The sequence below is a fragment of the Papaver somniferum genome, chromosome 1, assembly GCF_003573695.1.
Source record: "Papaver somniferum cultivar HN1 chromosome 1, ASM357369v1, whole genome shotgun sequence".
Lineage (NCBI taxonomy): Eukaryota > Viridiplantae > Streptophyta > Magnoliopsida > Ranunculales > Papaveraceae > Papaver > Papaver somniferum.
Window position 1 is genome coordinate 161,167,068 of NC_039358.1, and position 72,089 is coordinate 161,239,156.

The 72,089-nt window shown below is 37.6% G+C and overlaps 4 protein-coding genes across 10 annotated transcripts; 2 read left to right on the forward strand and 2 right to left on the reverse strand.

The window, feature by feature from the left end:
* The first annotated feature begins 7,895 nt into the window (after nucleotides 1-7,895).
* On the forward strand, nucleotides 7,896-11,585 carry LOC113305935 (PAP-specific phosphatase HAL2-like). Of its 5 annotated transcripts, none has more exons than XR_003338567.1 (5): nucleotides 7,896-8,379; nucleotides 9,227-9,914; nucleotides 10,365-10,731; nucleotides 11,018-11,076; nucleotides 11,425-11,585. XR_003338567.1 is itself a non-coding variant. In XM_026554936.1 (3 exons), exons 1-3 carry the CDS (start codon nucleotides 8,019-8,021, stop codon nucleotides 10,666-10,668), a joined length of 1,353 nt encoding a protein of 450 aa, XP_026410721.1. In that variant the 5' UTR covers nucleotides 7,896-8,018; the 3' UTR covers nucleotides 10,669-10,732. The 5 variants fall into 5 exon arrangements, 1 of the variants encoding a protein (XP_026410721.1); XR_003338568.1 differs by having other exon boundaries at nucleotides 11,034-11,076; nucleotides 11,425-11,442; XR_003338565.1 differs by lacking the exon at nucleotides 11,425-11,585 and having other exon boundaries at nucleotides 11,018-11,316.
* Nucleotides 11,586-13,240: 1,655 nt separating this feature from the next.
* LOC113305949 (glycine-rich protein 5-like) lies at nucleotides 13,241-14,333 on the forward strand. The gene has a single exon (XM_026554942.1). It carries the CDS (start codon nucleotides 13,327-13,329, stop codon nucleotides 13,933-13,935), a length of 609 nt encoding a protein of 202 aa, XP_026410727.1. The 5' UTR covers nucleotides 13,241-13,326; the 3' UTR covers nucleotides 13,936-14,333.
* A 958-nt stretch (nucleotides 14,334-15,291) lies between these two features.
* On the reverse strand, nucleotides 15,292-19,478 carry LOC113305957 (secretory carrier-associated membrane protein 3-like). Its single transcript, XM_026554948.1, has 12 exons — nucleotides 19,182-19,478; nucleotides 18,421-18,537; nucleotides 18,276-18,338; nucleotides 18,111-18,144; nucleotides 17,881-18,003; nucleotides 17,653-17,715; nucleotides 17,415-17,508; nucleotides 17,064-17,109; nucleotides 16,837-16,904; nucleotides 16,041-16,089; nucleotides 15,876-15,941; nucleotides 15,292-15,780 (listed from the first exon to the last, which is right to left on the reverse strand). Exons 1-12 carry the CDS (start codon nucleotides 19,236-19,238, stop codon nucleotides 15,694-15,696), a joined length of 867 nt encoding a protein of 288 aa, XP_026410733.1. The 5' UTR covers nucleotides 19,239-19,478; the 3' UTR covers nucleotides 15,292-15,693.
* Nucleotides 19,479-63,975: 44,497 nt separating this feature from the next.
* LOC113305961 lies at nucleotides 63,976-69,492 on the reverse strand. 3 transcript variants are annotated; one of them, XM_026554960.1, is made up of 17 exons: nucleotides 68,598-69,492; nucleotides 68,231-68,280; nucleotides 67,856-67,964; nucleotides 67,618-67,725; nucleotides 67,125-67,160; nucleotides 66,822-66,929; nucleotides 66,542-66,625; nucleotides 66,349-66,467; nucleotides 66,082-66,183; nucleotides 65,869-65,985; nucleotides 65,714-65,779; nucleotides 65,447-65,513; nucleotides 65,111-65,164; nucleotides 64,905-64,994; nucleotides 64,786-64,818; nucleotides 64,604-64,639; nucleotides 63,976-64,325 (listed from the first exon to the last, which is right to left on the reverse strand). In XM_026554960.1, exons 3-17 carry the CDS (start codon nucleotides 67,913-67,915, stop codon nucleotides 64,200-64,202), a joined length of 1,206 nt encoding a protein of 401 aa, XP_026410745.1. In that variant the 5' UTR covers nucleotides 67,916-67,964; nucleotides 68,231-68,280; nucleotides 68,598-69,492; the 3' UTR covers nucleotides 63,976-64,199. The 3 variants fall into 3 exon arrangements, with proteins under 3 accessions (XP_026410745.1, XP_026410749.1, XP_026410739.1); XM_026554964.1 differs by having other exon boundaries at nucleotides 68,231-68,325; XM_026554954.1 differs by lacking the exon at nucleotides 68,231-68,280 and having other exon boundaries at nucleotides 68,598-69,491.
* Nucleotides 69,493-72,089: the final 2,597 nt, after the last annotated feature.

Below are 72,089 nucleotides of genomic sequence, written 5' to 3' on the forward strand. Positions count from 1 at the left end.
GGGACATTTTCTCAAGGGAAAAATATCGTTTGGTCCTTTTTTCGGTGGGCCCATGTCAGTTTAGTCCTTTGGGAAAACACCTTTACGTTTGGTCCATAATTATTTAAAAATATTAAATGGACAAAAGTATCCTTCCGTGTTAATTTCTACTTATTTTTTTTGTAGCAGTTCATTCGTCAAAATGAACTCATGTTAATTTCTACTTATTTTTTCAGAAATCACCTGTATAAACCAGAGTTCATTCCAAAAATGAACTCCATATAAAAACCTAAAAAAACAGAGTTCATTCCAGAAATGAACTCCATATAAAAACCTAAAAAACCACAGTTCATTCCAGAAATGAACTCCATATAAAAACAAAAAATAAACAGAGCTCATTCCATAAATGAACTCCATATAAAAACCTAAAAAAACAGAGTTCATTCCAGAAATGAACTCCATATAAAAACCTAAAAAGACCAGAGTTCATTCCAAATGAACTCCATATAAAAACCTAAAAATCCAGAGTTCATTCCAGAAATGAAATCCATATAAAAACCTAAAAAAACAGAGTTCATTTATGGAATGAACTGCAGCATCATCATCTTCATCATCTTCAACAGCAGCAGAAAGAAATTCTTCGTCATCTTCAACAGCAACAGAACTCTGTTTATAGTGTAGCACTGAACATGATATAGAAAACTAGTTTTGCTTAGGTTTTGAAGATAGATGAAGTTCCGTCAAGAACTTAGTTAAAATCTGATTCTAGGATCTAGATTCTACGGTAAAAAGATTGATAATCAAACTTGATAATAATATTGATAATAAGATGTGTTTCTAAACAAGAAGGCTTAGCCTTTATATAGACTAGCATGACCGACTAAAAAGAAAAGAAAAAGGAATGTAACCTAAACTAAGAAAGTAAAGGACTTGCAAAGAAAGTAAACTAAAACAGACGCTTGGGATCAACTGTCATAGTTGACACAGACAAAAGGGATCAACTGGAACAGTTGATACGATAATGGAAGATGTCCTACATTAGTTCCCCCTTCTTGAAATAAACTCTCCCTCGAGTTAGCTAATAAGAAAAACTTCATTCCTTCCATATATTGCTCCAGACTTCGAGTAGTAATCACATAATACAAGTTCTTTTCCTCCATGAAAAATGTAGAGATCACGTTTACCGTCTTACCACGATCAAACACAAAACTCGTAGCTCTAGAGATTATAAACTGAAGTATCCAAGAAATGTGTCTCAAAGCATCATAAGAGTTGTGCTTAAATTTTCCACGATCAAAGACAAAAACCACGTCATTAGTGTTGGTAAAGAAAACCATGCAAATAGCGACTACCATGAGTATAGCAAGTATACCTTGAGCTATACCTTTGAAAGCCCTTTTGAAAAGCTCATTGACTGCAGTATCAAGACTTCTGTTTTGAAATAGTATTCTCCAACCAAGTCTTCTGTTTTCAACATAACGCCTAACATCAATTGTGTGATCTAGTAAAATCGCAACTAACGATGCAGTAGTAAGCGGTAAAAAGAATGCGGAATTCAAGCCAACCACGTTAGGAGTTAATTACTACTAAGGTCCTTTTTCCTCCTACTGTTCGGTTGATCCAAAACAAATATTTGACGAGAAAACTATCCATCTCATTATTGCTTACTTGGTAATCTTCCAGAGTTTCTCCATATTTCAATTTTCTTAACGTTACTGTACCTCGTACCAATGTAATTTACACCTCAAAGCTAAATTCCACTTCGTCACTACTGCCTCTTCTGCCACTTACAAATGGTTCACGTATAGAAGGTCTTCACCTCTGGTAACAAACAAGAACCAACACAAAACTCTTCTACTAGAATAATTATGCAAAATCCACGTACCGTGTATATTGCAATTTCTGTTGTATTTGAGACTTCTTCGCCTCTCTCATAGTAATTCCCAATGTTGTCGGGAACATTAAATCCCGGTAGAACTATTTTATTGTCTGCACCACAAGCTACCTCTTTTGCGTATGCAACAAACTCTTGTGCTGACAATTTGAATATAGTCATCCCAATGGTATTCGATCCTATGAATGCAACTTTGTAGATGTTCATGTGACTGGCAAGACCGACACTACCAAACGTCCCAAATTCTGAGAGAAAAACTACAAAATTCCAATCATATGTAAGGAACAAAAAATTTCGTGGAATAATGTGTCCCCAAACACCCAGTAGCTCGTGAAAATTTTGAATATGGTATGCTCCATTGCAAGGAATAATCAGGAAATGAAACTTAGCATCCCAATCATTATGATATCGAAATAACCACACCACTATTGGTACTTCGATCCATGCAGCTTGTTCGAAAGGTTTTCCGTTGTCCCATACCTCGAGCGTTGGAATTTCATCGTTATGCTTTTCTATCAAAAAGGCGTGAAATAATTTGTGCTTCACAACTACTTCAGCAACCATGAAAAACTTGTCTACCCAGTCAAACAGCTCTATAATTGGACTGAAAACCCTAAAAATATTATGATCTCCACAAATCCTTACGACAAAATTAATTTTCTCACATGCTGCCAACAGCTCTAGTTCAGTACTTGCAGGTGGTCGGATTTCAAATGCAATGCCAGGGTTTAAATGTGCATCTGTCCATCTTATGATTCTTGTCGCTGGAAACTTCACAAGAGAGTTATTTACAACCAATAACTTAATAATTTTTTGTCTCCTTGGATTGTAAAAAGTGGTAACAGTTCCTGTTGTTTATCGTCGTCCGGAATGTTATGTGGAACATCACTTCTAGTCCCAGCGTGACTAGTATGTTTGCCAAACTTAGCAATATATCTAGAAAAGCATAAACTACTTGATACAGATTCTCTTCTCGCCACTCCTTCGTGCTGCAAGTGATGCTTACTATAAATAGCTCTACAACTCCATTTATGATCATCGTTATCGACACTAGGTGTGGCAAAGATTAAGACCTTCTCGAACTCTCTAAGATCAAAAATAGTTAGGTCTTCATCATCAACACCATTAACGAACATAATAAATGAATAATTTCCCCCAGGCTCCCAAATAACGTGTTGAAAACAAGATTTTTTGTTGTTCCATGTCTCTAGCTCATAAAATTTCGCAATCCAAGAAAGAAAAACTCCAAATATATTTGTAATTGCCTGTCCAAAGTGTAGAAAAGAGTATTAAATGCATGTTTACCACCAAGTTTCCAAGACCAACCTCATCGTCTTTCACCCGCTCATTCGTGTAACTGCAAAATTTCATCGTGACAAAGTATGATATCCTTCTCAACATTTCCAGGAAAATGTACCATATTCCAATCACGAAGAAGAGTAGAATTTTCGCTGTATACACAAGGATTGACGAATTTTTTTTGAAGAACTTGAAAAATATTGGGAAGTATTTCTTCATGCTACCACCACTTCGAACACAATGACTCCCCACAGTACATGGGTCTGTTTGAACAAGAAGTAAATTTATAAAACCATCATAGTATACCGTAGTGAGAAAAATATTTGACAGTTCACGGAAGTACTTGGTATCATCAGCCCACCATGGAAGAGCAGTCTGATTTCCTCTATACTTCGGAAACATAAGACCACTAGTATATGACCTCTCTTTGGAAAAATTATCTAACCATGTGGAATATAAGATAGCCTGTACAAAACCGTTGACAGATAGATTGAATTCCAAATAAATTTGAAATTGTAGTGCAGTAAGGTCCTTCACGTAAGGAACATGGCATTTCTTGTCCACATAAAACGTAACTTGTGTTGAAGTATAACCAAATTTCTCAATAACAACAACCGGCACATTAGTCTCAACTGATGCATGCTCAAACTTAATTTCCAGATGTTTACCCATCCATTCAGCGATATTCACAAGTTCAGTTCCATAAATCTCATGATAGGACATATATATGACTAAGATGAGAAAATATGGTGGGTCTCCTAAACATAGGTGTAAAGGACCATCATAGGCACATGCAGTAGCATCACTAACATGATACTCAATATAAAGAATGTCAGGCAAACTAGGAAACAACAAACCTTTGAATCCTAGGTCTTCAACTGCAGGTGAAAGAGAAATTCTCCACCCAATACCTTTTGGTGTAGACCATTGCACAAACATCTCTTTAATGCAGATTTTATCATCGAAATATATTATGCACATCAAGCTTTTCAAATTCGACCAAAACCTTTCATCTAAAACTTGTTTACCGATGTAATCTTCCATATAAATGCATCTCGGAAATAGTTGTTCATGCACATGGACAGACATATCAGATGAAACAAAAGAATTATGCTGGGTTAATTCCATCAGTTGAACCTTGTTAGGGTTTGTATGCAATACCATTTGTGTATCCACTTGATCAGAATCTTTAATATTATCAACAAAAGAGAAAACAGGCATATCAACATCAGAAGTTATTAAACTAAGATCCGAAAGCTTACCGTTAGGTTCTAACGTATCATCAGGAACCTCTTCAACTTGATCACCTTCGTTCTTCTAAGAAGTAATTTCAACACATCCCACGCCAATAGAAGTAATTAGAACAATTTCATTGTCTTCAGACGACGGTGAATCTTCGTGAGCTAAAAACGAAACTTCATTAACTTGATTTTCTTCCTCTTGTTCTTTAAAAACAACACTTTCATCTTCACGAACAGATGCAGTCGAAACAACAACAGTATCAGTAGAAGACGATGATTCCTCTTGAGTTGACGATGAATCCATTGAATCATGTAAAATTTCCTTCAGCTGGTTTTCTTCTTCTTCTCTAGGAACAACGTTTTTTTCAGCCAATTGAGAAATAATTGTTATCTCTTCTGAAACAGCTACGTTCATCTCTTCTTTGTTAACCAACTTAGCTGAAACATCTACAGTACTATTAGAAGACGAAGACTTCGCTTGAACTTTTTGACCGGAAAGTTTGGCCATAGAAATGTCATATTCACGTTTAGCTTTAGTTAAAGCAATCCTAGACTTTTCACGTTTAGCTTCAGCCAACGCAAACTTTTCACGTTTTTTTACGTTCAGCTTCAGCAAGCAGAAATTCGTCAAGCTCCTTCAGTATTTGTTTATTCTCTTCTATGGCATGCAAAAGTTTTGTGATGTTTCTTTTATCTCTTTCATCAGGATCAAACTTTTTCCAAATCTTTAGCATTATATTGGTTTTGTTCTCGAATAAGAATTGATAATTCTTGTTTATACGTCAAAAGATCTTCCATAGTTATTTTCTTCATGACCAAAAACGTAAAAGAAAAAGAAAACTAGGGTTTTTGTTTTTTATTTTGTTTTTTTGTTTTGTTTTTGGTTTAGGGTTGCGGAAGCGGTAAGGATCTATTTCTAAATAAGAATCTAAAAACTCTGTATCTGATACCAACTAGTGTAGCACAGAACATGATATAGAAAACTAGTTGCTTAGGTTTTGAAGATAGATGAAGTTCCATCAAGAACTTAGTTAAAATCTGATTCTAGGATCTAGATTCTAAGGTAAAAAGATTGATAATCAAACTTGATAATAATATTGGTAATAAGATGTGTTTCTAAACAAGAAGGCTTAGCCTTTATACAGACTAGCATGACCGACTAAAAAGAAAAGAAAAAGGAATGTAACCTAAACTAGGAAAGTAAAGGACTTGCAAAGCAAGTAAACTAAAACAGACGCTTGGGATCAACTGTCATAGTTGACACAGACAAAAGGGATCAACTGGAACAGTTGATACGATAATGGAAGATGTCCTACATCAGTTTAACACGAGCAACAAACACCTATAGCACATCGTCTTCAACAGTAGCAACAAACAATAACAAGAGATATTTATCATCAAAATCAGTCATCGTCTTCAACAACAACAGATCGAGACGTCTTCATCGTCTTTAAACAACAGATCTCGAAATCTTCAAACAACAACTGCAGATCTTTATCGTCTTCATCGTATTTAAAAAAAAACAGATGATGAAAAATAAAAATTACCGATCTCATCGTAATCCATTATCAACCTTCATTATCTTCATAAAACCCTAAAAAAATTCTTCATCTTCTGCAAATAACAGCAGCAGAAAAGAAAAACTAAAAAGAGGAGAGAAAAACTAGATCTGAAACTAAATAAGAGAGAGAGAGTGAAATAAAGGATTTTCCTCTGATTTTTTATATATCTATGGTCTCATATGAAAGGGTATTTCTGCCACTATAAAAGGAAAATTACATCATCCATGACGTCATTCCGCGTGGGTATTGTCCACCCTAGGACCAAACCATTATTTTTAGGACCAAACTATAATTTATATTTTTAAAAAGGACCAAACAGACAGTTGACTGAGTCAACCGGACCAAACTCATCATAATATATTATTTTTATGACCTATTGGTATTTCCTACTTTGCTCAATAACAGAAGTATAATTGCAGAATCTGGTTTAGGACCATATCAGGGCTAATTCTACATCTTTCTCTTATGCGGTGGTGCATATTATCTGCCTTGTCTAAACTGCATATCCAATTCACTAAAATGTGGATGTTGATCATCATGACTTAAAACTCACTGCTTTAGATTTTTGAGAAAATTTTTGAGGAGGGCGAAATCCGAAGGGGGCATGGGGACAAATGATATGTTGACACATGTCTTTGATTCCCATGAATTATGTTTCCAAAAATACCAATAGCAATTAAGAAAACAAGTTTTCTATCCAAAAATACATTTCTTTTATATTTTTGGAAACATAATTCATGAAAATCAAAGACATGTGTCAACATATCATTTGTCCTCATGCCCCTTCATATTTCGCCCCCATCAAAAATTTTCTCTAGATTTTTTTTAATCAATAATCAATATTAGGTAATGTCTGCAATTATTGGTGATGTTATTAGTAAATCCGTAAGCGCTCACTGTGGTATCTAAATATGCAACTTGTAATTTATTTATACATATAATTAGGAGCACTTAACAGTTTTCTACACAAAAATAAGTTTAGGAGAAGGCTTCATGACGTGTTGATCATTTGATTTGATTAAGCACTATATAAAATGGCATTTACAGTCAATTTTAAAACTGTTGCAGTGCTGCGTTCAGGCGTGAGTGGGTTTATCATATACATGTGGTCCTGGTTTATCATTTCTGATTCGAAGAAAGAAACAAGAAAGCTCTCTTAATCTCAATTTCTTACGTGAAAAAACTCGGCCCAATTCCTCATCTGAATACCTATTTGGCTGTTTCTTCCTTTTATCATTTGTTACTGTATTTGGGACTCTGTTTTTCACTCTCCAAACTATTTTGGAAATTTTCCACCGGAAAATTTGTTTACCATTTAATATATAGAACAAGAACATCAATTATCAAGTTGAAGTGGACCAAGGTGTAAAGAAAGTCATTGGAAATGATGACAAGTCCGAATCAACTTGGGTACTAATGTAGCATGTCGAGACTTGAAACTGTCAGTCTTCAAGGAAATTAAATCCATATGTCTAGATCATTAAATCAGACCTTCTACCTACTTCGGCCTCACTGGTTTGGTTGTTGGCCTTCTCCTCGCGGAGAGTAAGGAATTCAAATAGGGGAATTCGTGAGCACTACTTACTGCTCAGGCATTAACTTCGGATGCGGAGCTTACCTTAAACTTTATCCGCCGTATATTCCCGATGTCGACAATTCGAGATCATCAATACCGACCATGACCCAGTGCCGAACTACATTACAGATTTACTGACCCCTCGGTAGTGTCGAGATCATAGTTACAAAGCTAGGAAGTTCAGGGAACAAAATCTTGCGGAGCCGATTTGCCAAATCCTATGGGCGTGCATGTATAGATGGTATGGGTGGGAGAAAAAGAGATGACGTATCCTTTCACTAAAAAGATTGGTGTTGGATTGCAGCTCACTTTTATGTCTTCATCCAAGACAAACCCACCCACCATGGTGAAGTCTGAGAATTTGGACCAAAACAAATAAGAAAACAATAACCAGGCATTTATTAAGAGAAACGAAGGAATACCCAAAGCCATAAATTAACTAGCACAAGGTACTAACTATAACATCCATGAGTTTAGGAATTCCTCCATTATTCTCTACTGCAACCAAACTCTTCAAAAGTACTTCCTTTTTAAGAAATAATTACAATTTATTGGGTTTCACCATAAAACCTTCATTTTCTTCCTCTTCTTTTTCTATTTCTGGGTGTTGTTGTGATAATCGTAATACCCTTTCTTCTCCATCCACCATGGAGAATGACAAGATTCAGGGGATTAAATCTGATGATAAATATTCCAAAGAACTAGATGTTGCTGTTAGAGTTGTTCAGATGGCTTGTTCGCTTTGCCAAAGGGTTCAAGAAAGTTTGGTTTCTAAAAGAAATGAACAGGTTAAATCTAAGGATGATAATTCTCCTGTTACCGTTGCTGGTAAGCTTGATTTATTTGTTTTGGATTTAGGTTTTCGTTTCATGAATTTGGGATAAATGTTTGCTATCCCATTTTGCTTTTTTTCTTTCTTTTTCCAAATATGGATTCTGTTGCTTTACTATGCTCGTAATTCCAAATGCTCTAATTCTAGGTTAAGAAATGATCATTTTGGTTGTGGAGGTGTGCAAGTGGTGGCATTTGAACGTTATTCATCTGTAAATTTGCTATTATGTTATTATTTGTTAACAACTTCAATAGTGCCTCTATGGTTTTGCAATTGATGTAGCTTCAGTGCCTATGTTTTTTTATTCTTAGCGTTTATTGGCATTTGGGATTTAGAGTATCTCAGTAGTTTACTGTTTTTTGACGAGAGGGTTAGATTGAGAAATTAGTGAACTTATCTCCTTCAAGCTTTATAAATCACTGCATGTTGTTGTCTATTGACCTATTCCAAGGTCTAAGGATGAAGTGAATATATGTATTAATAACTTGTAAGGAGATATGTTGACATTAAGTACCAATGAAATGGGAGGGAATGCCCATGTACACCTAATAGCTGTCTTATAAAAATGGGAGTTAGCACCTACTAAGAGACAATGCCACTGGTTATTAAGATATTTGGGTTGATGCATACACGGACAGTTTTTGTGATGCTTGTATTCTGTAAAATAGGCAAATTGTATGATGCTGATTTTCTACAGTTGAAAGCAGTCAAACATGTTACCAAAAATTGATAGGGTTCATTGTATTATATAACCTTTTCGGTGTAAAGAGAATTCCATGCTTTCACTATTGTATCATATTCGTTACAGTCATATTCGTTCTATTGACATTGTTGCATAAACAGATTGGAGTGTTCAAGCAACTGTTAGTTGTGTATTATCTGAGTGCTTTGGGAGAGAGAATTTGTCAATTATTGCTGAAGAAGATGTCGAGGCTCTTTCACGGGCTGATGCTGTTGGTTTATTGGAATCAGTGGTCAAAGCCGTAAATGAATGCTTAGCTGAAGCACCTAAATATGGACTTAAAGGCCCCAATGGAACTCTTGTCACTTCAGAAGTTCTTGAGGCTATAAGCAGATGCAACTCGTCAGGGGCTTCTCGGGGAAGACATTGGGTACTCGATCCTGTGGATGGCACGCTGGGATTTGTACGTGGTGATCAGTATGCGGTCGCTTTAGCTATGATAGAGGATGGTGAAGTTGTGATTGGAGTTCTCGGGTGCCCTAATTATCCGATGAAGAAGGAGTGGTTAAAGTATCACCACCGTGATTATCAGGAAATGTCGAAGTTGTCCCCATCCTCATCTGAATCATGGAACAAAGGTTGTGTGATGTATGCAAAGAGAGGTAGTGGCAAGGCATGGATGCAGCCTTTGGTTCACCAAACTGAGAATCTTGTGTGGCCAAACTCAGCGAGGGAAATTCGGGTTTCAGCAATTGATGATCCTGCACTAGCTACCTTTTGTGAACCAGTTGAGAAGGCCAATTCAAGCCACTCATTTACAGCGGGACTGGCACAGTCTGTTGGACTTAGGTACATTTACTTTTCACCTCTTTTTATTTCCCCTTTAGCATTTTAGTGGTACAAATCATATCAGTACATGTGTTGATGAAGGGTCTAGTTGGAGCTTAGATAGTACTCTATGGTGTCAAACAAAATAAAAACTTATGCATTTGCATTTTATTTTATTTTTTTGCTCATTTTACGTTTCTTTTTTAAGAAATGGTAGCCAAAACTGGACTAAACTGCACATGTTTCAATCCGTTTTACATTGTTATTATAGTTATTGTTCTCTTGACAAGTTTTGGATGTTTGAGAAACTACTAGAAATATTTATCTGAATATGAAGCATTAGAGATTTTGTATTAACAACTGATCCTACTAATGGAGCATATAATTATAGCCAAAACAATAGTCTCTGCATTTGCATTTTCTTTTTCAAGACATAACATTTTTTATCTGAACATTCATTTCAAACTGCAGGACACAGCCACTTCGCGTCTACAGCATGGTCAAATATGCAGCCATAGCTCGAGGAGATGCTGAGATATTTATGAAGTTTGCCAGAGCTGGTTACAAAGAAAAAATTTGGGATCATGCAGCTGGTGTTGTCATCATACAAGAGGCTGGCGGTATGGTAACTGATGCTGGTGGGCGCCCGTTGGATTTCTCGAAGGGTGTTTTTTTAGAAGGACTTGATCGGGGTATAATTGCTTGCTCTGGAGCTGCACTTCTTGATAAAATAGTCAGGGCTGTTGACCTTAGCTGGGACTCTTCTAATCTGTGAGGAATTAATATCTAACTCCCTATTTATCCCCGGAGGATACGGCGTCTCTTTTTAATGTGGCAGGTAAGGACATTATAATCATATACTTCGGTTTATATGTTTTCTTCTTTTGTTCATAAATCCTGAAAATTGTAGTTATAGGTTTGGGAGGAAGTACACTTGATAGGCCTTTCGATATTGATATTTAACATGAATTTTCTACGAGGCTAAAGATTGAGAGTGACTCTACTTGGGTTGTTTACCTGGCTTTCTCATATTCATGTTATTGAAAACTCATTTTGTTTGATTTAAAGTTAATAGTAATCTGACTCTTTTGTGTTTTCTGCATTCCATATTACAATTCATGGAGTTCTTAACGAATGCAGGAGAAAAGAAGTTGACAGAGAAAAGTGGTTGCTGATGATTAAGGTCAGTAGGCTCTCTCCCATCTACTATCCACAGAACAGACTCTTTGTTTGTTTTAGGAAAAAAGAAGTGTCTTACTAGGATATAAGATGGCTTACCCATGGATTTCGGGTTCATATTTCTCTTTTTTAAAACATAGTAGAAAGTTGCTTCTTTGGGTATTCTCTGGTTAATTTTAGGGAGTACCATATTTTTGTAAAGTTGCTCTACACTTGATAATAAATGACACAATCTCATGTTCTATAATGTTTGCCAATTGGTGAGGATACATGCATAACATACATTGTAGCTTACTTTAGATTAGGTAGATCCCACAATTGCTGAATTATCAAACATCTGTTCCCCATACAGAACTACAAATTATCAATGAACAAGGGAAATATTTCCGAGATTTGCTGATTTGGAACCGATCTTGATTCTACCTTCTAGTTTGATAGGCAAGTCTTCAGTATCATGTTACTCTTTCAATTGCTGTATTAAAGTTGAAATGAGATTGTCTAAACTTCCGAACCAACTATTGCCGTTAAAATTGAAATGAGATTGTCTAAACTTCTGAACCAACTATTGCCGTATATCTGTATTGCATTCAGTGTACCCTTCATGTACGGATACAGTGTGTGTAGTTGAGGAGATGGAAAATATAAATGATGGATGGTCAAAATTTCAATAAATTTGGCGTGGAAATGCATATCTGTGGGGTGCTTGTGTATGGGGGAGAGAGAGAGAGAGACGTTTAACTGTAGTTCTGAGTTTTATGAACAAATTAGGCTGGGTTGAGCATAGCCCCATAGGTTGTTCGTTCTTTTTCATTTTTTTTTATTTTCCTAATCTTTGCCTCCCCACGTTTTCTTGTCGACCTTGGCTGAATAACTGAGTAAATGAAAGCTTTTGGACAACGGAAAGGTATACTAAAAAATTGGTAAAATTCCACTGCATGTCGTCATTTTCCAAGTGCAGCTACTGAAATATGGGATCACTCGTATCCTACTAGTAAATTACGTTTGGAAGTATGCAGGTAGACACGTAGATGATAGGATGTCTTGCCCTTTCTTTTCTTTTTGCAAGATAAATTAGAAAGGAGTGTTTTTGCACAAAATAGATGATCCAAATCAAGTGCATGCCACTTTTCTTATCTAGCTTCTAGGTGGAGACGTCCACCACCTTCCGTCTGTCTGTCTAGGGAGAATATGCAATGTTTATGACTTTTGTGAGTGAAATACTGTAGTGGGTATGATTAAAACACGTTGTTTGCACTTGTTCTACTTCTCTAGCTCTGTTTTGCCAAGTGGATGGTTAACAGAATACCAGTGGTAGTGTCTAGTCTCTATGTACATATCTTCTCGGACATAGTGGCACTGAGTTCTGGTAGGTCCAGATAACATTTGGCTCCAAAAATATCCTGAATCGTTTGACTTAACGTAGATAAACCAGTATCTATATGTTACTCATTCGACACACCATGGTCCATCACAACCCCAGATAGAGAAGGTATCTTTCATTTATCCATAGATAAAGTTCGGACTTTGGACCCCTAGTAGTATCTATAATAAATAATCTTACACTTTCCATATCACGCATGGTAAGTTGGTAACCTCTTTTTCTTCCCATAGTTTATATAGGATTAGAACTAATCTAGCATCTGAAAGCTACTTACAAATTTCAAAATTGCCGTGCAACCGGATTTTGCATCATTTTCCCCGGGGTCATGTGAACATGGTAAAAAAACCGCCACCAGACTTGCAAATATCATACCTTAATAATTCATGATCAAGTGTGATGGCCATTTTTTCTACGGTGCTCACATGACTTGTTTCTAATTTTGTTAATCATCTACGGGAACCAAATTTACTCATGGATAAGCACTACCCAGTAGGCGTTATACCTTAATAATTGCGCACTCAACCAGCTACAGCAAATTGCTCCCACTTCTCTCAACTGTCATCCAACTTTCTTACTCTCATCCTTAAATGCTCTCTCTCTTTCTTCCACCATAATTACTGTCCACCTTAGGGTTACACTACTCCAAACATCATACTTTTCTCCTCAACCGTGAGATGATCAGATCACCAGCTTACAGTCATCCAACACATAAGGAAGATAAACACATTAAGGTACACCCCAGATATCAAACTTCCCACTTTCAAACCCCTACTTAAAACCCTCACCCAAACTAACTCTATATTTTCTCACTCATTCATAACTCTAGAGACCAAAAGATCTCAAAAACCTTGAAACGAAATACAAAAACCAGATATGAAGATCACAAGTGGTTTTCTGTTCATGATTGTGGTGTTGCTTGCCACTACTGCAACACTTTCCACCACCACCTTAGCTAGACCTCGGCAACAAGAGACAATATTCAAATCAGAACTCACCAAGTCCCCATCATCATCAAAAGTAAACAAAGGGTCAAACAAGGGTGGTTCTAGTGGTGGAACTGGTGGAGGAATGCCAGGTTCCGGTGGAGTTATACCAGGTGCCGGTGGAGGCATACCTGGTGCTGGAGGAGGCATACCAGGTGCTGGTGGGATGCCAGGTGCCGGAGGGATGCCAGGTGCTGGAGGTATACCTGGTGGTTATGGAATACCGGGCGGTTACGGAGTACCTGGATTCGGTGGTAATAATGGTTGGAGTGGAGGATATGGAGGTGGAGTTGGTGGTCCAAGTGGTGGATATTCAAAAGGAGGAGTGATAAGGCCAACAGTTGTGTGTAAAGAGAAAGGTCCATGTTATAAGAAGAAATTGAGATGCCCGGCAAAGTGTTTTACCTCATACAGTAGGTCTGGTAAAGGTTATGGTAGCGGTGGTGGTGGCGGTGGTTGTACTATGGACTGTAAGAAGAAGTGTATTGCTTACTGTTAGAGAGTAGCAGGAGGAGAATCAAGAGCTATTATAGAAACATTATATATGTAAGTGTTGGTTTTCAGCTCTGTAACTAGAAATGCGGTAGTATATAGATATTATTAGGAGTAGCGTGCTATACTGATCACAGTTTATGCGATTGAGAGTACTGATTCCCAGTGAAAACATATAAGCCACGGCTTTGATTCCTTCGATAGGAGTCTGGAGCTAATCTGTTACTTGCTGGTTATGTTTCCTTTGTTTGCAGTGCATGTGATTTTGTAGTTGCGATGTTTCCTTCTTCCATGTATAAGATATTATAGTTATTATCTACCTTGTTTCGGTGTTATGTATAAGATTATTAAGGCTATGATGGTTGCCATTGTTACTAGTGAAAATGGAATATTATTTACAAGTTATTGAGATGTCAAGCCACCATTAACAGCGGTGATCCCTCCGGTCCATACCCTCAAAGTTGAAGGAGGGAGAGGTCTTTCTGTAGCTGCCACCTAATGTCGATCTCACCAAAAAATTGGGTGGTGACTTTACAAGAATTTAATGCAAGTAATAGTGTTTTGCTCGTCCTGTCCATTCTAGGAACCTGAGCACTCATTTCTTTTACGTACCGTAGAATAAACACCATTAGAAATCTGAGATAGGAGTTGAACTCCATTGTTGTAGGTCTCTTTTTAAGATGTTTACAGGTTACTCGAATTGCAAATTGGAAATTGAGTGCCTTCCTAAAGAACCGAGCTAAATCCCTCCTCCTTTAAGAGTCCACATTCCGCATTGATAATAATTTCCTTCCCGACAAACAATTGATGTGAAATCCCTCCATTAGGGGACGTAATCACATGTGAGTTGTTGACAAAGGAGTGGTTATGTCACCGACTAATTAGGAATATATAATTGTATCATCTCGCTTAATCAAACCCATCTGGTTTATTCGATCATGTGATATCGTACACGTGAGATTAACTCAGTCGATACAACAATCGTTTTCATTGTGATGTTGGTTAGGTTGTTTTCCACGTGATGCCAAGCAACTATCGTCTTATCCTGAAACTAGTATTGCAACTGCAGAAGTGACCACTCACTAGTGGACTAAATTGGTACCATGCTTTTACTAGTCTACCACCAGCACTTCAACCATGCACTTGAGTATTATTAATGATCACTAGCTAATGATCACCAGCTAAGCACCTGATAAAAGTGCTAGATCAGCAGCTATTAACGTAAGGCAAATTAACAGTAAACACCAACTACTCGGAGTTGGCGAGTAATACATGGACAATGCCAGGCTGCAGACAGGATTCAAAACAGAAGGGCAAGGTGAGTTTTGTAAGTGTTTGCACTTTGCACCATCCATGAGCAAAGAGAGCCAAAAAAACATCTCAATACCAAAATGAATTAATTAGTAACATGACCTTCACAAAAGAGGACACAAGTTTGCCCAGAAAATGAATTACAGAAACGATTATCATAAAGAATGGCTACAAAAGACCAACCTTTCTACAAAACAAACTCGAAATGAAGTCTTCTAACAGGAGTTCATAAAATTCTTTCTTTTTTTCTATGTTGTAATCCAGTTTGTTCTCGATATATGATATTATAAAACAGCAGCATCTAACACAATGAGAAACCTGAACAATCATCTAACCATCACGTGTGGCGAGTGCATGACGAAGAAGCCGTTGCCTGACCAAAGACATATATTTCTCCAAATAACAATAGACAAGGGGATACAACCTATCCATAATGTCAGTGGTGTGGTAAATCTCATATCGCTGCCCTCATGGCTCCTCTAGCTGCCTCACGCTTCATCTCTGCAGCTTTTCCACTGCCTCGGAAATACATGTATACTTGCTGCATAAGACAAGCAACAAACTAGATTAATGACAACGAGAAGAAACAGAGAAGATTAAGGAAGAAATATCACCACAAAAGCCAAAGAATAAGACCTGAATAACCCAGATGCTAATTACTATTTCAAGACAGAAGAGCGCAAATCCAATAAAGTAGAAGATCTGAAAGAGGAAGGTTGTTAGCAAGACAAGGCTTTAGAAAATCAGACGTCACATTTACATAGAGTAAATTAGATTATTGGAGGAAGCCATCAAACATACCCCAACCAAAGCACTGGTGCCCACAACATCAACCGCAACTAAGATACCTCTGTTCCAAAAGAGGAAACAAGAAAAGCGGGAAATTGATTTTCGTTAGTTACACAGTACGATGAAAAGGTACATACGACATTATGACTACTGCACCCAACTAAAATCTTTCACCTTGAAAAAGAATCACTTTCCAATTTCAATAAGATTCAAGAAAAAGGACAAACCTTTCCTACTTGGCTACGTGATATATCATTTTTAATGTGTATCGCATCAAAAAAAAAAAATAAAGACAAATTTCTGAAAAATATATAACAAATGTGTTCTATCTTCACAAAAAAAATAGGCCAAAGGACCATAACAACCTAGCCCATAGTTCCAAGGACACAATACTTTCCCTATAAGAAAGGAGCAAACTATCAAATTTTCTAACAGCACACATACCACCAAATTTGTGAAGAATAAGGTGCTCGCTTTGGTCCGTATGCCAAAAAACAGAGGTAAACAAACTGAAATGTGCATTCAGCAATTCATGGTGGTGTCCATTTTACTAAAGAGAATATGCATGTCTAGGAAACTAAATGCATTCAATTTTTGGTCCTTGAACAAAATTATCTTCTTTTTAAGAAAAAAAAAAAAATCTGTGAACAACATAAAAGTAAAGGATCCAGAAAGGGATGCTGACAATTTATTTAGTTGAATAAAGCTCAGATCAAAGGCTGCCTCGTCTCATAAGCCACTAATTCAATGACAATTGATTTATTGCTCCCGAAACTGAATGCCATCTAACATTATTTAAGAAACTTACGTCAGGGATTTTCCTTTGAAGATAATTGGAGGAGCTACCGCTGCCAAGATGCAGAAGCCTATGTGAATCTGAGTAAAAAAGTAGAAAAGGACAAGTGAATCATCCCATGATTCTTAATGGTAAACAGGTGCTTACCTTTAGCCAAAAAATAAGAACATATTGATATAATGAAACCTAAAGAACATTCTTGAGAAAATGTACTAAATAGAACTTGAATGTCAGGTTACCAAGTAAAAGAAGAAAAACCACCCAAACTTCAGAGCGCTTTCAGTCCTGAAACATTAGCCACAAGTGTGAAGTAAAGTGCAAATGAAAGAGCAAGAGAAAAAGAAACAAACAAAAAAATAAAGCGGACAAAGCCAAATCTACAGACTGTTGCTAAACCACTGGCAAATGACGATATATAAGTCAATTTTTACAAATGCTGATTCTTGGTTAGGGATATTTCACATGGAACGCTACTAGGGTTTACACCTTCAAGACGGATAGAAAAGATTAAGAGACTTGATTCATAAAAATCTCAAGCATAAACTCGGTTGGAATAGGGCAACAGAGTTTTGGAAAGTATAGATGGGTACCTCATGGCACGATAAAGTGGACGGTACCATAACACATAGCCTCCAGGAACTCCAGAAATAAAGTAGATGATAGCAAGGAACCAAATTTTAACACCTACAGTATAACACATGCAGGACTATAATACACATTACACGGAAAAGGAGAGGAGTTAAACTCTGCAGCCTATGATACAGCTAGGTGGTTGCAAACAGCAGGAGAGAGAGATGATGTAGTTTCAGTTTTACTTTCCAGACTAACCTTCTCCCTTAATCCAAGCAGTTGTAACTGCAATAAGATTCCAAAGAAGACACACTACCAATCCTGCGTATAATTTGAAGTTGTAAGCATATCAGCAAAAACTTTCTAGTTTCTATCTGAGCCACAGATGCAGCGAAGCTGTTCAAGTTAACGTAATAACGCATTTCAGATTTAGCTATGAGCTCATTTTCCAGATGAGAAAGTAGTTAAAAAAACAAGGCAACATACCTAAAAATGTAGTAAATGCAATATACTGTAGCCTTTGTAGATGGATTGGTATTTCATTTGCAATATCATGATGAATTATGGGGAAAAATGGCGGCCAGTTCTTCTCCTCTATGACAATTCCAGCTGCAAAACACAAGGAAAGATCTCAGTATGATGGATGAAACAGCAACACCAACCCACTTTTGTTGTATGAAGCAATAACTAAATCATATAGGTATATAACAAAATACCTCGTGATGCAGCATCTTCCCGCCTTTTAAGTTCCTGAATGCCATCAAACACTAAACAAAGATTACTAAAATGACCAATAAAGAGAAACGCCATGTATAGCATCAACCGAACAATCAAAGAGACATATGAGCTATTCACCAAAGTTTGCTCTATACGCCACGTACCTGTTCTCTTTTCTTCAATTCAGCCTCTTTGGCTTGGAGCTCCTTCTCTTTCTTCTTTAAATCCTAAGGCAAGTTGAAAAATCAATAGAGAGTTGAGAACCTCACTGTAAATAAGTATCGCTCCAAACATTCAACATTAACTTACCTTAGTTGATTCAAGAGGGATATTAATATTTGCATCACGGTCATAGTTGAATCCTGCAGGTTCAGGAGGAAGAGGTGAAAGCCTTGAGTTCGTGGCAGCAGCAACACTACCAGGATGCTAAAAAGTCACATGGAATGTGTCAGAGCATGAGCAATATTAGAAGAAAAAAAAACCCACACCTGTCATGCACAACAATATCACCCTATATATATCAAAAGATTCTAACTGAATTAGAAAAGATAACGTTGCCTTTGAAATAGCTTATTTATCAGAAACCAGTGCAAGATTCTAACTAAATTACAAAGTCCATGAACCCGATACCTTAACACTAAATTCCCAAAAAAGACAGATTCACTGTGAAACTTAAAAGATCTACATTCAACTTCCAAAAACAAAACTGGAACCAATTGACCAGACCAATCTATTCACTCAGGATCTACCACATCACTTGACAGAAAGTTCTCCTGCAAAACCAAAAAAATCCTACTAGTCCGACATGTTTTTGACTGACCACCGACAAACCAAACAATCAACATAGATCTAACAATCAAGATAACGAAACCCCAAATTTCACCATAAATCAGTTCGCTGGAGTTCACAATATTCCACAAAATCAAGCAACAGTCCAACCTAATTTCACCAATTTGACCTAATTTGACTATATCAAGACGATTCGTATTCTCCAAAAACCAAACAAACAAACCCAAATCCAGCATAAAAACAAACAAATAAGGACTTGTAAGTGTTAATTAAGAACTCACCGAGAATGGATTTACTTCTTCCTCGTCGAAAGGATTACTATCATAACGCCCAGCCATAACTACTGTTTGAATTCAATTTGCTGGTGATACTAAGAATGAAATAAGAGAGATCTGAGGATTTTGTAAGGAAAAGTTTTACTTGTAAACGAAGATAAATCAACACTAGGTTTTTTTCCTATTTGACTCTGCTACCTCTCACCACCACCGCATGAGAGATGGGAATGAAATGAGTTTTTTTCTTTCTAGGTCGTCAGTTTGCCGCTTTGGAATTTACGGCTTTTGTTTGTTTTTTGTTTTTGTAAAAAACTAGTAAAATTAAAAAAAAAGAATTTGAGGGAAATTTCCTTTTTTACTTTATAGAGGCGGGATTAAATTCTGTGAGCAAGTTTGTTGACCCACAGGTTAAAATTAAACAACGGTCCGCGAGTTATAACTCCATAGGTGTCATTATCCATCCACAAAAAACCCATCAAAACAAAAATAACACAAAAACCCCCCAAAAAAAAAGTAACGCAAGAACCCCAAAAAATTTGATGAAACCAATTTCGAAATTTGGGATTTTTATACCAATTTTGAAAAATTTGGGGTTTTTGTATGAATTTTGTTTAAGATGGAGTTTTAATGGATCCCAACATTTGAACGGGTTTTAATACCACAAGTTTGGTCACCTTAGGTTTTTATGACTAGTTTTGATTAAACAAGTCCAACTTACTGCAGTTTGATTTGACCGCAATTTGAGCCAACGGCTGTTGATGACTGCAGCTTTGATTTGACCGCAATTTGAGCCAACGGCTGTTGATGACTGCAGCTTGCTCCCAGGCATTAGTGGCCTTTGTAGATCAAGTACTGTCTCTTCACCAAATTGAACTGATGACAATTGAACAGACTTGAAAGTGTTGAACTTGAACACAATTTCATGTAGCGTAATCTGGATTTAGGAATTTACCATTGAACTTTATATTAAAAAGGCCTTACATGTCTCCGAAGGCCGGCATGATGTCTGTCACATTTCGTCTTACTCTTCCTAATTAATTACATTATACAAAAAATACTCCAATTAGTAGAAGAAACTTCAGTTTTGTTAACCCTACATCGCAATTCGCATCCAATTAGTTGACCTTTAGTTGTTTACGCTTGATTAACAATACTAAGATAAATAAATGTTTCAGAACCCTCGGAAAGTTCTTTGTCTAGTGTAGGAATACAAGTATTTGAAATGTCCAGTTAAGAAAAATCTTTGATGGCAGAGGACCATACCCGGCCAGGATTTTTCAAAGAATTGACTAAGCTATATAACACAGCCCATTCATACGTCCGCCCATTCCTTACTTCACGTTCACTTGAGGGGTACACCGTTAAATTGTCTAGGCGAACACATCCTGAAATTAGGTGCACTAAGGCCAAGCACTTTTATTTGTTTTTTTACATCGGCAAAGATAGAGATTTTATTGAGAAGAGGAAAAAGAATACAAACAAACCCACAACCAATAGGCAGGATAAAACTAAATCCTACACAAAAAGAAAGCTACAACAATCCAAAGGAAAATACAACACCGGTGAGGATTAACAAAGAATTGGTTCCAACCAGTGATTACTAAGGAGGTGTCAATGCCTTTGAAGCAAACAGAACCTTTAGCCCAATGAAAAGCTTCTATTTTTACATCCCCAATGATGTCCTGAATCTTGAACTCCTTATTAGAAAAGACAAGAGAATTTCTTCCCTTCCACACTCCCCAAAGAATAGTTGCTGGAAGTCTGCGCCAGTTGGTTACCCATTTCATGGAGGTTGTCACATTTCCATCTTTTAAGGACATTTAAAACGTTGCTTGGCAAAGTAAACTGTCTCTTAGCACTATCTAGGAAGTACTTCCAAACACCTAACACCACAGTGCAGTGAAGGAATATATGCTCCACAGATTCATCACAATAATTACATAGTTCGCACAATACAGATTGGTTAAGGCTGGAATTCCTCTTATGAAGATTACTCATGGTGGGCAGTCTATTCAGGCAAGCCTGCCAAAGAAAAATCTAACTTTTTGTGGCCAAGCTTTAGACCCGACTTTAGACTTAGGAAAAGAACTTACAGAAATATTGTAGGAAGAGGCCTTCTCGTAAGCTGCTTTGACCGAGAAAATACCCCTGCTATCTCCAAGCTAGACAAGTTCATCCTCCGCAGGGTCAAGAATAATAGTCTCCAACATGGCCATCGGGGAAACCAATTCTTCAATTTCAGGATCATATAAGCGTCTTCTATGAAGTAAGCCTAGATTCCAGAACATCCCTTCATCCACAACTTGTTGAGCATTTAAAATAGAAACTTGTTTATTCGAGGTCAGTTGATATAGTTTTGGAAAGAGATGCTTAAAGATCCATTCAGGTGCCATTTATCCTCCCAAAGCCTTATTCTGGCCCCTTTACCAATTTTGAATTGACACTGCTTGAAGAAGTCGTCAGAGATCGAGTAAATGTTCCTCCACAAACTCACTCCATGTCTGTCTCTTGGTTGCTTTGTCTGCCATCCAAACCCAATAATCCTACATTTGTCTTTAACAACCCTTGACCAGAGAGCCTTAGGTACTTTTCCCAGCCTCCATAACCATTTTTGAAGAAGGGATCTATTCATAACTTTAAGATTCCTAATGCCTAAACCCCCAATTCTAACAGGTTTGCACACATTCCTCTATCCGACCTAGTGAAACTTCTTTGTATCAGCAGATTCATCCCATAGGAAATTCCTCATAATTTTCTCAATAGCTTTAATAACATGAGAAGGAACAATAAATAAAGAGAAGTAATAAACGGGAATACTCTGAAGCACACTTTTTCTATAAGGGTTAGTTTACCCCCTTTGGACAAGGTATTTCTTTTCCACGAAGCGGGTCTATATTTGCAAACTTCAAGAATCTTATCCCATTTGGAGGCAGAGTTAGTTTTCTCACCTAGAGGCATACCTAAGTAGCTAGTGGGGAAACTATCACAAGAACACTCTAATATTTCGGCTAATTCTTCTAACTCATCAACATTTCCAACCCCAAATTGACTGCATTTTGCAAAATTGGTTTTGAGACCAGAGGCACACAGGAACCATAAAAGAATATATTTGAGATTTATTACTTGAATAGCATTATCGTCCATGAAGACTAAGGTGTCATCTGTGAATTGCAGGTGACTAACTCTGACGGCAGCTGAAGAACCAGACGAAAGAAACCCTCCCAGCAGGTCAGTACCTTCAGCTTTATCAAAAAGCATTGAAAAGACGAGGGTACCCAAATGTACCTCAATCTAAAACTTTTCCACCTATAAGTCCTTTTTCCGAAAGTGATTGTCTATGGACTGAGTCGAGACAATAAAACTAATTGGTTCACACTTCGTGTGATCGTCTATGGATACGAGATCGAGACAATACGACAACAAGATAACTTGTGTGACTGACTATGGATACAAGATCGAGAAAATACAACAACGAAGTATGTTTACTTAATAGAAGGTTCGGACTTAACCAAACACAATGGAATTGCTATCAAGTAAATAGGAATTAATGTTTGTGTAATTTACTTTAAATTATAATAACAAAAATTATAACTGCGGAAAATAAAAGTAAATGACACAGCAAGATTTTGTTAACGAGGAAACCGCAAATGCAGAAAAATCCCGGGACTTTGTCCAGAATTGAATACTCTCAGGATTAAGCCGGTATAAAAAATTTAAACCAACTTCGTATAGTTGAGACCAAGCAACTAAATCTATAGTTCACCTAGTTCCGTCTGTATCCCTGCGCCTCGAGCTTGTAATAAGTCACGCACTTGGAACAATTCCTTTGGTTCGTATTCCAAACAGTAAAGGAACAACAAATTTGTTCGGTAACAACTCTTTTCAACCAAGTGATATGAGTTTGACAAAAGGCTCTTCCGTTTATCCCAATAAACTCCTTTGTCAGGTCCTTAGATCTATCTTTTCAACAACTACCAAAGTAATTGTTAAGATTATGCAATCAATACTTTGAATCACAAAGAATTGTATTGATGTCGATCTATTCAACTAATCAATCAAATCTATCACAAAGATAAACCGATTATAGTTGGATCCTTTTCCAGCCGAAACAAGTTTCGTGCACACCAAAGATTGTGAACCCAAATATCTTTTTTGTCTTCAAATCTTCTTTGATCTTCAATAAACACATGCACACAAACAACTTGAATCTCTTGTAATCAATCATACACAAAACCGAGTCTGTTAACAATGGATTACCACAAGAGTCTTTAGATCTACAAACAGTCCAAATATTCCCGTCGAAACTTCGATCTAGTTTGAGTGAATCTTATATCAGAAGAGAAGATTCTCAAGCATAAACAAACTATGTGCAATCAAAGTTCAACCACCGTTAGTCAATCAAATCAATCGAAAACTAATAATAAACTGCAATTATCTAGTTTCCCACCAACGGTACTAATAGAGCTTCTCAATCCCAAAGAAGTCTTTAAACTGAGCGGCCGTAAGAGATTTCGCCTAATTAGGTTACTTTCCTCTCCCAATAAGCGGCTCCACCAGTAACAACACAACTAGGTAGCTTTGCTGGATCTGAGGATTAGTTTGCTAGAAATGCAAACTTCAGTATTTATAGACAAGGAAGTTTGGACACCAAGGAATTTCCAAAATCGAATATTCTCAAAGTGTGCAATAAAACCAAAAACAGTTTTCATAATTCCTGGAAATACTCTGTCCAATTAATGACCGAAATCTCAGTAGAAAATATCCAACTAGTAAATGCACATTACTAATTTTTATTTTCTAAAGATATGCATTTTAATTGCTGGAAATTAAAAGCATATAAAACTAAAAACCTTAATTAAAATATTCTCAATTTATTTCGATTTGGGATTCTCCTTTAGCTATTAAGGAATATCTTTGAACAATAAAAGATAAGAGTTACTGCACATGTTGAAAGTATGTCGACATCTTTACTTTGTAAATCCTTTTTCATATTTACAATCTTAAAACCGATTTTCCACACTTCCAAACAAGTTTAGAATTGGTGCATCTGACTTCCAAGAACTATGTGATTGATTATCCTATCAAATCACCATTAATGGGTTTCATGATTCTATACCAACATAAAGTTTCGATTCTACCTCCAAGTGGGTACTAGGATCGGTTACACTAGTTACCATAAAATGGCTAACTAAGTACTAGGATCGGTTACCACTTCTTATGGTAAAACCTATGATCGGTTGACCAAGTTATAGGATCGGTTACACCAACTTACTAAAACTTGTTAAACCTCTTACAAGGATCGATTACACTCTCTCTTGTGATCGGTCACGCCTCTTACTAGGATCGGTTACCCAATGGCTAGTATTTAGTCACACCAAATTCAAGATATCGATCTTACCATCTTAGGTGATTACTTAAGATCGGTTTCACTAATAAAAATCATACCAATACAAAAGTCAGGCCTTGTGAATAGTTTTACCAAGATACATAAACAAGTTATGAGCGGTTATACTAAACACATATATTGGTAATTCAAAAGATTTGCAATGAATAACAATACCAATAAGCCTAGCGATTTCCCTTTCGATTCACAAAACAAGTTTATGAATTTACTTCCTTTAAAAGAATGTAAAACATTGTTTCCTAGGACGAAATCTTCACCCGTACCCATACATAATCACAATAGAATTCATACGATTATGTCGATGTCTTATATACGAAGTTCAAAAGATAGACGTTATACTTCGCATTGTAATTCCTTAATACTATGTCTAGCTAGAGTATAATCATTCACAGCTTCGCAGTTATGTTTTTAATATGCACGACTTGAAAGATACGTTAGGGAATGAAACAGTTTCAAGTCAAATATTACTAACCTCAAGTGGAAGGATGATGTCGTCGTTGTAGCTCCTTATTTCTTCACATTCTTCACGTAATACTTGTAATGTCTCATATCCTAATACTTTCAAGCTAACCTATACGAAGTTGACTTTAGTAAATAATCAAGCGACTCTTTAAATGAGTTTTGGTTTATTAAAATATGACAACCAAACTTGACATACCAACGCTTGGTGGGTTCAACCGAGCTATGCTCTAATAATCTCCCCCTTTGTCAATTTTATTGACAAAACTCTTACATCATATGGATAAACAAATTACAAGAATTCATTACACATATCCTTGATTCCCAAATTCAACAACACAATAACCTGTATACATTCAATCATTTAAATGTCGTTGTTGACATTATAATAACAAAGCTAATACCCCCCCTAAAGGTAAGATAGGTAGATTTTCAATTCGCACGTCATTATTATTTCCATCATCATATGATATGTTAATCCCCCTTAGTCTATGCTTTCCTCGTTCGTTAGATATAACGTTTAAGCATCATTGTCCTTTCCCTTAGTGATACCAAATCAATACAAATCAATATCAATATCACTTGTTTACTCCATATATTTCTCCCCCTTTTTGTCACAAAATGACAAAGGTACGAGCAAATAAAGGACAAACCGAAAGGATTTTACAAATCTTACAAAGAGACTTGCAACACCTATAAGAGTTAAGCACGAGGGTTCCACACACCATTTTTGATAACCAATATCAAAACTGAAACTACAAAGTAATTTTGTTTTGATATGTTTATCAAGGAAACAGTTGCCCGAAGCAATTTTCCCTAATAGTTTAGCAAACCAAAAATCTACTAAGCACCTTAGTTCCTTTGTTAAACCGATTTCACAAATACAACTGCTTGTTCGATAGGACCAAAATAAAGATCAGAATTAACTCTAGTTTTCTCATCAGGCTCTAATTATTCTCATCAATAACTTAGACCTTTCACTTTTAAACAAGACAAGTACTAGGTTAGTTAACTAGTATTTCTTGTTAAGGCATTCGATTAGACTTGAATAACCGAAACCTCCACTTTGATAAGTCTAACTAAGATCAGAATTAACTTAGTTTATCTTATCTGGAATCGAATTGGACTAAACAATTCATCTCGAAAACCTTTTCTTTTGTCAAGCCATAAACAATTCATACAAACCAAATACATCAACTTGTATAATTATTTACCTCAACTGGAAGCAATTGAAACAACATAGACATTAAAGTATTGCAATTGCACCATAATTTCGTAAGCCTAAACAATTGATACCAAACTATAAAGCAAGATAACAATAGTTTTTATTAACCGGAAACAATTGAATCATACACACTTCCATACACAAATAATGGAATAAAACATCAATTGTACCGAAATTTTGCTAAGCAAAAGCAATAAATATATGAAATAAAATTAGTATTTTCTTAAACAGGAAAACGATTAACTAACAAATTCGTTACCTCAAGCTCTGCATCCTCTTCACCCCCAAAAGATATGTCATTAAGCGCAAGTTCACATTAGAACTCTCCCCCGTTATGTTGTCATCCTCTCGCAAAACAAAAGAACAACAACAAAGAGCAACCTTTACCAGAGAAAGGTTGAAAACCGGTTTTAACTATTGCAATGCAAAAGTTGAAACCCCGAAACACATATTTTTTATGCTAAACCAAACGATTCAACATATTGTGACTTTTCACATAATGTTTCAATCGGAACCCCTTATGATCCTTTGATAAACCTACCAACATGGCTATAACTTAATCCCGCTAAACCAAAAAGTCACCCAAACCATGAGGGTTCTCACCATCATATGAGATCGAATATTAAGGTTAGAAAACCGAAATCAAATATCCCATAAACACATAGAAATACACCATAAATATTAAACAAATAATCAAGTATTGCAATTACCTCAATCTTGTAGGTAATTAAATTATGAAACCAACGCAAAAAAAATGAGGTCATTCCGAGTTCGTACGAAGAAGTTATAGGCAAAACAGTTTTACACTCCTTCGTATTGACCAACCACTAGGATCGGTTACACAAATCCCAACTAGATACTAGGATCGGTTACAAAAGTCCCTAACTAGCTACTATTATCGGTTACAGTAGTTACTAGTGAAGGATCACAATACTAAAATGTTTTTTGGCATAACTTTTGCATACGATGTCCGAATCCAGTGGTTTTTGGCTCGTTTTAACCGTATAAACAAGAGCTTCACATATATGATCAGTAGACATCAACATCATAAACTCAAAATTTCCGTTTATATCAAAATCTTAAATATATATAGAGAAAGTACGAGTATATAAGAAAAGAAATTTCCCAAAAGATGTTAATTATTCATATAATAACCGAGAGATCATGTGCTCAGTTTCATGTGCTTCCTCACCCTTCATAAGATTGAGCACAAAGGTGAGCATGCACATTCCAACACAACTAGGTTGTGTTGATTTGATCCTTATTTTGTTCGTCACCAGTCACTAAGACAGAATCATCATTCTTGACCTCTTGCTTGGTTTGTTTTTCTCTTGTTCCATCTCTTGTTTTTCTTCTTTGTGATGAAGAGTGTCATTATCATAACGTTCACTAGTACAAGAGATTTCAGACATGATGTCTTTCTTTAGTCTTTCAAGAAAACTCTTGTAATTATTGTCACCAACAATTAACAGCTGAGAGTCATTCTTGTGACTAACTTTTGGTCCCTTCTTGGTTATAGAGGAGTTCGGGACCCATTTAGAGTTGGATTCCGCAGGAGCAGCTTTATCCTTCATACCATTAGGACAATTGTCCCTTTGAATACTTTACGAAACAACTTTTCTCCAATTTGGAACATCAGATCTTGTCTTAGCATTTACAAAGTCATCTCTCTTTCTATATTCGGGTCTTTTATAAGATGACCTTGTCGAGCGGCAGGAAAAATTTGAACTATCATTATAATAATTCTTTTGCCTAAACTTTGGAAAATATCGATCAGAGTTCCTTTGGGGAGCAATATTAGACAATTCGTTTGATACAAAAGAAAGTGTATCCTTTATTACGAATATTGCATCCCCATTCCACATGCCCTTTATTACCACAATAACAACAATGCTTAGTAACATACAAAGTCTGAGTTTTAATGCTACCTTTTTGTGGATCCTCTTGCATTGGAGCTTGACAATTCTTCTTCTTCTTCTTCTTATTATTATTATCTTTGTTCAACTTTGTTTCTTTCTTAACATCAGCAGAAGTGCTCTCTTGGATTGTCGTTCTTGAAGAGTATGGTTGAACATGATTCTTAGGATTGACTGGTTTTCCTTCTTTACTAGCATCTTTTACATCAGTGAAGCCTCTGGTTTAGAAGAATTTGTAGCTTTAACAGATTTTACCTCTTTGCTAATATTTGAAGCATCTATTCCCTTATAGCCCAATCCTCGTGTATCACGATGATTTCTACTTGCTTCTAACATTGAGGTTAAATTGTTTGAGCTAACATTGAACTTTTTAAGGTCCAACTTTTCTTCTTCCAACGTCTTGATTTTATCAAGAGTACTAGCTAGATCAACCTCAAGGCGTTTTTCTCGTGTGAGATATTCTCCTTCTTTCTCTTCAAAGTTTTTTTGTTGAGAGTTAATCCTTGCATCAGATTCAGCAAGTTTCTTTTCCAACAAATGTACTTTTTCAAGAGCCGCATTACGATCTTTCTCAGCTTGAGAAAGACTAGCACATATTTTGTCTTTAAGACTCTGTATTTGTTGTGAGAATTTTTCTTTCAGCAAGTTATGCTCTTCATCGAGATTTTCAAACTTTGAAGTTAAATCTCGTTCTATTTCAAGTGCTGAAAGAAGATCATTAGAACAAATAAGAAATTGTTTGCTCAATTCCTTTAGTTCAGATGTTTTTACACTTGATCTTTCATCAAAAATCTCAAGTATAGAACTCAAAGATATCTCGTTAGAGACATCATCAATTGAGCAACCTGAAAGTGAAGAACTATCTCCTTTTGAGCACATATCTTGTGATACGTTAACTGAGTCTTTCTTTAGTTTTCTCTTTCTCTTAACTTTATTTTGACTCATGTCTTATAGGTTGGATCGCACCAAACACAGATTGTTAGATCTTTTCGTGTTTGCCTGCTCTGATACCAATTGAAAATACGAGGGTACCCAAATATACCTCAATCTAAAACTTTTCCACCTATAAGTCCTTTCTCCGAATGTGATTGTCTATGAACTGATTCGAGACAACACAACTAATCGGTTCACACTTCGTGTGATCGTCTATGGATACGAGATCGAGAAAATACGACAACAAGATAACTTGTGTGATGGACTATGGATACAAGATCGAGACAATACAACAACGAAGTATGTTTACTTAATAAAAGATTCGTACTTAACCAAACACAATAGGATTTCTATCAAGTAAATAGAAATTAACGTTTGTGTAATTTACTTTAAATTATAATAACAACAATTATATTGCGGAAAATAAAAGTAAATGACACAGCAAGATTTTGTTAACGAGGAAACCGCAAATGCAGAAAAACCCCGGGACCTTGTCCAGAATTGAATACTCTCAGGATTAAGACGCTATACAAAATCTAAACCAACTTCGTATAGTTGAGACCAAACAACTAAATCTATAGTTCACCTAGTTCCGTCTGTATCCCTGCGCCTCCAACTTGCAATAAGTCACACACTTGGAATAATTCCTTTGGTTCGTATTCCAGACAGTAAAGGAACAACAAATCTGTTCGGTAACAACTCTTTTCAACCAAGTGATATGAGTTTGAAAAAAGGCTCTTCCGTTTATCCCAATAAACTCCTTTGTCAGGTCCTTAGATCTATATTTTCATCAACTACCAAAGTAATTGTTAATATTATGCAATCAATACTTTGAATCACAAAGAATTATATTGATGTCGATGTACTCAACTAATCAATCAAATCTATCACAAAGATAAACGGATTATAGTTGGATCCTTTTCAAGACGAAACAAGTTTTGTGCACACCAAAGATTATGAACTCAAATATCTTCTTTGTCTTCAAATCTTCTTTGATCTTCAATAAACACCTGCACACAAACAAATTGAATCTCTTGTGATCAATCACACACAGAACAGAGTTTGTTAACAATGGATTATCACAAGACGTCTTTAGATCTATAAACAGTCCCCGTCGAAACTTCTATCTAGTTTGAGTGAATCATATATCAGAAGAGAAGATTCTCAAGCATAAACAAACTAGGTGCAATCAAAGTTCAACCACCATTAGTCAATCAAATCAATCGAAAACTATTAATAAACTGCAATTATCTAGTTTCCCACCAACGGTACTAATAGAGCTTCTCAAACCCAAAGAAGTCGTTAAACTGAGCGGTCGTAAGAGATTTCGCCTAATTAGGTTACTTTCCTCTCCGAATAGGCGGCTCCACCAGTAACAACACAACTAGGTAGTTTTGCTGGCTCTGAGGATTAGTTTGCTAGAAATGCAAACTTCAGTATTTATAGACAAGGAAGTTTGGACACCAAGGAATTTCCAAAATCGAATATTCTCAAAGATATGCAATAAAGCCAAAAACGGTTTTCATAATTCCTGGAAATGCTCTGTCCAATTAATGACTGAAATCTCAGTAGAAAATCTCCAACTAGTAAATGCACATTACTAATTTTTGTTTTCTAAAGATATGCATTTTAATTGCTAGAAATTAAAAGCATATAAAACTAAAAACCTTAATTAAAAGATTCTCAATTTATTTCGATCCAGGATTTTCCTTTAGCTATTAAGGAATATCTTTGAACAATAAAAGATAAGAGTTACTGCACATGTTCAAAGTATGTCGACATCTTTACTTTGTAAATATTTTTTCATATTTACAATCTTGGAACCGATTTGCCACACTTCCAAACAAGTTTAGAATTGGTTCATCTGACTTCCAAGAACTATGTGATTGATTATCCTATCAAATCAGCATTAATGGGTTTCACGGTTCTACCCCAACATAAAGTTTCGATTCTACCTCCAAGTGGGTACTAGGATTGGTTACACTAGTTACCATAAAATGGCTAACTAAGTACTAGGATCGGTTACCACTTCTTATGGTAAAACCTACGATCGGTTGACCAAGATATATGATCGGTTACACCAACTTACTAAAACTTGTTAAACCTCTTACAAGGATCGATTACACTCTCTCTTGTGATCGGTCACACCTCTTACTAGGATCGGTTACCCAATGGCTAGTATTTAGTCACACCAAACTCAAGATATCGATCTTACCATCTTAGGTGATTACTTAAGATCGATTTCACTAATAAAAATCATATCAATACAAAAGTTAGGCCTTGTGAATAGTTTTACCAAGATACATAAACAAGTTATGAGCGGTTATACTAAACACACATATTGGTAATTCAAAAGATTTGCAATGAATAACAATACCAATAAGCCTAGCGATTTCCCTTTCGATTCACAAAACAAGTTTATGAATTTACTTCCTTTAAAAGAATGTAAAACATTGTTTCCTAGGACGAAATCTTCACCCATACCCATATATAATCACAATAGCATTCATACGATTATGTCGATGTCTTATAGACGAAGTTCAAAAGATACACGTTATACTTCATATTGTAATTCCTTAATACTATGTCTAGTTAGAGTATAATTATTCACAGTTTCGAAGTTATGTTTTCAATATGCACAACTTGAAAGATACGTTAGGGAATGAAACAGTTCAAGTTATATATTACTAACCTCAAGTGGAAGGATGATGTCGTCGTTGTAGCTCCTTACTTCTTCACATTCTTCAAGTCTTCACGTAATACTTGTAATGTCTCATATCCTAATACTTTCAAGCTAACCTATACGAAGTTGACTCTAGTAAATAATCAAGCGACTCTTTAAATGAGTTTTGGTTCACTAAAATATGACAACCAAACTTGACATACCAACGCTTTGGTGGGTTCAAACGAGCTATGCTCTAACAAGCATAGTTATAACTTCTGAGACAAGAAGAAACATAAAAGGCGAACACGTATCACCTTGGCATAGACCTTTCAGTGAAGTAAATTTTTCGAAAGCAAAACCATTTATAAGGACTGAAAACAGAACTTTTGAAATGCAACGAAGAATCCATTTTTGCCATAATTCCCCAAACCCCGTATTTTTAAGAATATCAATCAAAAAAGACCATTTGACATTGTCAAATGCCTTTTCTAAATCAATTTTGCATATAATCCCATGGGTTCCTTGCTTTAGTCTAGAATCAAGACACTCATTGGCTACTAAGATGCTGTAAAGAATCTGTATACCTTTTACAAATGCCGATTGATGATTATAAATTAGTTTAGGAAGTAAAACCTTTAATCTCCCGGAGAGAACTTTTGAGATAGCTTTATAAACGTTGTTGGTTAAACTGATGGGTGTAAGATCCTTAACCTCCTCCACCACTTGTTTTTTGGGGATGAGAGCAAAATCGTGGAGGAAACAATCGTAGCGAGAATAAAAATAAAAATCGTAGCGAAATCCAACTATTATGGTCTTTTTAATGTGATGCTTCATTAGATTTAAATGAGAAAGGATGAAACATAGAACTGAGTTTCTGTTTAAAAAATTATTGAAAATTTCTTTATGTAAACTCAATTTCCGCGACTCTTTGGATGGTTATGGAGTTTCTGTTTCCAAATTTTCATTATTAACCTATTTTTACTCATACTTCCCACTTTTAACTCTTTTATTTTACTAAAATTCATTTTTTTCCTATCATATTTCCATTTTTTTGGTTTTATAACTCTTATATCTCCATTTTCTCTCTCTATATATCTCCATTTTCTCTCTCTTTCAACTCTTACTTTTCACCCATAGTTAGGTGCATCTTCATGCTCATTCGCTTGGCTATATCTTTTAATTCTTTGATTGACTCTTATGGAGCTTCCCAGCCTCTAAAATCATGGGGCATTCCTCCTCTTCCCACTCACGTTCTCAAGTGAGTGGGAATCCTTGCGGGAAGAAAGTCTAAACGGGCAATGGTTTCCCATTTTCAAAAAGTAAAAAACGGCTGATCGTCGCCCGTTCTTCACCATAAAACCGGATAGTGGTTAGTCATCAACCGTTTCGGAGTGTTGGGGTATGGCTAGCCTATACAAAATAAACAAAAACTAATTCGTGCACTATAAAATAGTGTTCTAAATGTAATTTTAAGTAAAAGTAAAACAGTTACACAATTGTTCAAAATCCAACCTGGAGGCATGTCTCTGCAAAAGGGAAGTATGTATTGCCTCACCTCTCTTTGAATAGAGAGGTGAGGCAATTGGTTTAGATGGATGTACTCATGTTAACACACACATAACTTTATTGTAAGACCTTATACGTTTTTATTTTTGTTTTTATTTTGAAAAAAAAAGGAAGAGCCTCAACACATACGTAGAAAGTTTCCATAATTTTCATCACTGGAATTACGGATCATCATTACATTTTCATTCCAAATCTGAATGTTTAGATAAGTTAAAAGTTCCCATAGGCTATGATCAACCCAATTATGTTTCATTTCATATTTACTACAAAAAGCTAAGAGTTTAGATGCCCCAATGACATCTACTCTCATGACTACGCTAAAATCCTGGACTAAGAAGTTTGTATTAAATTTTTTGGAGTTTCTAAAATCTCCACTAATCAAATATCTTTGTCTTTGCGCTTCAGCATACATTCCTACCAGCAACACCAGAGTTGGTTCTGAATCATTTCTGACGGATACTCTGTGGCCACTCCAACATGTTTCCCATTCGAAAGTTGCTTCATCTCCAGCCCTCTCTAAATCCTCTATGGTTGTACAGTTGGCAAAAAGACCTCTAGCTTCTCTAACTATACCTCTATGATTAATTAACGTTAATCTGACTCCAGCTTTAGCTGTAGAATCCATCATAGTCAGAGCAATATCAATTTTTAGCACCATGTGTCTTTTTCCTCCCTCATCCGGATACTTACTAATCTAAAGTCCACCATCATTCCGAGAATTGTAACAAAGGTCTTCCATTATATTATGGCCTCGTGTGTTTACGGTGTATAGCTACCTATGATTTGTATTGTTCTATTTGCAGTTATAACACTGTTTTGCCGTTTCTTTTTAAAAACATCACACATTGCTTTCCGTATGAACCAAATTATTATGCTACATAAAACATGCCAATCTATATCATGTCCTCCCCTTTTTGGGTTTGCAAAACAATTAGTTTACTAATCATGAAAGGTAACTGTCTCATTTCTAATGAAATTCATGTCAAAGTAAAAATGCATCCATATCTGGGAGGCGTAGTTGCAATGCAGAAACAAATGAGTTATCGTTTCTCAAATATCATTACAAAGTTTACATGTTGAATCAATGTCAGGGATAATTGCTGCCACTCTCATACTGTTGAGAAGTATAGAGTGAGCTGCCACTCTCATGTTGTTTTTGAACTATTTAATCCCCTTCAATGACTTCTGCTAAGGATACTCTCATTCAATAGCCTGTAATAACTGACAAGCAAGTTTGTAAGATATTCATTATGCAGTTTAGTAATAAAGATGATGTTGGTGTTGTCGAAGCATGGATTTTAGTAACAAACTGAGGCACCATCGCAGAAGAAGAAAATCAACAAAAAGTGTCTTGGAACCGTGGTTTTGAAGCTTTTGAAAATCTTACCGGAAATGAAAATGGATGAACCAAAAACTCAGTAAAAAACAGATTCAACCTGATCAACACTAAAATCCAAACCTTTGTTACAATTCTATTTGACGTAAACTTAAATCATGCATCTTTATGCTACGAAGCTCAAGCAAGTATATTTTTATTTACGTAACAAACTGATTATCTAAATAATCCAGATATCTTTGCATACTTATGTTTTTGTTTTTTTATTCAGAAAATGAGAGCTCGGATCGGATTTCGTGAAGACACTAAGAAAATCATATCAAACACAAAAATCAAAATTAGGGTTTAAGTTTATATTGGATTACCTATGATTATGTACTTGATAAAACACCTCAAAACCACTTGCAACTAGCAATTGAAAGGTTCTTGAACAAACTCAATTAAGATTTCGAGATGAAAGAATGGGAAGGTGATGATTGTGGGATGAACCTTTGATTTTCTCCCAAAACCAAGATAGAAGCTTCAGCTGAACCCTGTCGAGTTCTCTGGAAGATTGTAGGAGAAATCCAAAATGAGTAATGATTAACCAGTTCAATTCGTGTTGACTGGTCAAGATATAGAAAACGGATAGCGGGTGTCCGTTCTAGTAGAAACAGTTGACGGGTGTCCGTTTGTGAGAAATGGTTGAGGGCTATCTGTTTTTTTTGTTTTGAAATAGAACGGATAACGATTGCCCGTCTCAACTAAAAACCGTAAATTGTCGCTGGGCCTAGGCACTTCCCAGGCTGACGTATAAAGGCCTTTGAGAAGTGCCATAAGACCCAGTCTCATATCTTCAACTCTTTTCTCTCTCATATTTCCATTTTTTTCTCTCTTTTTAACTCTTTACTCTTCACCCATAGTCAAGTGCACCTTCATGCTCATTTGCTCGGTTACAATTTTTTTGTTTGAAGGAAACATAAATTTATTAGTATTAGTCCTCAAATAAATTGAGACGTTTGATAATACAATAAGGAGGTTCATCATGAACCCACCATCTGTTTTGAAAGTTTGAAATTTCAAATTGAACTAAGTCATGAGCAATTGAATTTGCGTCTCTAGGAACAGCTGTGAAACTAATTTCACTGAAATCCTTGACGTGATCTTGAATTGAGAGAACAGTGGAATGAATACTCCACGAAATATCATTCGTGTTCCCTATGATAGCTTTAGGAATGTCCTCAGTATCCCCTTCAATAATGATTTTTGAACCTTGTATCCTTCTCGCTAATTGAGTGCCAAGACCATAAGCTTTAGCCTCTGCGACCATCGATGAGAAAGAGTCAAAACAAAAAGCTCCGCTGCCCAAATGTCTACCAGCAGAGTATGTTGCTACAGCCGCTGCAACACCTTTTCCATATAAATAAGCTGCATCTACGTTAATCTTGATGTGGAAAGGTGGAGGAGCTTGCCACTGAATTGCATTCTGCTGGTGAATATGAACTGAAGAACAATGATTTAAAGCATGGTGTAAATCAAAATTCTTAAAATCTTGCAGAGCTTTATGAATACAAAGAGGCACTGACGGTTGTATATTGTTGAAGATTTTATTGTTTCGTGTTTTCCATATATTCCACAAGATGCACAAACCTAGGTTTAGTATAATTCCTTGATCATATTGGCTTAACCAAAATTGGATAATATCCATCGAAGAAGTACCCACTGAAATATCGATATATAAAGGACTAGCATGAAAACTGCCTTAGAGAACTGACAGGAAAATAGCAGATGGTGAACAGTTTCCTCTTCAGAGTTACAAAGAGAACAAACATTAGGAATATAAGTGTTGAACTTTGTTAAGTTACAATATACCGCCAACCCATTATGAAGAACCTTCCAAATAAAAGTATGAATTTTTGGTTGAGTTTCCATCTTCTTCCAAAATTATTTCCATGGAAAAGAAGAAACCGCTGAAGTTGTTTCTACATCATCTGCAAGGACTTTATAGAAAGATTTTGCAGTGAATATTCCTGACTTAGTTTTTAACCAAACAAGTTTATCGTCAACTGATTCATCTTGAGGAATGTAAATGCCCGATATTACTTCCACATGCTCTGCCGGAAATAGCTGCGATAATAACTCAATATTCCAAATTCTCTGGCTTTGGATAAACAAGTCTGAAACTACTTCCACTTGAACAGTTGACTGATCCAATCTTGTTGGTATAAATCCCGAAATATTTAGAACCCATGTATCATTCCATATATGTATCGAGTTACCAGAACCAATAAACCAATAACAATTATTTGTAAAAATCTCTTTTATTGAAAGCATATCCTTCCAAGTTTTAGAATCTCCAGGTTTTGGTTCACAATCCCAGAAAGAAACAGAATGAAGATATTTGGTTTTGTATAATTGCACCCAAGCAACATCAGTAGTTGTTAAGAATCTCCAAACCACTTTGGAGACTAACGAAATATTAACTTGTTTCATGTTTCTTAGGCATAAACCTTCATCTTCCTTTGCTCTTGCAATTTTATCCCAATTGATAAAGTGATATTCTCTTGTGTGTATATCATGACCCCACCAGAATGCTCGTTGTATATAAGATATATGACTTATAACACCCTTCGGCAGATTACTGGTACCCATTGAGTAGATAGGAATAGCAGAAAGAACATTCTTGGACAAAATTGTTCTCCCAGTAGAGTTGACAAAGAACGATCTGTAGCCTGCAAGTTTGTTATCAAACTTTGAAATCAAGGGTTCATGAGTTTCAATGTTGTAATCCCACTTCAATGGGTATGATCCTAGATACTTTTCACTCACATCCATTTCTCTAACTCCAAATTTCTGAACAGTTCTCCACTTGTGAAAAGAAGAACAACCATTATTAGAATAATTAATAATCTGACCTGTGAAAGAAGAGTAAGTATCTAGAATTTGCTTCACTTGATTGACATTCATCTCCGAGTTTTTCCCAAAGAAAAATAAGTCATCAGCAAACATAAGATGACTAATTGAAGGTTCTCTGTTGTTAAACTGATATCCACTATAGAGATTCAAGTATTCAAATTTATCCATAAGGAGAGACAAACCTTGAGAATAAATGATGAATAATGCTGGAGATAATGGACAACCTTGTCGCAGTCCTCTTCCACTTTTAAAGTTTCCATAATGAGCTCGATTCACAAGAATTGAAAAACTAGATGTAGTGACACAGTTCATTACCAGATTATGGGAATGAGCATGAATACCCATTTGATGAAGCATGAAACTAAGAAAAGACCAAGAAACTCGATCATACGCCTTTGACATCGTTGATGGTGGTTTTTAGTTCAGGGATAAAAATGTAAAACCATATATTTAATGCGCCATCTGCAAAAGGACTGAGCCATATTAAAGTAATGAGTGCCCGGGCCTCTCTATTCACACATGTACTGAGCAATTCAGTATATTTATTCAGAATGGTGCATGTAGCAACAATCCCAAACATTCTGTAAACTCTTACCTACATTACTCATTAATGTATGGTTTATTAAGTATTTTCCTATGTTATGTTCCCCAGCTGAACCCTTAGTATTGGTATGACATGATAATTAGTGTTCACTCGCAGTTGAGTAGCAAGAATTTCCCGAAGTATCAAAATTAAGGTCTGCATGAAAATGCTCAATCAGAAGATGCGGTAACTGCTCTCTGAGAATAAAGGATTTTGTGTCAACACACAGAATTTGTTAAATTTGTTCAATTTTGTGATAACTCACAAAATTCAAGTTTTTACCTAATTAATTTGCAAAAATTAGGCCTTTTTGCGCCTGTGCAAGTATCTCGAACCCTATTGGTCGAGGACAAACCTATGCAAGCTAGGAAACTAATCCTCCATGGAGCTAGTAGGAGAAAAGTCCTACCAGAAAACAAGAAATAAAAGAGGAGCCGCAGAAAATAGGAGCAACAACAAAAGGAGGCGTGGCCATGTCACATGGCCGGCCATTTTAGGCGCCACACACAGACGGTCACACCTCATGCTGCTTGACCGACCCCCTCTTTCATATCGACCAATCAGGTCGCTCTAAAGCCGCCACACGCACTAGAGATATGGCCACGCCCCCATGCTTCTTGTCGGTCCTCCTCTTTCCCATCGACCAATAAGGTCACTCTAGATCCGCCACATGCACATGAGATGTGGTCGGGCCCATACTTTCCGTCCCTCTTTTCTATCGGCCAATCAGGTCGCTTTAAATGCGCCACGTGCACTAGAGATGTGGCCACGCCCTATGTTTGGCCGACCCCTTTTCTATTGACCAATCAGGTCGCTCTAAACCCGCCACACGCATTAAAAGGCAAAACTATGCCAAACGTCCACCATGCTAATCGGCATGCCAAACGTGCAATGCCGCGCCAACATGCTAATCGGCATGCCAAACGTGCCATGCCGCACCAACATGCTAATCGGCATGCCAAACGTGCCATGCCCCGCCAACATGCTGATCGGCATGCCAACATGCATGTTGTGGCAGCAACATGCCAACACGCCACTCCGCCGCAACAACATGCCAACGTGCCACAAACAGCGCAGCTACGTGCTAACCCACTTTTTGATCGTGGTCAACGCCATAACAGATTCCAGTTAGGGTATTCCGACCAGAACACGATTCTTGCTTTAGTGGCATTAGTCGAAACCCTAATTTTTGGTCGTGACCCAAATTACGCCACTCTGGACCCACAACATGCCATGGGCCATGCGGGATCCATAAAACTCTAAAAAAGGCGCCATGCCATGGCCACCCATGGTTATCCTTACGCTTGTGGTCGTTGCCACATTATGGCCCTGCCATAACTCCTTTGACGCGGCCATGGCACCATCTGCACAAAAAACGTCACTGTGCCGCGGCCATATGCCACACGCGTTAATTAGGGTTGCGGCATGCCAAACCCTAATTTAGGCAGGGCCGCTACGACACATGCCACACACACTAATTATGCCGCAACCCTAATTTAGGCAGGCGCCACTGCACCACTATGCCACTGACAGGCGCCATTACTCCATTATGCCACTACTGGTGCCAACAAGATGTAGCCATAATCAACGGCCACCTTCTCTCATAAATTGCAATCTCAACCGTCCAACTTCTCCACGGATTTAACGGCCTATAAGAAGTATCAAGGTGACCAACCAAGACTAACGTAATAGCGTCACACGCTATTTTCCTACGGCAAGTCTCATGACTTAACTTGCCACACATGATTATCCGCCACTTAGCTGGCGTACGATTAATCATAATAGCCAGGTCTTGCACACAAGACCCACTCAGCAATCTGCTGCACATTTTCCACGAAAATACTCGAGACATCAAACATGTCATAAACCGGGGGATGATCATCAGGGTATTGGTCTGGCAGTTTACAGAGTGCGGCGTGCAACACTCCCATTATAAGAAAGTGTCAGGAAAGTGGGCAGTTAGTGGCGGCAAGAAGTAGTGGGTGTAAACTAACCCGTTTCCTTCATAGTGGGGACGTGGTTTCTATCATTTACACATTACCCCACTTCTCCATCACTCAATCACTCCCACTTCCTACGAGATCATGGTGCGTTCAATTATGACTTGTATAAATAGGTTTCTACCTATTTCGATCAAACAACAGAGTTTTGGTTAACAACAACATAAGTATGCAGAAAAAACACAAAAGAACTGATAGCTTACATTCCGCAAGACAGTTCCACATTCTTATACAAGTCATAGAATAGCCACACCTTCAGAATTAGCCATTCTGGTCTCAACACCTTCTTCGCTTCCCTCCCTAAGACCAACCCTTCTCCTTCACTTTGTGACCGAAGTAAGACTGGAACAACCATTTCTTGGTTTAGGCCAAGATTGTACAGATTGATCTCTCGAATCTAAAGTACTCCCGTGCAGTGCATTTGTTTAGGTATAAATTCGTTTCTCATCAACACACCCAAATTTACCAAAACTAGCAGAAACAGTTTTTACCCCGAAACAATTGGCGACCACAGTGGGAGATTAATCTCTCGGTTGCAAAATCAATTTCTCAGGATTCATTCCATTTTTATCAATTTCGAAAGGGTGGATCTTATATCAAATTCAATCATTAACCATAATTCACTTCAATCTCCAATCCCAACTTTCCGCTTCATGATGCATCACGGCCATCCGAAACACTTCCAAAGCCGCCAATGCTCGAATCCAATCACCATGAAAGGTATGGAAAAATATTAGAAGTTGTCACAAATCAAGATGATATTGTCAAGCTGCAAAATGAGACGTTTTGTCTCTTAAAAAATATGGCAAATCGGCTGTAGCAATAGCCAGCAAACATTCGCTCGGAGAACGCCACCAAATTTCAGAGATGACACAAAAAATGTTAAATCCTTGTCTGAAGTCTATGTCTCCGCCAACGACGATGCAGACGGAGTATGCGGACGTATCGAACGAGAGCAAAAGTGAATGACCAACACCAATGTACTGTCCGCAAGCGCAGTCAACACATCCCATGGCGTTACATCCTCTAGTACCAACACCGGCGGCGCAAGAAACATTCCCTCCGGCGTGACGCCTCCTATCACCAGAGCCAGAGCCGCTGTCACCCTTCCTAATGTTTCTTCGAGCGTAACGCCCCCAATTGCTACCAGAGCTACTGACATTCCTCCATCAGAATGAGAGGATGGAGGATCCAGAGGAAGCCAACCCCTTATTACCACTGTTGATTTGATGGAAAGACAAAAGTTCTCGTAAGGCTCAGACATGGCTACAACTCAGAAAGAGATACTTAGTTTCCTCAAGACACTAACGGAGCGGCTACCGCAAGAGTCACATCAACCCCAGATAGAGCAGACAAGAAACACTTTTAACACCCGGCGCAAGCACTTCAGTAGGACGCGCCTCTATAGATGAAGAAAATCGCGTTGCTCCTGAATGCCTGGTAGAAAGGAATCGACAATCCAATTTCTTCACACGTGAGGATAGGGAACGACTTATCCAAAATCGAGGCAAAGAAAATCAACAATCCTCTTGAGTTCACAGAGACCCTCTTCCCGTCAGGAGCCGCATGATTTCTGGGGACTCCGTCCACAAAATCGTACAGTCTATGATGGAAAATTTATGTGATATTCTGCATTTCTCCAAGGCGTAGCGTCAAGACATATTTGCAGCCCTCAACCGCACTGTATCAAGAAAGAAGCTATTTCCATCCAGGGAAGCCGTTCCCAAACCCCAACCTCTCCTGGAAAGCACGATTAATAGATGGATCTGGGGACTCCTAACCACTGCTCACTTGAAGGATATCGAGTTTGACAGCATGCTGATTGAGGCGGCCTCCGACCTCAACATTGTAACTGTCAAGACTCTGAGAGTTGCAAGGGAAAATCAAACAGAAGAAGCGTATTCTTTCCCATGAGGAGAAAACACGACTTTCCGACCATCACTATTTGTGTGCCGTCTTCCCGTCCGCCATATTGTATCAACTCGTTTTTCGAAGTCAGGGGTTAATGGTGCTCTCACTGGAGTTCTCTACAGAATCCGCTTCAACATTCTCTCCAGAAGCCGCCTCAACGTTCGCTCCAGAAGCCGCCTCAACGTTCGCTCCAGAAGCCGCTCCGCTTCAACGATTCCCTCCAGGAGACGCTTCAACGTTCCCTCCAGAAGCCGCTTCAATGTTCGCCCAGCAGCCGCTTCAGCGCCCTCTCCAGGAGTCGAGGCCGCTTCAACACCTCCTTCCCGCCAAGGATGTTTCGTAGCCGTCACTCCTTCCTGCCAAGGTTCATGCCCGTAGCCGCCACTCCTTCCTGCCAAGGATCGTGTCGTAGCCGCCACTCCTTCCTGCCAAGGATCGTGTCATAGCCTCCATACTCCTCCATGTGAAGGATCGTGATTGCAGCCAGCCAAGGTTCGTAGTTGTGGCCACTTTTTGTCTCATACCGCCAAAGCTCGTGGTCGTGGACAGTTTTACTCGCTTACACATCCAGCCAATCCCCTTTCTTCCATGGACGCCCATGCAATTCCAGCCAACCTATTTTTTTCCCACAACAATGTAGCCTCTTCTGATCACAGCTGCTGCCAAGAAGCTTTGTGGCTTGTTTGTTGATACCAGCCAGAGCTTAACCACAACGACAACCACTACAAAGTTAATCCGTACTACTCCATATTTTAGTTTCACATGGAAGAAGTAATAGAGTCACCAGTATGGATGCAAGATGGTGATATCTTTATCATGGTCAACCCACCGACCATACAAGATAGAAACATGTAAACCACACTTGGGAACTGAGGCTCTACACGGAATCCCTTTACTGTCAAAGCTCAGAAGATACGGTAAACCAAAATTCATAGCCACGACAAGGTCATCTACTCTTCAAAGGTGTAGCGTAAGGATATCATCACCTCTCTGCCTGGAAGGCGCCTGCAACACTTTACGAGGACGCGACGGATCCCAAGCCTACTTAGAGAAAACAACTTCAGTAACTAAAGAGAAGTGCGACTGGGGGTTGCTCACCCTAGCCCATCCCTGACAACAATCAAAGATTCATGAGATAACTCCATAGACGCGGATGAAACGTTTTTCTTGAAGAAACAGGGGGAGCCACGATTAACAACATAACTATCCCACTTATACCTCTTCGTTTCCAGAATATTTCGTCCATGTGATGTTCCAAGCATCCCAACATCGCATCCAGGGAGTACAATAAGCTTGTATCAAAACCCAGAGGCGTGGATTCAAGGTGATACAATCAAAGTAGGCTACACTTGGGGACCGAAGCCTCCTTCAGGTTTAGAAGTTTAAACGAAGACACCACCTTACCAGCGAATGCAGTAGAAGCACATCTTCCACGAGAAAATAGGCTCAGGATAATCACACATGGGGAGCATGGGATGCCTTCACTTCCCTTAACTAGGTTATTTCTGATGTTAACATCGTCACTGCCGAAGTTTTACGAGCCGCAAGAATTTCTCAACATGAAGCCATACACGTGCATCAAAGACTCCAAAAGCACGCCGCAGAGATATTCACATATCCGGCCACGCCATCGTATCTATGACCAAACAGAAGTGTAACTGGGGACTTCTCATTGCATCCCATTCGATATAATAGTCCAAGATTCAGAAGGTGGTTCAAAGGATGTCTCTTGGAATGAAGTTCTTGAAGACTTGATAGCAGCATGCCGGCAACAGAACGCCTCTCAGCTCATCTACTTCACCCAATGGCTCCGGAAGATTTCTACCATACAAGCATCCACAACATATCATCATCGCAATCAGAAAGGCAAGAATAAGCCTTCCAGACACCAGCAGTCCAGACACCAAATAACTTAAAGTCGAGGACGGATCAACAACGCATCTAAACTCTCCAAGATTAGCCCTAACGTGATCACTGCCGAGAATATATTTCATCCATCCATCCCAAGAGTGCAATGGAGTTTAATAAATTTTGAAATCCACTGGAGAGGTTAGATGCTCATTCTTCTGGATTCAGAACCTTAGTACACGTTCTGTAGAAGATCGATGGTACTGTTGGGTGGCTACATGCGCAAAATAGAAAAGAGCACCTACCTTGACTTCTCTTGGCTCGCCTTGCTGCTGATTATAATTATTGGAGATTGCTTTGTTTCCGTTGGCGCCGCTGACAAATAAAGTCATTCACACCGAGCTAAATGTCCAAGTTTGATCAACTACTCATGGATATTACACTCACAACTAAAATACGAAGACAAGATGAACTTACCTTGCTGCCGACGATTGGCACGCCTATGATCGAGCTGCTGCAAACAAACACGAGAAGCAGATGAGCAAATAATAAAAGGATAGGAAGTTAGCACGCCATTTTAAATGCATAACACTTTTGAAATTCGAATAGAGGAGGTTTTTCCTTTTGGACCATGCACAGAAGAAGGCAGCTAGGCCCGCAGCACCAACGCTCCATGGCACCAACCTCCATGACCGAACTAGCAGCGCGCCAGCACGAAGAACACCAACCGCTCAACCTGCAACGCTCCGTATCCAAACCAGCCGCTCAACCTGCAACGCTCCGTGGCCAAGCTAACAGCGTTCCAGTACAAAGATCACCAGCCGCTCGTACTTGCTGCCAAAGGTCGGTCGAACTTTTCCTGGTAACCTCTACATGTCTTGCCTTTTCGATTTTTAGCTTTGTGTGTCACCATCTAATTCTTACCCCGCAACAATGTCACTGTTACGTACTAAGCAGAGGACTTAATGTTGATGGTGGTTTTTAGTTCAGGGCTAATAATGTAAAACCCTATATTTAATGTGCCATCTGCAAAAGGACTGATCCATATTAAAATAATGAGTGCCCGGGCCTCTCTACTCACACATGTACTGAGCAATTCAGTATATTTATTCAGAATGGTGCATGTAGCAACAATCCCAAACATTCTGTAAATTCTTGCCTACGTACATTACTCATTAGTGTATGGTTTATTAAGTATTTTCCTATGCTATGTTCCCCAGTTGAACCCTTAGTATTGGTATGACATGACAATTAATGTTCACTTGCAGCTGAGTAACAAGAATTTCCCGAAGTATCAAAATTAAGGTCTGCATGAAAATGCTCAATCAGAAGATGCGCTAACTGCTCTCTGAGAATAAAAGGATTTTGTGTCAACACACAGAATTTGTTAAATTTTTTCAATTTTGTGATAACTCACAAAATTTAAGTTTTGACCTAATTAATTTGCAAAAATTAGGCCTTTTTGCGCCTGTGCAAATATCTCGAACCCTATTGGTCGAGGCCAAACCTAAGCAAGCTAGGAAACTAATCCGCCATGGATCTAGTAGGAGCAAAGTCCTACCAGAAAACAAGAAATAAAAGAGGAGCCGCGGAAAATAGGAGCAACAACAAAAGGAGGCGTGGCCATGTCACATGGCCGACCAATTTAGGCGCCACACACAGACGGCCATGCCCCATGCTGCTTGACCGCCCCCCATCTTTCATATCGACCAATCAGGTCGCTCTAAAGCCTCCACGCGCACTAGAGATGTAGCCACGCCCCATGCTGCTTTCCATCCATCCTCTTTCCCATCGATCAATCAGGTCACTCTAGATCCGCCACATGCATATGAGATGTGGTCGGGCCCATACTTGCCAGCCCTCTTTCCTATCGGCCAATCAGGTCTCTTTAAATGCGTCACGTGCACTAGAGATGTGGCCACGTCCTATGTTTGGTCGGCCCCTTTTCTATTGACCAATCAGGTCGCTCTAAACCCGCGCATACGCTTTAAAAGGCCAAACTATGCCAAACGACCACCATGCTAATCGGCATGCCAAACGTGCCATGCTGCGCCAACATGCTAATCGGCATGCCAAACGTGCCATGCGGCACCAACATGCTAATCGGCATGCCAAACGTGCCATGCCGCACCACCATGCTAATCGGCATGCCAAACGTGCCATGCCGTGCCAACATGTTGATCGGCATGCCAACATGCCATGCTGTAGCAGCAATATGCCAACACGCCACTCCGCCGCAGCAACATGCCAACGTACCACAAATAGCGCAGCTACTTGCTAACCCACTTTTTGTTCGTGGCCAACGCCATAACAGATTCCAGTTAGGGTATTCCGATCAGAACACGATTCTTGCTTTAGTGGCATTAGTGGAAACCCTAATTTTTGGTCGTGGCCCAAATTACGCCACTCTAGCCCCACAACATGCCACGAGCCATGTGGAACCCATAAAACCCTAAAAAAGGCGCCATGTCATGGCCACCCATGGCTATCCTTGTGCAAGTGGACTTTTCCACATTATGGCCCTGCCATAATTCCTTTGACGCGGCCATGGCACCATCTGCGCAAAAAACGTCATTGTGTCGCGGCCACATGCCACACGCGCTAAGTAGGGTTGCGGCATGCCAAACCTTAATTTAGGCAAGGCCGCTACGCTACATGCCACACGCGCTAATTAGGGCTGCGGCATGCCAAACCCTAATTTAGGCAGGGCTGCTATGACACATGCCACACACACTAATTAGGGTTGCGTGATAGGTGTCTAATACACCTTGATATTTGTCTATTGTTTATACTTTCTCTGCATGTTTTCTTGTAAATTATGTACCTTATGTTTGCTTTTGAGTTTATTAGGTGCAATGGAGTCGTTTGAAGCAAAAGAAGGAGAAATTACTCATTTGGAGCAAAAAGGCAACAAGGTCAATTCACATGCGATATTTGGAGCATGCGAGGTTGCGCAAGAGGAGTTGTGCATGAAATAAGCTGTCAGTTTCCTAGAGCTGGCAGAACTGAGAAGCTGGTTAGCCCTTAACCACCCAAAGGGGTGCCAATATAAACTTTACTCATTACCTAACCCTAGCTTTCAGGGAAAACGTTTCTTTCAATCATTATTTGCACCTGAACCAGAAATTGAGAAGAAATGAGAACAGTTGCGCAGCAGCCATGAAAACCGAGAGATTAGAGAAGAATTTGTAGGTAAATATGGAATTACAGATGGGGATCTGTTAGATTGAGGTTTCAGTCGATAATTGAAGTGCTCTTGCTTTGAATTTAAGAACCAGAAGATGGGTTTTGACAGAAATGGAGGAAATGAAATCTGAGATTGAATATGAGTTAGGTTTGTGATAAATACTAATGACTCAAAGAAATGGAGTTGGATTTGGGGTTCTGTGAAGCTCAGGAAAGAGATGAATCCTCTGCTATCGATTTGAGAAAGTGGAGATTCAGGAGAAAATGAGTTATTGGTGTCTATTGAAGGTCATGGTGCTGTCAAGGATGAACTCAGGGAAGTTGGTCGCTGCTCTTATCAGAAATCAGTGATTGAGAGCCGGAGTTGAAGGTCAATGGTGATGAATTCAAGAAGGTGTGTCTATGTTTGATGTTTGCTGCCGGTGCAAGGAAGAACTGAAGATGCAGTTGTTGAAGAAATTTGAAGGATGGGTTTTCCTCAGATTTGAGTTCCAAGAGAGATTGAAGTGTTCATAAGGGGTTTTGTTTGAATTCAGTTTTGGAGAGATGGGTACTGTTGTCTTGAGGAAATGCTGCTTCTGGATATTTCAGATGAACTGAAGATGAGCTTGAGCTGGTGATCGATTTGCTGGTGCTATGCAGTGGTGGATGTTGTTACAGTTGGTGTTGAATTGCAGGTTAAGATGTTGGTGGCAGAATGAATGACAGTTACAGCTGAACTGGAAGCTCATATGAAGGAATTGGTTTGGAGCATGCCTGTGACAGAATGACAGTATTGCAGGGTAGATGACACTATTGCTACAGAGAATATGCAAGGATAGTGCTGGCAAGGTATTGCAGTTGATATGAAAGTTGGAAAAGGTGGTGAGATGGATTGAACTGTATTGAATGAGTGCAACTGTGCACGTGACGGAAGAGATGATGATTGTCTGATGTTGTGACTGGTTATGAGCTGCAGGCTGAGTAACTGGTGCTGGTATTTGAGGCAATGGTTGCAGGTGATGACAGGTTGAAGAATGGAGCTGGGGATGGATGCAACGGCACTGCGATGCAGGTGTCGGATCTGTGTTGGTACAGGCTTGTGTGGGTGTTGGATGTGAGAGTGTGTGATATTGCAGCTGTGGAAGATGGGTTCTGGTGCTGATAATCGAGGTCTCGTGGTGGTTATGCAATAACTAGGCAGAGTGGTCGCAATGCAACTGAAATTGGTGGAATCAGAAGGCAAGGCTGAGGATTTTGAGAAGTTAGAAAAGACATTGATGTCACAACTGTGATGGAATTGGTGGTAGCTGGCGTGTGTGATCAAATGGAGGAAGAATGGAAGGGATTAGGAACAATGGCTATATGGCAATGCAAGAAATGAGCTGAAATTTCCAGTAGATGAACAAGTCAGGGAGAAGCTGAAATGGAAGTGATGCTTCAAGACCGAAATGGAGAGTGGGTTGGTATGAGTTACAGCTGTTGTTGTTATGAGGTTTGATTGGTGGTGCTGTTGAGCTAAGCAGGGATAGATGTATGTTAGGACAGGTACAATTGCAGGTGCAGATTCAGGTGTTGGTAGTATGTGCTGCAAACAATGGATTGTAGGCATAATGATCTTGCAGTGAAGGTAGTATGATGAATGGAACTGAACGTGGGGAAGTTGTTGTTGCTGCGAGAGTTTTGTTGCTCAGAAATGTGAGAACTTGGTTGTACAAGGAAATGGCTAGGTCTCTAGTATAGCCGTGATGCTGGTGGAGAACTGGTGGAGATGCTTGTCAGTTCCACAAGACTGACAAGCCAAATATTAACTGGGCCTTGTGGACTTTATGGAGGCATATCCAGCAGAGTGTATCTAGGCTCGACTTATATCTGGAAATTGAGGATCAGGTCGGGGAGGAATATAAAAGGGGAATAACTACAGAAAAGAAAAAAGAAAATCTTATCATCTCTTCTTATATTTTTTTCTAGGGTTTAGAAACATGATAGGTTTTCTTTTCCTTCTTGTTATGAACTCCACTCACATGTTTAGATATTTCTCTTTTGATTAAGGAATAAGTTGGAGTTCCAACCATGATATTTATTCAATAAATTAGTTTTGTCTCCATGTTTTGTCGATTATGATTCACTAGAAATATCGCCATGTATGATTGATTGTTAGTTTTGTCAAGTTGCAAATTGGTAGAAGTCATAATCATATCTATTGCTAGTTTAGGGTTTATTATACGTAATCGTGATACACCTTGAATACAAGTAGCATAATTGTGATTATTTCTTGTAGTGATACATCCTAGTAATCACAAGTGGATTATAACCTTTGTAAAAACGGATTAGTGCTTTTACACGTTCGTTTGCATTGATTGGCGTCGTTGCCGGGGAGGCAGCGGTTGTCACTTGTTTTTGGTTTCTTATTTTCCTGTTTTTAGTTTTGTTTTATTTTCTGGTTTTTAACCTTGTTTTGAGAATCGTGTTTCAGGTACTTATTTCTCATGGATGGAGCATATTGGAACAATGGATACGGTTTCCAACAATCTCAACAACATGACAACTACCAATTCCAAGGGTACAATCAAAACCAATTCATTGGTGATTAATGATTTTTTATGAGGTTGTAGTAATGAAGGTTCAAACTCTCGGATTTGTGAAGGATAATTTTTTTAGACTTAATAAAAAAGATAAATATATACAATAAAATATTAACAATGGTGAGAGGTACTGGGACTAATGATTCGGCCAATCTTCATAAAATAGGGTCAATGAATTATTCTCGACAATAATCGCTCAAAACATAAGTTATATGGACTCTTATTTTGCCAAAGTAGATTCTCAAAAAATTGATTGTAAATGTTTAGCATGGAACATCAAATCACCTAAGCTAAGCATGACCCATCTAATCAAATAACAACCAATTTTATCAAATCATATTTCAATTAATTTTTAATGCAAAAGTCTTAAAAAGAATTAATAAAATTACCCATGTATGAAGCTCGGCCTTCTCCGTCGTCCCAGTGTTGGGTTTAGCTCATCATCACAAACATACTCTCAAAATATTTAATTATGGCTCAAAAATGGTTTAAAATGGTGAAAAATGGAGAAAATCGGGAAACTGCAACGTTTATAAGCGTTACAGACTCCACTATTACAGAACGATAAAAAGGAAGTGTTGCGAATAACTGCTGCAAATGAAGGCAAACTACAACAGTTATTAAACGACTGTCTTGGCAAGTCCGTTCTTCATGTTCTTCATCTTCATCACGAACAACAGCAGCAGCAGAGAGAATTCGTGATTCTTCCTCTGCAGCTTCCTCTCTTTTCCTCCCAACTCTCCACCACCTCTCACTTCAATTGTACGTGTATTTATAATGAATTGAGGCCAAAAATCCGACCATTGATTGCGTATATACTCTCTTTAATTCGATTATTCCTCGCTGCCAAAAATAGAGAATAATTGCCATTTAAAGAATTTTCTCACGTCAACTTGCTTCCTGCACGCTCCCATTCGACTTATTCACGCCTCAACATTCTTCCAACGCCAGAAGAACTCCCCCATGCACACAAGAACTTCAATTTTGCTCGTGTTACAGTACACGTGCTCTGTTTTGGGTGTGTGAATCATACCGAAAATTCCAGCCAAATTTGATCGATCATGTCACCCATACTATGTTCCTTAACCTATATCACATCTCTATACCAAATTTCAGCCATTGAATCGACCCATAACCCCTTCATTTTGACGATCGAAATTCTGCCAGAACTGTTTAGAAATTTCCCGCCTTTTTCCAAAATTTGAATTATGAGAAGAAAAGTGTCCTCCCCCTAATCCTGTACGGGTGTCCCTTTAGCAATTGGGGTGGAAATAATAATTTTGGGGTGGAAATATTAATTTTTCTGGGTTCCTCCGGTACATTTCTGGGACGCTTCCGGTGCATTTCTGGGTGCCTCCATTATCCTGGGATGTAAAACACTATTCGAGCTCATTTCTCCGCAAAGGCTTATTATCTAAAAACATCTACAAAAACACAAAATAACACAATAAGTACTTAATCGAGTCTAACAATACAGAATATTGAGAACAAAATACACACATAAATGCGTCTATCAAATACCCCCAAACTTATTATTTGCTAGTCCTCAAGCAAAAATAAAATCCTAACTCACTAGGTGTCTCTAGTGACAGAGTGTTGTCTCCGAGGGTTTACCAGAGGTGTACCCACAAAACCTTTACTCAGACCCTAACTATCTACAAGAACCTTGGAAGGCACTAAAGAATCTCCTTGGTTGGCATACAATCATTGACTATAGGAGGAAGTACCCTGATGCGAAATTCCAATTGCTGTACACGAGTTTGCACTCAAGCATACTAAAATTCATATAAGTGAAGATCTACTCAGATAGTTGCACTATGGACATCATATTCGGAGTCAAACTAATCATATGGATAGAAAAAGGAGATGGAAATAGAAAAATGTAGATGGTTTTGATGTTAACCAAATGATCGATGTTTCACATATCTGTCTGAAGGCCACTGCCAGAATGAACCTATCCTAATGGACTGAGATACCGGTCTGACTAATATCAACACAACTGGCATATACAAGGGAACCAGTGGTCAATAACTTAAATCTAGATCAACAAACTGGAAAATACAAGGGAACCAGCAGTTGACTACACAGAACAATAACATTTTTTTTAACTTAACGGCATGAATAGATCTTTTTGATCCAAGCGCATGCTTCTTGTCAGCAGATTACACGATAGTTCCCACGGGTCCTGCATTCCACGCTTGCTTAGGCGACGGAAACAGGGAGAACACACACATATTGCTATCCAAGTGTTAATACTTATTCCGATTGGTCTAACTGGTCCGTCTTTTTTTTTTTAGTAACTCAGTCACTCTAATTCACCCTAGCAGTGGTAACAACTTGAATCGTGTGCCCCACCTAATCACTTAGAGAAACATAGTTTAAAAAAAAAATAAAATAAAAAAAGAAATGAAAAGGACTCAACGAGATATGGTGAAACTATCATGTTATTACTAACACCTGAGCTCTGTGCTTTTATGAATAGACTCTTCGATGTTTCCATCTAATCAGATTGGTTCCTCAACTCCTAACCAAGATGTTCCATCCACTTAGATTGGTTAGTGCAAACCTTAATAGGCATAAATTTCTAGGCTCTGGAGTTTATAATTGCAACTAAAAAGTTTCTCCCATACCCCCAAACTTAAATCTAACATTGTCCTCAATGTTCTAAAGATGAAACTAAAAGCATGAACAAGGAGAAACTGTTACCATTTGAAGCGAAAGAGTTAAGGAAAGATATTACCGTGTTGCATGAGCATGGGATACCTCCCAAGAAGTGCTAAGTTTAAAGTCTTCATCCAGACTTAGGAAAGGATTAGTCAACTCGAACCATAAAGTAACAGTCGAAATAACTGTGGGTCTTCAAAACTAAATAGAGCTGACCAAAGGAAACTGCAATGAACCAAGAAAGTGAACAAGACTAGCATGCCCTTACTTAGTTTCCTGATTAAGAAATTTATATCTAATTGTGGTTCAGGTTCAGGTTCTACGAAAGGGTCTAAATAAAAATTTCATTGGCTGCGTTTCTTCATAGGTGGGATCCGAATCATTAGGTCCTAGAGTCTGGAAAAACTCAAATATGATCTTAGAAGCGCACAATAATAACCTAAATAACTGAGGATCCTCTAAGTCAAAATTTGACTTACATAATTGACCACAATAAGAGAGTGGTCATTCTTAAGAAAATGTGTCGATTCTAATTTCCTAAAGATTAGGTTTAGTCTCAAACTTAATATTCGACACATTAAAAAAAAGTTCCCACATTGGAAGAAAATTTTGGTGGGAAAACAAAGTCAATCTTGGATCATAGCCTGGGCAAACCACATCAACCAGAGGATGGGTTTCTAACAACTGAACTTCTTCTGGACATCATTAGGTTCGGGAAAACGTAGTATGAAGTAATCTTGTAATGTTGAGGCCAAATATCAAGTCCTAAGGAGGGACTTTCTAAGAGTTAAAGCACAGGAGTGATAATCACCCCCAAACTTAGAGTTTTGTATCTCTAGAAGACTAGCACAATTTCCCTAATTTCTAGGTCATCAATTCCTGAAATGGTCAATTGATTCTTCTAAGTCAGGTTCATCCTACTCATCTCTACGAGTTCATCTTCTTCGTCTAAGACTATTGTTTCTAAATCGCTAGACTCTAAAACATTATTCTCAGAATAAACTCGTTCCTCTAAATCATTATCGGCTTTGTAAACAGGAAATACTACATCGTCTAAAACGAGGGTATCTCTAGTCAAATCCTCGTCCTTTTGAATAGGTGAATAATTATTAAAATTATTTGGATTTGAACTAGAAATAATATTATCATTGTAAAGCTCAATTGGAGTAACCATTTCCTGATCACTATTCCTACATAAGTATGATTCTCCATCAACACTATCCTCATCATAATAACATGAAAAAGATCGAACCTCATCAAAACAAGTAGTGCTACCAATTCTAACCTTGTCATCTTGATTATGAAAATAACTATCCTCATTTTTAAGGGTATTATTGGAAACACTATATTGGAAAGTAAGATTATTTCGAGCAAGTCTTTCGTTCGTCTCAGCCATCAGCTTGAGGGATTCCTCTATAGAAAGTTCACTCATTATTGTAGTTCTTTCGTTTATAATTACACTATTCATCTCAGCTAACTTACGCGTCGACTCAGCTAACTCCCTGAGGGACTCTTCTAAAGGAGGAATAGGAACAGAGGGATCATAAAAAGGACTACTTTTCAATAGTTTGATTGTATCCTCTAGAGACGAAGAACTAGTACTATAATCTTCTTGCTCGTAAGACTGATGCATGTGTGGATAGTAATTGGGCTCACCAGGGTATGACCCATATCCTTCCAAAGGATGGCGTTCCCAGCCACTATTCCTAACATGGTCATAAAAAGGATGATGTTCATATTCAAATTCAGGTCGATACTCATTGTATTGGCTTCTATCATACCAGTTCGACATTCTTAATTGCAAGGGAATTCTACACAATCACAAACAAGGCTGACTCGACCAAATCAAACCTATAAAATCTAGCAAACAAAAAGCATGATGGCTCCACTTAGATTGTTTTCTAGACCAGCTTCTATTCCTTTGAAAAGGAATTCGTTACAATTTGAGCACACCCCTCTGGAATCAATCCGAGCTAATGTAAGTTGAATCGAGGCGAGGGAAACTCAGTGGAGCTTTGATACCCAATGCCTCACCGCTATCACAAGGCGGCGCAGTCACGCATTCAACTTACAGAAACCATCAAGAACTTTGAAGTATGCTTAAAAGAGTAACCAATATTTTTCGAAAGATTTTCCTACCAAGCTCGTTACCCTATCGGTCTCGTTCTAATCAGATTTTAAGCTTGGGTTCGCGTTAGGTTTCGTTTACCTAAGGCGGGCAAGAAGGGAGGGTGATGAAATCCGAACTCTTATCTTGTATTAGTCAGGCCTTGCCCTTTACTAGGAATTTAAAAACAGTCCAAATTCGTCCTCAATCAATGAATCACCTTAAGGAATACAGTAACTCACTTACAGGAGATTCGCGAGTGTTTCGATGGACTTACCTCCCGTACCAGACGGGGGATGAACCGTTGAAGTCGACTCGAGCCACGACTCCTATGTCATGTACGAACCCGAGGGGCCGAGACGATATAGTAATCGTCGTCCTTCCCTGCAAACAATTTGTATTTATTGGTATCCTTCCGTAGGGTTTAAATAAATAAATAAAAATAATTTCCCGATTGTCCAGTCCAAAGAAAAGAAAAAAATAATAATAATAATAATAATTGCAACAAAAAAAATGGAAAGTCTCTTAAAAAAATAATTCTCTCTTTTTGTTTTTTTTTTTTGCTTTGTCTTTTTTCCTTCTCTTTTAGCTTTAAGCTTTGATTCCAAGGTCTTTAGTATCCAACTTCAAACCTGTAATACAAAGACATACCAAAGATACGTAAAAAGAACAAATGGAATAATAAAAATAAAATAAAATAAAAGCCTAAAAATTCTACCTAAACACAAATCCGCGTCGGCGGCGCCAAAATGATTAATGATTTTTTATGAGGTTGTAGTAATGAAGGTTCAAACTCTCGGATTTGTGAAGGATAATTTTTTTAGACTTAATAAAAAAGATAAATATATACAATAAAATATTAACAACGGTGAGAGGTACTGGGACTAATGATTCGGCCAATCTTCATAAAATAGGGTCAATGAATTATTCTCGACAATAATCGCTCAAAACATAAGTTATATGGACTCTTATTTTGCCAAAGTAGATTCTCAAAAAATTGATTGTAAATGTTTAGCATGGAACATCAAATCACCTAATCTAAGCATGACCCATCTAATCAAATAACAACCAATTTTATCAAATCATATTTCAATTAATTTTTAATGCAAAAGTCTTAAAAAGAATTAATAAAATTACCCATGTATGAAGCTCGGCCTCCTCCGTCACCCCAGTGTTGGGTTTTAGCTCATCATCGCAAACATACTCTCAAAATATTTAATTATGGCTCAAAAATGGTTTACAATGGTGAAAAATGGAGAAAATCGGGAAACTGCAACGTTTATAAGCGTTACAGAACGATAAAAAGGAAGTGTTGCGAATAACTGCTGCAAATGAAGGCAAACTACGACAGTTATTAAACGACTGTCTTGGCAAGTCCGTTCTTCATGTTCTTCATCTTCATCACGAACAGCAGCAACAGCAGAGAGAATTCGTGATTCTTCCTCTGCATCTTCCTCTCTTCTCCTCCCAATTCTCCGCCACCTCTCACTTCAATTGTACGTGTATTTATAGTGAATTGAGGCCAAAAATCCGACCATTGATTGCGTATATACTCTCTTTAATTCGATTATTCCTCGCTGCCAAAAATAGAGAATAATTGCCATTTAAAGAATTTTCTCACGTCAACTTGCTTCCTGCACGCTCCCATTCGACTTATTCACGCCTCAACATTCTTCCAACGCCAGCAGAACTCCCCCATGCACACAAGAACATCAATTTTGCTCGTGTTACAGTACACGTGCTCTGTTTTGGGTGTGTGAATCATACCGAAAATTCCATCCAAATTTGATCGATTATGTCACCCATACTATGTTCCTTAACCTATATCACATCTCTATACCAAATTTCAGCCATTGAATCGACCCATAACCCCTTCATTTTGACGATCGAAATTCTGCCAGAACTGTTTAGAAATTTCCCGCCTTTTTCCAAAATTTGAATTATGAGAAGAAAAGTGTCCTCCCCCTAATCCTGTACGGGTGTCCCTTTAGCAATTGGGGTGGAAATAGTAATTTTGGGGTGGAAATAGTAATTTTTCTGGGTTCCTCCGGTACATTTTTGGGACGCTTCCGGTGCATTTCTGAGGTGCCTCCGGTATATTATCCTGGGGGTGTAAAACACTACTTTTCGAGCTCATTTCGCCGCAAAGGCTTATTTCTCTAAAAACATCTACAAAAACACAAAATAACACAATAAGTACTTAATCGAGTCTAACAATACAGAATATTAAGAACAAAATAGACACATAAATGCGTCTATCAATTGGTTATGACCAATATTCCGTGGATCCTTATAGTTTTCCTCAACAACCTTATGGCGGGTATGTGTGTGAACAACCACAAGGATGGGAGGGTTCTTATGCTCATGAACAAAAAGTCTCTGACTTTCTAGACAAAGTTTCCAACTTTGTACAACAAGAGTTCCAAAAAGATAAAGAGGCTACAGAAGAGCAACTCCAAGAACTTCGTGAAGGTATTGCTAACTTACAAAGAGGTATTGATCAAATCAAAGAAGAAAGGTATGCGGAAGAACTTTGCTTTAAAAAAAATAACTATTCTAATGTGCCTGTGGTGTGTGATGAATATTTGATTGATGCTAATGTTGAAAAGGGCCAACCTTTGGGGTCTTTCGTTGATAATTGTGTAGCTACGTCAACTCTTGATCTTAATAATGATCATTCGCCTATTCAAAAGGATGAGTTTGAGGTTAGCAACACTAAATTCAGCGACAACCAATCTTATGTTAGCTATGAAATTGACAATGATTGTGAAGATACGTCGTTTGAAGCAACTCATGGTGACATTACCCAAAGGTGTACAATGGAATTTTGGGATCAAGATGAAGATGAAAAGGACTATGATGACACTTGTGTAGATTACTCAAGCATTGATCTTAATAATGATCAAGAGCCTATTCAAAGGGTGGAGATTGAGGATGCTGCATTTTTGAGTTTTCTAAAAAAGTTTCTTATAATAAAATTTGGATCCGCAAAAGAAGATGTGTCATACAACGAAGAGGAGTGTGTTGAGAATGAAACCGATATGACCAATATTTTGGAAGACCCAATTGAGCTTGGAAAGAATTGTAATGAAGATGTTGATGCCGAGAATTTAGTTAAGGTAAAAACGGATGAAGAATGGTTGCAAGGTTTGATAGAGGACCATGATATAAAAAAGGTGAGTAATTCACTTGAGTTTTTCAAGGATGAAGAGGATTATGTGATACAAGAGATTGTGCAAGGTTTGTCTAACCCTTTGAATGTTGTTTCTTCTCCTTTACCTCTTGTTGGTTTGAATGTATGTGCTTCGAGAATATTGTTGAATGACTTTGTTTCTCGATTTCCACCATTAGAAACATTTGATTCTCATATTATGAATGTTTGCATAGAAGAAACCATAGAAGTTCCTGAATTTTATGTTCTTTATACACTTCCAAGTGTGGAGAAGAATAAGTGTGGGGGAAACTTCTATTGGGATATAGCTTCACTTTTGCTTTATTATACTAATGTTTGTGTGAAGTTACTATTTGCAAAACAGGTTACATGGAAGGATCCCCAACTTTTCATATTATTGGTGTATGGGGAATTCGTCTTGCAAGTCGGGCTGACGACTTTAAACCAAACGCTAAATGGGAGGAAACCCATAGGATGAGTATTTATTGTATTGTATTTATTTCTTGTCTTGTTTTTAGCTTTTTCTTGTCTCGTATTTACTTTTTCTGATTTCTTGTCGCATATCATTATATGATTTCCCACCTTGACTTTCTTTGGACGATTCAATTTACATTGAGGACAATGTAAAGTTTAAGTGTGGGGGAGTGGTTAAGCATTTGCATTGTAAATTTTTCAAATTTTTTAACTTTTATGTAAATTAGTGAATAAAAAACTCCAACTTGTGGTTAGTTTAGAGTCACATAGTATACATGTCGCTAAGATTACATCGAGATTCTCATAAGAGTGACTGAACTTAGAGATGATAGAGAACATGATCGGGTTTCTTACTTGTATGAGAGTTAAAGTTGGATTTAACCATCTCAGTGGCAAATAAGGTGCAGATTGAATTCAGTATTATAGTAGTGGTCCCCTATAGTGGAGACTACCTATTGTTACATCATGTGAGGCACCGACCTTCAATTCTTTGCACCTGTCTAAATATGTGCTTTTAGAGTGTGTGTCACCTACGTAAACTCCGGGTAGAATGGTGAGCTACCCAACCTCCCACCAATAGAAGCACTATTTTGATCTCTTGAGTGTTATTTTATCAATCATGAATGGTGACATCGAATTGCTAACTTACATACCACTTGTATTCTTGTTCGCAGTTAGCACCATCCACTTTATCTCTCTACACCAACAGGTCCATAGAAACACCATCATCATCAACAAGAGGAGCATCACAAATTCGAAGGAAAGTTGAAGACGTTCAAGGTTTACAAGCAACAATACAGAAATGAGCAGATTTCAGATTCAAGTAAAGCAACAAGACAAGGAGAAGAATTTTTACAAGTTGAAGACTTTATGTACAAGAACGAAGATTATCAAGATGAGAGTTCAAGGAGTTTATGATATCGAGACGTACAAGTTGTGAAGAATCAAACGGTAAAGTACTTACACCATGGCCTTTGTACTTGCATTTTTTTATTTTTATCATATTTGTATATTATTTTCTCTTGTTCCGAAAAAAAAAAAAAACTTGGGACATGGTCATTTTATGCTAAGTCCCTTGTCAAAAAAAAATGAAAAAAAAAGAAAAAAAAAAAGAGAAAAAAGAGACAAGAGAATATTTTGTTAGGTTTATTATTCGTTTTACTATTTTGTTTTGTTTTTATTTTGTATTTTTTTTTATTTTTCTTGTTTCAATAAAATAAAGAAAAGAAAGAAAGAAAAGAAAACAAGAAAAATCTTTTGTATTATATTTTGGGTTTGTATCATTTTGGTTTGTTTTTAGTTTTGTTCTTTCAATAAAGCCAATGGAAGAAGAAATATCCATAATGAAGTTTCAAGCAACAAGGAATTAGAGGAAAGAATCACATTGTCAAGATTTTACGAAGTTCAAGAATTATCATCGACAGTCGAAGACCGAAGACGTTTCTATGGATGCTGTGAGAGTGGTGCTAGCTGCACGTCGAACGGATAACGAGGTAAGTAAGCATATTCCCATATTCGTTAAGTGGTTGATTTACTTTCTAAGAGATCGTCAGAAAAATGGGTTTTCAAAAATGAATAAAAGATGTGGGTTTTTCAAAACAACTCGGAGGGTTTTTGCATTCCCACCATTCAAGGTGTCGCAGGATTCTCTCTTCCTTCCTACCTGGACACATGTGTGACCCATAAAAAACTATTTATTATTGAGAGTAACTTCATAAAACCCTTTCTTGTGAGGCAGAGTCGAGGCTTTTGATCACTCCGAACCCGAATTTCTTTCGAGAAGGGATGGTTATTTCTCTCTCAACTTTTAAGGATGAGATTGTGTTTATTTATGTGTCTAACTTCTTATGACTAGTGTGCAGAATCTCTATGTCTTCTTAGCGCGTTGGATGTTATCATTTCGGAGAACTAGTAAGTTGGAAAAGTAGGTTTTGTGGGTATATCTCTAGTAAGCCCTCACCAGACTAAAACTCGTCCACTAGGGACACCTAGGGGTTTAAAGGCATGTTATTCATGCTAAGAGTAACCGTATCCTCGACGAGATGGAGTTGTATGTATGTTTTAGAATTATTTTGTTTGATTTGCTCGAGGACTAGCAAAGTATAAGTGTGGGGGAATTTGATAGGTGTCTAATACACCTTGATATTTGTCTATTGTTTATACTTTCTCTGCATGTTTGCTGGAGATATTGTTTTTCTTTCTTCTTTGTTGTACCGACAGATGAAACTGTTTTGAATTTTTATCACACGTTTTCAACCAAATTTGTTTCATCCTTTGTTTCCAGTAGGTAGCTTCCATTATTATGTATTCGTTTAATTGATCTGGAGTAACCTTCTCTTGTTGCAACGTTGCCACCGTTGGATTGAGACCTTGAAGATGAAGCAACTTCTTTTTTAACTTACTGATATTGTTTTTAATGAAGCCAATTTTATGTTTGCTCCAACTTTATAGAAAACCACCTAGAGACGCCAACTTCCCAATTAAATCACCAAACAGATTAATATTCCAAGAATCTAAAACCTCCTTAAGAAAATCCGGATGAGAACACCAATAAGCTTCAAACTTGTACGATGGTGGATTCCGTACGATATTTCTGCAAGTATTAAGTAAAATTGGCGAGTGATCACTAGAAATTCTTGGAAGATGTAAAACACCTGAGCTCTCGAACATCAAGCACCAATCAGGAGAAGCTATTACCATGTCTAGACGTTGCCTTATTAAACCCTGGAACTGTCTCCCATTTTTCCAAGTAAAAGCCGGACCAGAGAAACCCAAGTCTAGAAGATGATTGTCTCTAATGAAGTTATTGGAGTGAGTTATTGTGCAGTTCAAAGATTGATCACCTCCAAACTTTTCTCTTACTGAAGAAATTGCATTAAAATCACCAATATATCATTTAGGGCCTTCTACATGTTGAGAATAAAATGAGAGACTCTGCCGGAAATTTCCTCTATCCAATCTATTTAGTGGACCATAAACACACAACAAATTCTAACTTCGAAAGGCACCATTCTGTTTCACTTAAGTTTTTAGATGAAGAGATAATTTCAGCTTGAATATCATCCTGCCATAACAACCAAAGACCACCATTTCGTCCTATAACAAGCACAACACAAGAATTATAATATCCAAGCTTACGAAGAATTGGACCAGAATCAGCTTCAGATAATTTAGTTTCCGATAGAAATACAATACTAGGTTTTGTACTTCTAAGGAATGATTGCAAAGTTTGAATTGTTGGGTCATTCCCTAATAACCCCCAACAATTCCATGCAAATGCTAACATGGACCGTGCGGCCAATTAGGGCTAGCCGCCACCGCCCATTGATCATCTGAATCCTCCTCGAGTCTTGAATCCATCTCTGATTGTGTGGCTCTAGAATCGATACATGTTCCATCCTGCATTCGTATAGCGCCACTTCTACTGGTAGTTGGTTCCGAAATAGTGGCAATGCGGAGTTCTCTATCCATTGATTTCCATTCACGCTTTCTAATAATTTTGGATGATTGTCTGGGATTCCATAGAACCCGTCCACTGTCACTATTTTGTGGTTTATGGTTTGTCCTGGATAAAAGTTGATAAAAAATCCCATTGATAGATTTACTAGAAACCTCAGTTGATGAAGACTTTAGCTTTTTAGTAACAAATTGAAAAGATTCTGCTACTTGGAAAGATTGTGAACTGTTATAATTAAATTGAGAAGAATCTTGTTGTTGTTGAACAACAATTGCTTCTCCTTTAACCAAGTCTGAGTTCATGTGTTGCAGAGCAGGAATAAAAGTAGTTACTGGTAAAAGATATTTTTCTCGATGGGAAGTAACTGAAGATTCATTAATTGTGATGTTTGGAGCAGTTAAGGATGAAATCGAAGAGAAATATTGATTGGATACCTTTGATTTGTATTTGAAATGTTTTGTAACCGTTAGATTTTTATTGTTCAGCACAAATCCACATTCAGGTAACCGCTTGTGCAAGTTATCTCCATAATTGCTAGACGGTTCAACTGATGATGTGGATTACGAATTCCCCGTCATTGATGAGTTGTAATGATGACTCATCATCCTTGTAATCTCTGTTGTTGCCAAACTCCGGTTTACCATACATTCAGTTATTTAATTTTTCTGACCAATCTCTTCTCCAAGTTCTTCAAGATTATTGACATAATTCTTCACCAAGGAATTTATTGATCGTTGATATTTTGGAATTATGAGATCATAAGCCTGTTGTTGGAGTTCTGGAGGAAAATCCTGGTGAACTTTGTCCTTAAGTTGATGAACCTTTGGGCACATTTTCATCAGATGTCCAAGAAGACCGCAGAATAAACAGAACCTTGGAAGTCTTTCATATCCGATTTCAACAGTTATCTCCTGTCCATTTGATAAAGGAAATGAAATAGAATCTCTGAGTGGTTGTTTGATATTTACTGGTAGAGGCCCTCTCGCAAATTTCCCCCAATTGCGTGATTCTTGAGTAGTAATAGTTCTATGACTTCCAGCGTGTGCTATTAATCCTTGAATAAATTTTCTATCCAAGTAATTGACTGGTAAGCCATGTAGTTGAGCCCAGAATTCTACTTTGTCAAATAAATACTCATGTGGTAGCTTATTAGGAACACATCTCTCTAAAGCTAGTAGATCATCTATTGTCACCCATGGAGATGATTCCATGATAAATTCAGGGTCCGATTGTGATTCGAATTTGATAAGAAACGTTTCAGACGTGAATTCAGATACATAGAATTTTTGATTAAAAGAACTTCATAACTTATGAAGAAGTTCCCTGTCATTGGAGATTTGAAATGTTCTAGGAGAGATAATCAGTAGAACCAGACAATTTTGGTAGTTCTTTGAGGGATTTTGTAAAGGAGTATTAATACAAATTTTCTTTGATGGTGAGTCTTGACTAAGAAGATTTGCAAATTGACTAAACATTTCAGAATTTTGATTTTATTGAAGTGAAGAGTGTTTAGATAGAGACATGGTGGAGAAGAAAGAGGATGTTAAAGAAAAGAAGACATGCCAGAGGCTATTGAGATTGAATTTTCCTGAAAAACTTAAAATTGAGGATAACTTCGTTTGAAATATGAAGAATCCAACAACTAGTTAGATCACAGAAACTTGGGATGTTTACGAACGATAAGGAGGGTTTTGATAAAAGTGAGATTAAAATATGATTGTTGGAAAAATTTACGTTAATGGAGAAAGTTGCAGAGCGTCTCTCTCATTCAATACAGTTTACAGTTCGTCTTGCACCACAAAATTTATTTTTAATTTGCTCGGTTACAATTAAGCTATATCTATCCAAATCCAAAGTCTTTTCTAGTAACAAGTACCGGGTAGACTAGAAAATACAATTAAGCTATATCTATCCAAATCCAAAGTCTTTTTCAGTAGCAAGTACCGGGTCGACTAAAAAATATCTCCTAAGAGTCGACATAGGTTTTACGCCGGCCTGTCCGACCCTCGCACAACTTGCACCACGGCAAGCAATAATTAAGCTATATCTATATCGCCCCAAAATGCAAAATTTATTTTTAATTTGCTAGGTTACAATTAAGCTATATCTATATCGCCCCAAAATGCTCTAACCATAGTGCTTGCTTGGCCTAAACATATAGGTCCATCGGCTAACCTTACACTAATAGTGATAGGTGTTAGTCACTGATTCATCAGTTTTTCTCAGGTTTCAGAAACTAAACTGTGGTTGTTCACCTGCTCTAATTAGGAATACCATCAGATTTGCTTGTACGCATAAAAATCACAGAGCAGAACAGGTCATATCTACCAACTCGAACAGGTCATGTCTACCAAATCCGAAATAGTAGGTGGATGAGTATACAAAAGCATGTAAGGTTAAATGTTATAGAGAACAACAACAAAAGACAACGGAAAGAGAAAAGAGCAGATGAAAACACTACCCGATCAATAAGACGATAGAGCAGATGAAAACACTACTCGACCAATAAATTAGCTTATGGTTAGAATGAACTACAAAAGGGAAACCGGAGACAGAACTAGATTACAAGAAGAACCCGTGGAAAGAAGCAAGTAGAATGATAACTAGCTATGTGATATTACTTCTATATATATATATATGACACAATCCGACTTCTTTATTATCTTCCAAGCGGGATGAGCTTTCGGTTTCGCATGTACGGATCAACCCACTCTTTATCTTCCCTAGCAGCCTTCTCCCACCTCTGTTTAAATACTTGAAGCTCCAAGGTTGATTGTCTCCTTATCTGCAATATTAATCCATATGGTCATCAGTAAGAGCTTAAGAAATGAACAGAACAAACAACCTAAGGTGACATTTAGTTTGCTCTAAGCTTGATTGTCAAATTCAAACGAACCACTGCGATACAAATTGAAAATCTACGTTCTATTTTTTACAATTTGATTCTTTGACGTTTAAACCGGCAAGATTTCAATAGATCTCAATGAACATGAGGTTACGAGAGAGAAGGAAATTGGAAGAAAGCAACATTATTATAGACATTACAAAGCCAGAGTTCCTCACCTCAGATCGAACATCGACTTCTGGAGATCTTCGTTTCTGTGGATCAAGAGATAAAATAATGTATTATACAAGGAACTTAGCCTAAATGGACCAGAAGTATTGATTCCCATTTCTCCTTAAGTGTAGGCGGGAAATGTGAGATATGTAGACAAATAACCTCAACTAATTAACTCAATGTTTACCTGTACAGGTTCTTCAAGAACGTTATTTTTAACCTGCATAAGTTTGTACACAAAAAGAGGTTTCAGATATTGTGAAGAACAATTACCTACGGTTGAGATCTAATGCATAAACATATTACCTTTCTAGAGGATGCTCCTCCTAGAGTTTGTACACCTTGATGTACAATATATTCACTATCAATAACTCCTACCTTCTTCGTTCGGTCACCCTAAACACAAAGCTTAGCATGTTGGTCTTACATCCAAAATCATGTCAAAAATGAAAGCCTAAAACAGAAGTTATTTCCATGAACAATATTTAACGAAATTTTTTACAACTCCTCACCTGAGCACAATACCCAAGTTTCATATCCATTCCCCATCCGTGAACAAGATCATTCTGCAGGAATTCAGAAAATACAGAAACAATTACAACCCAATCCAAAGAGATAAGGATCTAGGGTCATTAATTTTCCTTCTTCATTCATATTTACTTTCTCTGACCACTCAGCCTTACAGAGGTAGTTTTGATCAGATGAGGCTGAGCAGAGGTAGAGGCAGAGGTAGGGACAGAACCTGGAGACCAAGGACAGACTGCAGGAGCAAGTGTATTCAATCGTTCCTACAGTACAATACAAGCAATCCTATGTGCATACTGGGAATATGTAAAGAGCAAGTTTACCTGGATGAGATGCCAAGCACAATGCCAAGCAGATCTGGAAAATACTGGTGCCATCCCCTCCACCCATCTGTGGAAGAAAAGCAAGCAATAGAAGATAATACAGTTCTACTGTGTTAGCAGAAATATAGCACTCCCCATACTGTATTTTAAGAAGAAGATAGAATGGAGTGAAGCATATGTTACTTTCATTTTAAGCAAATCGATCATGCTTTTAACGACCTGGTATCAGATAAACCTAAAAGGAACATCAAGATAGATAAAACCTACCCGGTGCAGGGTGGTCCTTGGCTAGCATCCGAACATCTGACACTTCCTCGATTATCATAGATCCTCCTGTGTAAAGTTATAAGCGCATTTTTTAGCAACAGAAGTTTTGCAATATAAAGAATGAAATCTCAATCATTCCATAGGTTCCCGTTCACCTGTGGAATTTCTTGGATCTTTTGCGAATGGTTATCTTATGATGTATTTCCAACGAATCTGGGTCTAAAGCTGGTTGTGATATCTCCAGTCCCTCTGCTTTCATAATTTTCAGGTATCTGCCAGGAAACACTGTACTTTGAGCACAAAGTTTAAAAGAAAACAACACACGAAACTAAGAAAATAACTTTCACAGGAAACAACAATATACGTACCTCCCTGGGTGGAAATTAGCAACACCCAAATCTTCATCCCAAATGAAAATATAATCATAAGTAGAAACAACATCTGGATGTAGAAAACGTTTTGCAAACCACCTGAAACAATAAATAGTTAATATATTCTATAATACGAGCATACAGAAACACTATTGACTTCTGAATCTTTACAGTCTCACTGAAGCTTACATAATAACGCAGTACTGAAGAAGGTGATATTACGGAAACATTTGGAATTGGTGATAACGCAAACATAATACTCACCATTTTGTTTGATTCTCGGCAATAATATGAATAGCCTTGTTACTCCACTCAAGATCCTGCCATCCATCGACGTTGGAGTCGTAGTGGAATAGCATAATTGTAAAATTTCCTGAAAGAAACTGAATACCAGGAGGTTAGACAAGAAATGTTCTGTTATTCTGGGTTACCATACACACCATATATAGATAGTTACCTTCTGAACAATAGCATTTACATTTTCCTTTTGCTTTATACCAACAGGTATTGCCAGAAGGTTCTGATGGCTAGACACCTTAATCTGAAAGTAGAAAATGAGCATGAATATTCCTACTAGTTGTTTGCCAGAATGATTACAGCAAAATTTCTATAACCACAACAGTACAAATATGTATATGAGAGATAATGGTTATGTCCCAACATCATTGTTTAATGAACAAGAAGGATATCAGGTGAGAGTGTACTTAATACAAAGTGCAAATAGAAATGAATCTTACCTTACTCGCGCTACTTGTAAACCATAAGGGCCTTAGCTCCAAGTCTGACCTAGCTTGAACTATACCATGAGGTAGATAATTCACCCTACTGAAAGCATCGGTTGAACCCTAACGATAGCAATAGAAACTTTTTCAGAAAACGAATACATCTTGAAGGAAAAGAAAGTAATCAAAAAGAAAATTTAGCCATGCAAAGTTGAGTAGTAGCAGTAAGTTTGAAAGAACACATTTTGTTTGTCTTTCCAGTGGGCAGTAGGATGAAGTTTGAAGGCATATTACAAGGAAGGTAGTTAGCATCCTTACCTTCTCTGCGTTGAAGGGATTCAACCTAGTCTCCATCTGACATTTTCGAAGAAATTCATTAATCATTAGTACACAAAAAGAAAAGATGAAGGGTCTAGCAAAGCTTGAAATTACTATTAGTAAACAATACATGATTTGATACACGATGGATGCCTTCTAGGAAGGACTGCAAATGGTGTAACCAGCATAACTGCGAACACACCACTACCAACTATTCACTTTATTATGTTTTAGGCCTAACACTGGATTCAAAACCCATCCAAATACATTATTGGTCTTTCTCCTGAAGCAACAAAAACAGTCTCGTGATGCAAACGCATTTGACTTTCATAAGCTAGGGTAACATTATTAGGGTGACAGCACGTGCTACGCCTCTATGAATAGAATTCCACAGTGCAATGGTCAAATGGTGCAATGCCATTTGTAAGCAATCTAGTTACTGCTGTCTACTAAATATTAATCGATACAGAAAAAATGAACAATGTATGTGTACCTTTGTATGATGATGCTGATAATTTGTTGTTCTGTACACAATAAACAACATAAATGCACACAAAATTCCCATAAACGGTAATTGTTTCATCTTTAGTCCATTTGAACCCTGCAATGTTGCTCATACAGTTAGAAACACTAGAAATCGGGTATCATGCCCCCAACTTTAGAGATATCAACATACATAAGTGACCAAGGATATAAACTAAAAAATTGAAGATGAATAACAAGTTTCTTACCTTATTTGTAATGAGATTCCTGCTTTTTGATAACCATGTCCAAGACTTTAACGCCGTCATAGACAACAATGTGTCTATTTATCTCATAACATACATACTGAAATCAACACTGCAAATGCAGACAACAAATCAACATGGTTCTAGACTCAAAAGTCCAAATTTACCTTAAAAAAGTAAAGATCGCTAAAAACATGCAAATCAATAGTTAGAAATCTAAACACTTAAGACGAGTGTTTTATAAAAACCCGTGAATTCAGAAAGTTAATAGCGACAAAATTTGGCCGTCAAAACCCTAGGGTTTGGACAAAATCACTTCGCAGAGAAGAAACTCAAGGAATGAAACTCAAAAGCAACTAAGAAATTACTCAGATATACCTTCAAAGAAGATCACCGCGGTCAATTCAACTCTTCTTAAGAAAGAATTTCTAGAAGCACGAATTTTCAACAGAAGAAATTAGGGGAAACTATAACTAAATTAAAAAAAAAATGAATTAGCATTAAGAAATTCCAATTAGCTTAATAACGAATATTTGAACAGTTTTCCCAATGAATTATTCTGAATGCAGCAGCATTTAAGGTTTAAGTACGATAAAAACAGAGTTAAAAACTGTTGAGTGCAAATAGAATTTTGAGCACAAAACATTCTTCGATTAAACAAAATTCTTCTTACAGTTTTAAAAACAATTTTCAGACGAAGTAAGAACAAAGAAATATTTTGAAGGATTCAACAACGTAAACTCACCGCAATATTCAGTAACTCTCTCTGTTTTCCTTATCCAACGCACGTACTTCTATTGCTTTTTTTAAACCTAGAATTCACAATGTGGAACTTCAAATAGACCAAGTACTTGGAGAAATATGGCTAATAGTTCCAAGAACTCGAATAACAGTGGGTGGAGTTGTGAGATTTTATGATTAAAATAGAAGGAAAGAAGAAAAGAGATTGAATTAAAGGCTATCTTTTAACAGTAAGTGAATTTAAGAGCCATTAAAACCTGCAATTATAGAGTACTACTGTAAAGTACCTCTTAATTCTTAAGTGGGAAAGTTTCTGAATAGTTTTCTACTTGGAGTAAAATTGGATCGATAGATCCAAAGAATCTAGTAGAGAAGGAGAGAGGCAGGAGCAGAAAACAAAAATTGTTTGTGGGGAATTGGGAAGTGGGGGATCACTAGACTAGACTAGACTAGGAAGAGAAGAAACACGTAAGTATTTGTGACGCCACGTTTCATGGGGGAATGCTGCATGTACTGTGCTGTGCCGACGGGTTCCCAAATCTCATCTCATACGACTCTGTCTCTGTCTCGGTTACTTCTTAAATTCTATCCCCCTCGAAATCACCTCCCTCTCTTATGTCACAACTTCTATTTCGAAAAGAGATATCCGGCAGCACATTGCACCTGCCAGAGTTATGGGCGGCACACAGATAAAAGGTTCTTAGAATCGCCTCCTTCGCTTACATGCCCACATACAAACCTTCATCGCAACAATTATTAAACTATCATCACCCAAAAACCTTACAGTGACATCTGCTAAAAAGCATATTAGTGGTGTAATAAAATCACTCTTCCATCCGCTCTATGCAAATAGTTACTACGGAGAAATATAGAAATTTAGTATCACTTTAAAAAATTTACTAGTAAGTTACGGATCTCTGAATTTCTGTTACTCAGGGTAGTCTAATGCTCTCTTAAATGAAAACTGTACGCTTGAATAGATGGCCAAGTCCATGTCTTTTTCATTTTTCTTATTTAAGCATCCTAAAGGCTTTTCAGCCATATTTTTTGTTTGTCTTTACATTCTTGGTTGAGTATAGTTCTACATCGAAGTTAATTAGGCCAACGGACTTTGATAACAATGGCGCTAGCACAGTGTACAGACCTTGTAAGTTGTTACGTACATAAACAAATTTTAAAGCTAACGAACCAATCTTTTTCCTTCATTTCATAGCTTCAATCACCTGCAATGAGTCAGTAAGTGTCTCCTACGTGTTTGCTTACAAACAACCCCTACTAACTTCCACTCCCGCACCCAACTTTGTCTCTGTGCCTACGGCCAACCCCTAGTGTGTGAACCGTGAAGTGGTTTTGTTCTTTCGTTTCTTGACCTGACTCGTCAAATTTATGGCACCGTATATCCGTGACTTGTAATGTAATTTAAATTTTAAAATCTAAGCAAGATAAGCTGCTTTTCTTTGAAGGCAGGACCAAGATTAGGAGCGTGAATTCTTTCGAAGATAAGGAGCGTGAACCTTCTTGTGGTAATACTTCATGACTTCATGCTTAGGCCGTTACATCCGCTAAGTAGCCCATCGGCGTCTGATGCTGAATAGCAACTGCACCCGAAAATGTAAAAATATAGATCAATGTATCCCTCCAACTTTTAGGCCGACAAAGGCCATCACAAGTCCAAATCAGTTGTTAGATCTTTTTTATTTCAAAAGAAATCAGTAGTTAGATTTTTGACGTTTAGTTTTCTGCTGAAAGCCTTGTAAGCGGAGTTGGTTAATTATTGCCAAAGCAGTTCAATAGCCCCAATTCGACCTAATAATATGAAGACCATGCAATTAAGTTTGACAATCATTACGAGTGGTGCACAAGACCATGTAATTTATTGAATTAGACATTATAATCAACTCCCCCGGCTCGCAGGGCAGGACCGGCGACACAATAATCCGTACTCTTAACATTAGGGATGGTGAACTCTGTTGAAAATGGAAATAATGAAACCCCAAGTTAATCTGTTTGACACGTATTGGACTGGACTGAAGAATTGAACTACTCTCACTAGCTAATCTGAAGAACTCTGTCCGATATGGCTCCATTTCCTAACACAGATCTTGACGTAAGAAAACCAGTGAACTTGGAAGGAAGTTGGAAGGATGCATCCACGGTACGTGGTGAAAATGACGAAGATAACATGTTAGGATTTGAGGGTTGGTGAGAGGCTTTTGTTAACTTGTATACCCTTGTACATGTTAAGGTTTAATAAAGAATTATTTTATTTTCTTGGAAATTATGTTTTTTGTCTTATTCTATTAGAAATTGGTTTTTTTTGCACTAAAAACAATAAATTTTGTTCCCAATGCAAAGAATTATTGTTTTCAATGCAATAAAACAAACAAATCTTATTTCCAATGCAAGAAATTGTTGTTTTAGTGAACCTTAACATGTATACGGGTATACAAGTTAACACGCAAACATTATTTATTTTGCTTCCGTTGGAGTTAGTTTAGATTCATATGACCACAACACGAGACATGTAGGAGCAATAAACTTTGATCATTTCCCCATGCGAGTGTAAATCATTCATAAACAAATGTGCTATTTAAAGCAGTGACGTTGTGAGCACATGCAAGTATGCTGCACGCGACATGTTTTGTAGACTTTAAAGTTTAGTATTACAATAACCGAAGAGGAGCTCGAGAATGGTTAAGGTTCCAAAGGAAACCATTTAATGCAGAATCAGACTCCCAATGGAAGAAGCCAGAATCAGATCGAGAGACCCTGCCTGGAGACTAGGGTCTGATCCGTCGTGCCACTGCGCCTAATTACTCATTAGTATAAAAAGCGAATACTATATTTATCAAGAAGCTAAGGCTCCACATGATGTCGTTTCGTCCGGTGTTGGGCCAAATCCAGTTTAATCTAAGGCCAATAAAATGGTCGCTTTTTCAATCGAGAATAAAATGTTGCTCTCGTTCGAGCTTAGATATTATTCACAATTAAAGGAAATAAACTTTTTTCTGGTTTTATAAGAAGATAAGATTTATTGACGATAAAAAAATTTACAACAACACTACCAGAGGTAGAGAAAAGAAAAAAAGAAAAATTACAAATTGAAATTACAGGAATAGTGCGTCCCAATTACTAAGAACGGAGCTGGTAAAGTTCAAGTGCACTCTTCTCCCAACCGTACTTGCCCAAGCCAAAAGATTGCAACCCAGTTACTTCTATACCCAGGTCTGTCTCCGTCTTGAAGTTGTGTTTAGGCTCAAATATGCGCTTATTCCTTTCCATCCAGATCGTGTAAACCACTGATGCAGGAATAAGACTCCATAGGTAGTTGCCTGCATTCGAAAAATTCAAATGCTGCCAAGTAATAGCTAACATTCCCGTACTTCTCGGTACCACCCAGGACCAGCTGCCGCTATGAAAAACTGGATACCAAATCATGTGAGCTATTTTACAGTGCAAAAATATGTGATCATGTGATTATGTATCATCACCACAG

Excerpts from the sequence above, each read along its gene's own strand:
- LOC113305935 (XM_026554936.1), top strand. The coding sequence starts at position 8,019 with ATGAGTTTAGGAATTCCTCCATTATTCTCTACTGCAACCAAACTCTTC. Across the intron at positions 8,380-9,226 it reads TTCTCCTGTTACCGTTGCTG|ATTGGAGTGTTCAAGCAACT; the intron begins GTAAGCTTGATT and ends TTGCATAAACAG. Across the intron at positions 9,915-10,364 it reads GCACAGTCTGTTGGACTTAG|GACACAGCCACTTCGCGTCT; the intron begins GTACATTTACTT and ends TTCAAACTGCAG.
- LOC113305949 (XM_026554942.1), top strand. The coding sequence starts at position 13,327 with ATGAAGATCACAAGTGGTTTTCTGTTCATGATTGTGGTGTTGCTTGCC.
- LOC113305957 (XM_026554948.1), bottom strand. The coding sequence starts at position 19,238 with ATGGCTGGGCGTTATGATAGTAATCCTTTCGACGAGGAAGAAGTAAAT. Across the intron at positions 18,004-18,110 it reads GGAAGATGCTGCATCACGAG|CTGGAATTGTCATAGAGGAG; the intron begins GTATTTTGTTAT and ends TGTGTTTTGCAG. Across the intron at positions 17,509-17,652 it reads TGCTTGGATTAAGGGAGAAG|GTGTTAAAATTTGGTTCCTT; the intron begins GTTAGTCTGGAA and ends GTTATACTGTAG.
- LOC113305961 (XM_026554960.1), bottom strand. The coding sequence starts at position 67,915 with ATGACGGCGTTAAAGTCTTGGACATGGTTATCAAAAAGCAGGAATCTC. Across the intron at positions 66,930-67,124 it reads ATCCCTTCAACGCAGAGAAG|GGTTCAACCGATGCTTTCAG; the intron begins GTAAGGATGCTA and ends TGCTATCGTTAG. Across the intron at positions 64,819-64,904 it reads GAGGAGCATCCTCTAGAAAG|GTTAAAAATAACGTTCTTGA; the intron begins GTAATATGTTTA and ends AAACTTATGCAG.